Genomic DNA, 72089 nt, shown 5'->3' with positions numbered 1-72089 from the left:
TGTGGTGATGTATGCTTTATCCATGTCAAAGTTTACTGCAACACAGGGCTGCCAGTGTGTGAACACGTCCCTGAATGTATTTTCCGGGTGAACAAGATGGTTCATTCTCGGGCGGAGTATTGGAAATCAAGCTAATGCATATTAAAAAGCTGAGATGATTCACGATTGCCAGTTTGGTATTCAAAACAGATTTGAATATTTTTACGAGGCAGCAGTTCGCTATTGGTCTGCAATCAGCTCAACTTGATGATAATGGTTTTTCAGGCTCAAAAATTTATGATGGCTTTTTTCATGGTTGAGGTACTTTCGATCTATATGGAGGTATTTTCTGAGCTATATGTTCAGAGGGAGATAATCATCTAATTAGCTCCTAAAGGGCAATTATAATTTTTGTTGATGACTGCCGGGGGGATAATTTTTGTTGATGACTGCCGGGGGGGGGGGGGGAAACCGTACCTTTTACTGTAGTTTCGGCTTTTAGAGATCAGCCAGTACAGTTGGAGGGATTTGAGACAGCTATAAGTTGTTTGTTCGATATGTTAGCCTTTCTAAAGTTGCCCGCGTACTGAGTGTCAGAAAGAGAAGTGTGGAAGTGAGTTCTCAGAGCTACAAGCATAATGTGTTTAAGTGTACCGAACTTTTTATTGAAGATACTTATTTTTTCTACAACTTTTCACCGCATTTCAATGCATACAACATGCTTCAGTATTACCTTTTTTGAAAAGAAGCAGGTTCTCTGCTTTAGGGCGCATATGAAAAGCACCTCATGCCTTCTTTTGGTGTTCTTTCTCTTTGTGCACTAAACATGCCACTTTATTCGCACATGTCATAAAGTTTGAGGAATAGCCAGCGTTTCTGCGGAAATTATGCAAGTGGTAAACACATTTATCATCAGTGCAGAGCTCCCCACAAAATTCATCTGATGCGCCTTTTCTTCTAAGCAGCAATTAATACGAGGTGTGTACGAAAAGCATTGAACCTCTGGTCAGCAGAAATACATTTATTTATTTATTTGGAGGCACAAAACCCTATTCCCCTTCAAAGTATTTTCCTTAGTTGTGCACATACTCCTGACAACGCTTCCTCTATTATTGAAAACACTTCTGGAACGACTCTTTATAATGAAGATCAGTCAGGCCGTAGCATTCCCAATGATGTCTTCTCTTGACTGAAATTGGGTTCCTTTCAGGGGCACTTTAAGCATGGGAAACAGCCAAACGTCACATGGAGCCATGCCGGGGGAGTATGGAGCCTTATGAATCACAGGAATGTTGTGTTTGGCTAAAAAAATCTGAATCATACGGGCGGGTGCGTTGTAATGATGGCTCCGCCAAGATTGTGCAGCCCACAGATCTGGTCATTTGCGCTGCACAGCTTCACGAGGGCGACGAAGGGCCTCCTGGTAGTACTCCTTTGCGAAGGTTTCGCCTTGTGATGTGTACTCATGATGCACCATTCCACGGAAGTCGAAGAAAACGATCAACAAGACTCTGAAGTTGCTGCGAACCTTCCGTGCTTTTTTTTGGCCTCTGGGATGTCGGATGTTTCGAGTGTGACGACTGCATCTTGTTTATAGGTCGTAACCATAAACCCATGACTCATGGCCTGCGATCACGGTGTTCAGAATGTTGGGATCACGGTTTTCATTGTCCACCATGCCTGCACTATTTACAGACGGCATTCCTTCTGCTGCTTTATTAGCAGTTTTGGTAAGAATTTTTCGGAAACTCTCCTCACGCCCAAATCTTCAGTAAAAATGTAATTTATGAATCCAATGCACCTCTTACCTCGTTCGCAATTTCTCGTAGAGTAATGTGACCGTCTTTCAAGACCAAAGTCTGGACTTTCTGAATGACATTTTCATTCCAGCTTGTTGATGGTCTGCCTGAACGCTGGTCACTTTCCACTGATGTGTGGCTACCACTTCTTTATCCGTGAGCTGCTCATGGCATCGTCCCCGGAATCCTGCCGAATCTTGCGAATGGTTTCGAGTTGGCTATCTCCAAGCTTCTGGGAAAATTCGATGCAATATCGTTGCTCATGTTGTTTCGTCTTCGCACACCTCACAGCCATCCGACGACCGCGCACTACATGTCTTCACTTACAGGCAGGCTGCCAGCATCTGACACCTTCTCCCGCACTTCATTGGTTTAGGCGGGATAGAAGAAGGCTCGATACTTTTTGGACGCACCTAGTGGGCGAGATTCAGCGATGAAAACCACCGAAAGCAAGGACGCATTCACAAAAGAGAGCACAGGCAGGAAACTGATGCGCCCTTTTTGAATGCATTCCTTTTTCACTGGTTTTCATCGCTGAATTATATAGCAAGTGGCCCAACAAACTGCGTTTCAGTAATATGCTAGATTTTTCCAGCATCGTTTTATTCTACAACGTCAACTATTTAAAATCACTAGAAAGAGATCTTATTTATGACCACTAAAAAGAGATGAAGACGTGATTGCTACATGTCGAGCCATTTTTTATGAGCTAGCAAAGCAATATATGGCGTTTCTTAAAACCACTAAGCCTATGGCACTAAAGATAATATTGTATCTGGTCATTAGTTTCAGTCTGGTTGCTTACAGTCAATCTGATCGCAACCGCCACATCGCCTTTTTTTCTCAGACACACCTAAATGTCATTTATGGATACACACGTGCTCAATCCCACTTGCTAGGAAAACATGTGGTTTTGCAACCCTCTATCACCTGCATGTAATATATACCCAAGGGGGGTGGGGGGGGGGAAGGAGTCATGCACCATGTAAACAGATGACATGTGAACGTTAAAAGGCAGCACAGGTTTTTTAATAGGTTACAGTAAGTATAACGATGAAACGGTATTCGTCACAACACAAGCACCAAAAATGTTTATTCTCACAAGATGAGACTTAGCGGGAATGTTCAGTTCAACAGTGAGCCTTGCTGTGGCACGGGCTTGCTTTCTTCAACAAAGGCTAGCTTTAGGTTGGTCACCCTGCTTTAATTACCCCCTGGTGGGGAAAAGTGCATCCAGCTAACTGAAGAAGCATGCACAATAGATGGGTCATAGTATGGCTTGAGGCGTTTGGAATGTACAGCTACACACCCTGTACACCTGATGTCTCAGGACGGCGCAAGGGGTTCAATTATGTGGTGTGTGTGGAGGGGAGAGGGGAGGTCAGGCAGATAACGTGGTACGATCCATGGTACTTGGCAAGGAGCTTTGTTGAGACATGGTCTGGTGGATGGGGCCCTAAGGGAATCTGTGGAGCAGGGCAGAGCTTCAGAACTGATGAAGGTGCAAAGGTGATGGTGATGGTGGTCCTGGGTAGTCAACTATCATGCAAGTTGGCTGCAATATGCAGGGTATGGGGGGCTTCAGAGAGTCGACCCATAGACTTCAGGTCAATGCGGAAGTATGAAATTCATGATGCACGTAGGCCCATGGCCATAATGGCAGAACTTTGTCCCAATTAAAGTAGCCGCTCATGATGTTCATGACCCCCAGCATGTCGCTGAATGTGTGGTTGAAGTGTTCTGCTAGGCCATTGGTTTGAGGGCGGTGGACTGCTGTAGAGTGATGAGCAATTCAGCAGTGCTGAAGGAGTGGTTCTATGGTTTCTGATAAAAAGCTTCTGTCCATTCTCATGGTGATCAATGGCGAAGAACAAAATGACGGAGTGCAAAAGAGCCAAAGTCGGAAGCAGAGGCTGTTGAAAATGGTTTGGTTTCTGCAGAGCATGTGGGAAGGAAACACTGCTGCAAGCACCCAGTGATTGCCTGTGCGAGTGATCGGAAGGGGGCCGTAAAAAAGGGAGGGAGTACAGTGCTTTCAACAACGAGCTTATTACCAGTGAGTGGAGGAGTGCCACACGTGAATTTGGTACATAGTGCACATAGTCAACACTAGTCAGGGGGCAGTATATCAGGTGTCAGTTCTGTGATAGCTTGTGTGATGCGCTGGCTAGTGGGTTTGCCAGATAACGCTCTCGGTGCGATGCGTATAGCATGAACGCATCTACTGTGAAATCTGTCTTGAATAAAGATTTAATAAAGCGGCGATGAGGATTTTGTGGAATTGTACCAAGGAAAGATGAATCAGCACATTTGTAACAGCACTTTCTAACTGGCATCGGCACTCACCCTTAAATCTCTTCAAGCGTTCATTCCCACCAGCCTTCGCATTCGGAAAGGCTGGAATTGAATTTGGTGCTCGACATCACATCGCGTTGGAAAGGATGCTGCACTATGCCCTATGGTTAACACGAACGTATTGGTCAGTGCTTAACTAAAGTTGTGTCAAGGCTATGTTTGTTTACTCCAAAGTCTCCCACTTTGGAACGAGCTTACCACTTTCATATAAATCCAAAAGGTAGTGCTCCAACTTATCAATGGGTTCATATATTTTTTGCTAACTTGACCTTTCGACGTAGTACCAGCAGTTGTGGCGGTCAAATTGATTGACCAACAGTGTTCTTGCAAAAACGTACAGAACTTCTCTTGCCACTAACAAAAGCTCAATCTGATAAAACTCGGGCCCATCCTCTCCTGTATCAACCAAAACACTTCCATAGTTAAACATGCATCGATCAAGAGTTGCGTTTTTGACCTCACAGACTGTGGCTGGCAACACTTTCCTGGCACAGGCACGGAGTGCGTTCTAATCGGCAGGCTTACTTCTTGATGTTTTCAACTCTTGGTACAGCCTAGCGGTGCGCAGTTGATAACTTTGGCGCAACTGGTGCCTTTTTGCTAGAGCGTATGCAAGATTCTTGAAGTTATTGATACAGCCAGCCAGCTTTTTGAGGCTTTGGTGTTTTACCTTAAATCGCCTTGACCAGAAACATCTTAAAGGCCCCACTTCACGCACTAACCTTACATAATGCACCATGTAGTGTAGCTTAGCCGTTATTCCATCAGAGCCATATTTTTCAGCGAAATTTGTCAAGAGTGTTTGCACGAGCATGTTTAAATAGACAAGACGCTGAGATGGCAGTTTCGATAGAAAAATCGTCAATTTCACGAAATTTTATAAGCAAATCCGAATCTTCGTTTCCCATTGCAATTCTTGCTCCAAAAATCAAAGGGAAAAATCTTATGAGGCACCACTTGCTAGAAGCAGTTCCGATTAGAGTTGCTGTTAATGAAGGCCAAGTTGATGGGTGGAGGTTTGTTTTTGACATCATTTGGCCCATATTCGAAGGAAAACACCTAATAAAGGTCGTGCCTAGAGAGAAAACGGCTGGAAAGCAATATTTTCAGAACATACATACATACATAAAAGTTTTATTCTCCACAATGAAGTGGATGGAGGTGGAGGGAAAAGCCAGACATTTTCGGCTTGAAAAATCCTCCGCCCCATTGCAGTGTATACAGCAGCAGAGTGGGGCAGTAGACATTCACATTTTTTGTTGCAAAGAGAAAACAGAAAACAGCACTGCATCGCATCAGACAATAAAATAAGCCTAAATAAGAGTTTCAATACAGCACTGGATTTGGACGCCTGGAAAAAAAAATTTTCGAAAATGAAACAATGTAATGTAATTGAACATAAGGATAGACCTTTGCATTCATTCACAAAAAAAGAGTAGGAGTAGCAAAATATTTTTACATATTTTAAAGAGGCATATTGAGTATATCAGCACCTTCTTTTTCTGCAGCATTCAAAAACCGCTGAAGATTATACCGGAGGGTTTGTTGTCCATAGGCAGTGCGACATTTTGGAACTTTCCATCGTTCTGGAGTTCTGGTGCTGTAGGTGGGATAATTGGGTCGTAATTCTGCCATTTCCGTAAAACTGTACTCTCTCGTTGGACACTTAAACGATACAGAGACACCATCAGAACCTAGGGTGGTCTTCTTTTGAAGGTGCAGAACCTAACAGCAAGATAGAATTTGATAGGATTCAGTGCAACTGCCCGAAGATGCGAGTGGTTCAGAAGCATGAATTGTTGGGCGAGTTGGTACATGTTGACGTGAAAAAAATGTGAGTGGTGGCTGCTTATTGTTCGTGGCTGGCACATTGAATCACTGATTTTTTTCGAGAGATCCTTTACGGATACCGTGCAGTATCTACACACTCTTCCCTTGCTAAAACAGCAAAAGAACCCGCCCAATCGGTTCATTGATAGGTTGTCGCCACAAAAGTTAAATACAATGACTCTGGCACACGTCAACTGTCCTTCGAAGCAAAAGCTGTGACCTTCTCTGTACAGCTGCATCATATCATCTAGCAGTGTTTGCACACTTTCTCCAAACCATGGTTCTTCACATAGATGTGCGGGACAAACATTATCAAATAAATGTTTTCAAGTTTTGATCTGTGCTTGACATGAAGGTTTAGCAAGCTACAGTAGATAGCAAGCAACTTGTGTTTTACTCGCTTCGCAGCGAGAGTATTGACGACTTCAATTTCATCAGCATAGAAAAGAAGAATTATGGTGTGTGAGCTGCCCTCAGGGATTACACTTTGAAGGTGTTCTCTGTAAACCGCACCGTATGTGTAGTCACTGTAGGCTGAAGGCGTGTGGTTATCAGATTTGGGTGGTGCTAAATGGGTAGCAATGTCAGGGATTTCACAAAGTGCACTGAGCAGCTTGGGCGCAGGAACATATCTTCCAGTGCCATCCAAAAACTGCTCCTCTGGTGACATAAAAGTAAAGCTTTCTTCTGCATATTGCTCACGCTTATAGCAGCTGCAAATGCCACTGAAACGGTCCGGCAGAAACGAGCAGTCCAGCAATTGCTGTATTGTTGTTGATGCTTTTCCTGCATGTGCAATCTCTTCACCTTAGGACTTCAGCACTAGCTCCAGCAGTAGTTGCAAATCTGAAAACATCTTTTCGGCCGCTACATGTGGTAAGCAGTGTTCTTCAGTAATGCAGAAGTTCCAGAGAGCCGATTTCACCTCACCTCTGCTAAAAAGCTTTCGAACCGATCACGGCGTGTTCTTTGGTGGGACGGCTGTTCTTCCTGAAGGTGGTCGCTACACAGTTCGGCCGGCTCGGCTGCGTCGCAGCAGTCTGCTTCATGTGGAAAAGGCTTATTGTTTAATTCGCATCAGCTGCCACGACCATTTGGCTCCGGCTTGCGTTCCTGTCCGAGCGAGCTGCCGTTTTCTTCTAGCACACTTCGGTGGCAACGATACAAATGCGATCGGTAAGACGAAGAATTTGCGTACGTGTTCGCACCGTTCGTCTCTACACTCTATACTTGTCCAATGTATTTGGCTACTTTGATTAGATGGCACGAGAAGAACGGGCACGTCAGAGAGTGCTTCACGTCCATCTTTATTAACAGGGTGAAGTTTGGGTCACTGACCAAGTCAAAAACAAACGCAAATGACGTTTCGGGTCCCGTACGGGACCCTTGTTCACAATAAGACTGTCAAAGAAGAAGGCGGGATTATATAGTCTTCAGGATTGTTCCTAATCTTTTTGCGTAGATATGATGAAGAGAGCATTGATTCCTGTTCAAGGTATCTTTCGTCGTCTGTATGACTAATGATTCTAGATGCAGCCTTTTCAAATTATTCCTTTCTGTGGCTAAAATCTCCGCCTCGTCCCAGGCTATCTCGTGGCCCGTGTCTCTCAGCACCTTTATGCTCTGCCCAGAAATGAGGCCTTCAACGACGGGAAGGGCCCCGGACTCTTGGGCCCTGCCGAGGTTCACCACTGGCAGGAACTGGCCATGTTTCAGCTCTAGATAGCTGTTTTGAATGCAGGCCGACACGTCCTTTGCTCCAGGGCATGCCCCGTTGCCCTGCTCAGGATTTCTCCGGCTATTCTTGCAATGCGCCGCGACGTGCCCCGGTCGCGCGCAAATGTAGCAGCGTGGTGCGGATGATACTGACGCGGGTAGCGGTTTTCCCTGGTGGCCCTTGCGGCCAGCGTCGGAGGACTTGTCTACGGGCCGGTCCTCACGTTTCAGTTCACGCCGACCAAAATATGTGGACCCCCTAGCAGTGACATAGTTGTCTGCCCTTTGTATCAGCTCATTCTGATCGCCCGCCGTTTTCTCCTTCAGGAAGGTAGCCATCGACGGCGTGCAGTTCTCTAGAAACTGCTCCCTCAAAAGGAGTCTCTTGATACCCTCGTAGGTCTGCTCGCGCGAAGAGAGCTGTACCCACCTCTCCCAGTAATTCTCTAATCGGGAGAAGAACTGGGGCGGGGTTTCGTGCTCGTGGGGGGCTTCTGTCCGGAACTTCTGTCGAAATCCCTCCTCCGTCAAGCGGAAACGGAGCAGTGTGGCATTTTTGTCGCTGATGAATGTTTTGGTGTTATAAAATCCCTCCTGCTCTTGTCGGGCGATACTGAGACGAACCCTGGTCCAGATAAATTGGACCGTATTCTTGCTAAGCCGGAGACATTGTCAACTGGTCAAGACCAAATAATCACCGATGTACAGAACCTTAAGCGTCAGATGCGTTCTATTGACATAACGATTTCTGATTTGAGTAAGCGCGTAGCTGACCTAGAAAGTGTTTTCCAGGGTTTTTCTACTCTCAAAACCGATCTACAATCTGCCCAATCTGTCTCCGCTAAGTCTGCTGCTCTTGTTACTAATCTTGAAGCTCGGTTAGATGACACCGAAAATAGGTCACGCCGTAACTATTTGATATTCTATGGCCTTTCGAATTCTAATTTGCGCGAAACGCTCGTCGAATCGGAATAATTAATAATCCACCATTGTCATGACAAATTACAGATAACCTTAGACACAAGTCAAATTGAGCGTGCACATCGTTTGGGCCGCTATGAGGAAGGCCGTCGACGGCCGATTATAGTAAAATTTTTGTCCTCTAAAACAAAAAAAAACTATCCTCTCAGAGGGGCCCAAGTTGAAGGTCACCGATTTTAGCATCGGAGAAGACTTTTCCCTTCCTGTTCGAAAAGCCCGCAAACACCTTGTCGCGTTTGCAAAAGCAGAAACCGGACCGTTCTCCCGGCGGTACAAGACACTTTTTCTCGGAAAAAAAAAACGCTAAACCTTTGATGCTGCCACAGAAACGGTTACAGAAATAGCATAGAGCTTATCTCGCCACCGTCACAAATATAATATTTGCTATACCGCCCATCGAGAGAATATTTGTCTGTCGGTTATCTATACCAATATACGCAGCCTGCTATCAAAGACCGATCTTCTGTCCAGTCTCGTGTCTTCAACGGGCAGCAATCTGCTCGTTTTGACAGAGAAATGGCTGACTGATAGTATAAGCGACGCTGATGTTCTTTGCAACTTACCAAACTTTAACCTTTTCCGTGCTGATCGCACTAGCTCTCGAGGGGGTGGCGTCCTTATTGCTACAAGCAATTAGTTACAATGTTCCCACATCAACATCACGTCAGACCTCGAAATACTATGGCTCCTTTGCCGAGCCACACCAGTATCTATATTAATTGGAGTTTGTTACAGACCCCCTCATAATAGTCCCGAATTCCCATGTAAACTGCAGAACATTTTAAACGAACTTAAAACTAGACACCCTAAGGAACACATCCTCCTTTTTGGAGATTTCAACTATCCTGGCATAAATTGGTCTACTCCTCATCAATGTGTTTTTAGACAGATGAATCCCGTGAATTTATGGATGTCTGCCTAAACTTTAACCTAGCGCAACTAGTAACCCAGCCTACACGCATCGCCGGGGATACTGCTAACATTCTTTACCTCATACTATCTAGCTACCCCGACAGCCTCAACGCTATCACTTACCTCCGTGTAATCAGCAATCATAAAGTTATTCTTGCATGCTGTAACTTCTCTCCAGTGACAAAAGAACTTCACAAAAAACAATATCTCTTTACAACAACGGAAACTATGAGGCCTTGAACGAGGAATTGGAGGCCTTTTTTCCATCTTATCAGGAATCATTTGACGAACAAGACATCCACACAAACTGGTCAGTGTTTAAACACAAAATGAATGAATTGACTAACAAATATATCCCCAAATGCAGCTTCCGCGCTAACCACCACAAACCATGGTTCACCAAGACTCTTGGAAGATTAGAAAATAAAAAAAACGCCTCTTCAGAAGTGCCAAACTGAGCAGAGCAGACTGCGCATGGGAAAAATATTACGGTGCTGAAAAGGCGTATTTGGTCGCACTAAAAAACGCTAAACGTTCCTTTTATCATATCGACTTGCCAAATATACTTACAAATAACCCGAATAAATTCTGCCTTTTAAATCATCAATCTTCGAGCGTTGTTACCCTGACTGACAATTCTGGACGTGTTATTTCGGACGTTGAGTGCGCTAACATATTTAATTCTGCCTTCGCATCTGTATTCACTAAATAACAAGAACCACCACCCCTCATGACAACCAATGACCCCACAACTGTAATGCCAGCCGTTACGTTCGCAGAAACCGGCATATCCCTTCTAATAGATAAATTAAAACTTTCTTCATCCACCGGCATTGATGGAATTAACACAAAAGTCCTAAAGAACACTCGCCATGCAACTGCCAAGTTCTTATGCTTACTGTTCGCGCAGTCCATTTCAACGGGTATCATACCCCACGACTGGAAAGTGGGGAAAGTCGTTCCAGTCCAAAAGTCGGGTAAAAAAGATTCGCCACTTAACTACCGCCCCATATAACTAACCAGCATACCCTGCAAGCTCATGTAACACGTCATTTACTCTTTAACAATGCAGTTTCTGGACTCAAATAATTTCTTCCATTCATCACAACACGGATTTCGTAAAGGATTTTTCTGTGAAACTCAATTAGCTATCTTCGTTCATGACCTGCATGCCAACCTTGACGCTAACCTCCAAACCGACGCAATCTTCCTCGACTTTGCTAAGGCTTTTGACAAGGTACCCCACAACCGCCTATTTCTGAAACTTACCTGCCTAAGCTTGCATCCTGACATACTAGCATGGATAAAAAAATTTTTGACTCACCGTTCCCAATCAGTCGTCATTAATAATCAAATGTCTAACTTATTACCAGTTTCCTCAGGGGTGCCCCAAGGATCCGTCTTAGGGCCTCTTTTGTTTCCAATTTATATTAACGACCTACCTCAGAACTTAGATTGCCATATTCGGATGTTTGCCGACGATTGCGTTATTTACAAAACCGTTACTGACTCCGTTAACCAGCAATCCCTACAAGATAACCTAAATCTGGTACAAAACTGGTGCAACGACTGCCTAATGACGCTTAATATAAACAAATGCAAGTATATATCTTTCCACCGTCGCAGTAATCCTCTCCTGTTCCCCTACTCTATCTCTAACGTTCCTATCGACCCTGTCCAATCATATAAATATCTCGGTGTTCATCTTAGTGATGACCTCACGTGGAATAGCCATATCGCGAACATTATTTCATCTGCTAACAAAACGCTTGGCTTCTTAAAGCGTCATCTCCACTCTGCCCCCTAGCATGCTAAGCTACTCGCATACAAATCACTAGTTCGATCAAAATCAGAATACGCATCGCCCATCTGGTCTCCGAAACAAATATACCTTACTAACTCACTTGAATCAGTTCAAAATAGGGCAACTAGATTCATTCATTCCTGATACTCTTTTGATATCAGCATATCAGCTCTGAAATCGCAGTCCAATTTACCTACTCTTGCACTTCGTCGCCATATTGCTAGTTTATCCCTATTTCATAAATTCTTTTATTCCGAGCTATCACAGGAACCCTATATCTGCCCTCCCCCACAACGCTTTTCTCTTCGCACCGGACATCAGCAGCAGGTATCTCGGCCACGAGCACGCACAACAACTTTTTCTTCATCATTCTTTCCCCGGACTGCTAGCGACTGGAACGGTCTTCCCCATGAACTTGCTGCCATCGCATGCCAAACTATGTCTCTTAACCAAATTACGCGTTTGCTTGCATCACGATAATCATTTTTCTTTGTATAACTCGTTCAATTTTTGTGCACTTTTTTTGTTGTTAATCTATATGTGTCCCACTCCTTATGTAATACCCTCACACGAGGGTCTTTAAGGAAATAAAGTGAAGTGAAGAAGAGCTCGCTTGACCTAGTCATAGTCTACCGCATCCGCTCCCGGCATACGGCCAAAAACGCTCAACGCCTCTCCCGCAAGGCACGTGCTAAGGGCAGTAGCCCACTAGTCTCGCGGCCACTTCTGCGCCTCTGCGACTCGTACGAACCGTGTCAGGTAGGCGTTGAAGTCGTCCGTTTTATCGTTAAACGGCGCCATTAGCTTATGTGGACTGACGACCGTGAAACGCGATGTAGGTTCGCTTTGAACCGAAGCGGAATCTGAACCAACGCTCCCGCCACCCTCGCCTCTCGTGTGGAGAATTTGTAGTTCAGCGTTCAGTTCAAGCGTTCGACGAGCGGAGCGCGCCTTGTCCCTTTCTTCCTCCTCAAGCAGCCGCTGCCCTTCTTTCATGCGCTCGCGCTGTTTCGCGCGCTCATCTCTGAGGAATTCCTGGAGGGCGACCCCCTCGAAGCCTCGCTGCTTCCCGAGAGCAATTATTTTTTCTAACTCTGCCATTGCACCAACGGTTCTTTGTTCTCAGTTCTAACAGTACGTGAGATATTAATTGAATGCTATGCCTCGCGGTCACGGCCAATCGTGGTCAGCAAGTCCTGTCGCGGACGCCAGTTTGTCAAGATATCGTGGGCGGCTGTGGTGTTGGTTGGCGCCGAAGTTACAATTATAGGGCCAACCTGCCCACCACTGCACTTTCCGTAAGTTCGGAGGGGGAGGAGCGACAAACTTCTCCACCCCACGTGCGAAAGATTGTGATTCGACTGCTGACCGGCGATAGGGGCCACGCCTGATTAGTCGTTGACCGGAGACATGAGGCTTAGGCAAGTTCCGTAGCCAATTATTTTAATTAGGCAAACAACAACCAAGTATTGCAATATGCCCGACAAGGTAGCGCCGTACACTGACGTGACGCAAATAACACAAGCACCAATTGAACAGTTAACACAACAATTAACACAAAGAAAGAAACATCAGGGGGATTGCTATACAAAAATGTTACGAGATGGAAATACAGTAGAAAGGATTACAGCGAGAAACACAGAAAGCAAAAATACAAAGATAAAAGAGTTGAAGTGAGGGGTGAGAAACAATGGCTTAGCTGCGGAGTGGCAAGGTCCGGTCGCCGGGAGCGTCGGGCTGCGGTTGCTCGTCGCGGGGCTGATGGGGGCTGCGGATACGGGCGAACTTGGGACTCGCGTCTTCGGGACCACCGTCGCCGCGCTCTACGCGTCAGATCTCCGCCTAGGCTCCTTGCCGACCACTTCCCTGGCTGACCTCACTCACGACCGCACGCACCGAAATCTCCAGACCAACTGCCAGCGCGAGGCGTTCCCGTCGCCCCCTTCGCATGGCAAAGAATGAAAAAAAGGGAAAAAAAGACTCTTCAGGAGCCACGCACAGAGGAATGCAGCTCCCAAAGAGAAAAAAAAGAACACATGAAGGAATGTCGAAAGAATTCGGCACTATGCCTTAATCCCACGAGGAGTCATTGGGGGCCGCGAACAGTCCCGGGGCATTCAATCCGCTTCTGCTGTTCCCAACACGTGCAAGCGCTTGCCACCTATATGGCAACAATGCTAGGAGGGGGGGGGGGGGGGGGGAGTAGTTTTGAGTGACCCCTCCAGCCCTATGGTGAGAATGCCGTTCCCCCGCGGGGGAGGGGGAAAACGTCGTCGACGCTGCTGCGCGACATGTTTCTGGAAAACAAAGGTCAAAGCTGGACAGGGCAGGCATGAACTTTGTGACAATGGGATTATCGCATAAAGACCCTTAACTATCGCACTGAACGGACTTTCCTCAGTGGTCGATGAGTAGCCCGCCCTGCTCAGTGTCCAAGGGGCTGAGATGGATTCTGTCATTTTTCATTTAAGAGCCTTCCACTCTGGAAAGGAATCCGCATATGAAACCGTGCGCCTGTTTCAAAAGCGTCACTTAGCGTTCCTGCTTTTCTGTAAACAGTTTTTCTCTCCTGCCTTTCTCGTCATCCCTCTCTGCAATAGGCTGAGCTGAAAAGCTTTCTCCTTTGCACTGGTAGGTCACTCCGAACGGTTTGCCTTCTTTCATAATTACCTTGCTTTCTCCAAGTGGCGATATGGAGCTGAATCTGTCTCTCGCAAACCTAAGCTTCCCATTTTTTCCGCTGTCATTTTATTTAGTGCTGAGCACCTGCCGGGACTCTTACCAACTCGACAGAGTTAAGGACTAAGGGAATAAATTTTGTCAACAAACATATACACAGCAAGCTAACTGAACGCGACGGGAAACAAACAATTGCTACTAGACCCACTTCTTCACTCCAGTAGATTCGTTCTGAGCTCAGTTTCCGCCTCATCGCCTCGGGCGGAAGAGAAGCGCAGGTGTCGTGTATTTCCACTATGAACTCACAGCTTCAGCTTTGGACCTCCAGCAAACTAATTTCTTATTCTGAGGATTCGCTTGTTTGCCGAGTTGGTGCTTGTTCTTTCTTTAATATAAACGCTACTGCTTGTGTGATTGTTTGCAGGAGAGTGCTGAAAACGATCCTCCTGGCATCAAACGTGCATAAGATGAACGTAAGAAATACTGTTTTTTGGTTATTTGTATTATACCTTCACGTTCTCTTCGTAAATTTGAACTCAGCAGTAGTTTTAACTATGTACGTTATTAAAGTTTAACAGGGAATGTTTTTTACAAGCACAGATCAACAGGCTGCAAAAAAACTCATAGTGAAAAATGTCTAAACTGGTGAAAAAGTTTACGGTAAAATAAGGCGACAAAGTATTCGTAATTGCTTATAAAGACCATGACAGCAACCAGCCCGGCGCTCTAATGTACCCAGTTAAGTTGCATTTTGGCCATCTTAATAACGTGCACATGTTTGAACGAAACTTATGAATGAAAAATTTGCACTTCACCATTGTGAGGTTGCGTTCCAAAATGGCTCCAAAATACTTGTTCACTTCCAAATGGCGGCATATTTTACCCACCATGGCCCTTTAAGCAGACGTAGGCAGTTGGATTGCGTATTTGCCGCATTTAGAGAAATGACAGATGCATTAAAGTGCACACGTGTTGTGCATCATATCTAACATTGCATTCGGCGCATATTTAGCGCCTATTCCCGGATGTTTATATAAGAGAATTTCAAAAATTATACCGAGCAATTGACCGCTGGCTCTTTATATGCTCTGGAAAGGAACAGAACGCCGCAATACGCATTTCTGCAATTTTAAATGTTATAATAAGCCGTAATTAGCATATTACGGCTGCTACGAGCACGGCAAATGCACTTGTGGAACAAAGGGTGCAATTTAAACTTTAGCTCCGCCTTAAGAGTAGGAGGCAACAGCGTGAATGGGTTAAAGCTCGTATATGAAGAAGAAGCCGCCTGACCTGCTCGTGGCAATTCGGTTCGCTATTCACTCGTGAAGGCATATGTACAGCCTCTCTCTACTGCATTTTGTTGTTGTTGTTGCCTCTGAAGCGATGGCACATACCGAAATTTCCTCCGGTGACTTCATCAATTCCTTCTCCTTTCTCTAGCTTCTTCGTGTTCCTCGCTCTATATCTGTTCCCGCATACCCCGTACGGTGGTTGAAGTGTCTGCACCGTTGTGATTCTTTTTGCAGCCTAGCCGTATCCAAACGATGGGTTGACTCACGTTGTTGCTCTCATCTTTTCTTTGCTGCCAGTCGCCTTTGGGATCTGTCGAAGGCCCGGCTCTATGCATGATTTATTGTTGCTGTTGTTGTTATCCTCATACTCTGGCACATGCCAACATAGGAGGATTGGCCAAGAATTGGGGGGCCCAGAGAGTTTTTCAGGTAAATATTTCCTGGACGAAAATAAAATGAATGTTAAGGAAGGAAGAAGTACACAAAAAGGAACAACGAATTGAAACGGGAAATGCATAACGAACGCAGGATATCGAGACTGATGTTTATAAATGTAGCCAAAGATAAAAGATAATGATAGTTGTAAAATAAAAATAATATTGAAAAATAAAAAAATTAACAAGGTAGTCGAGTTGAGTCCATTAAACAATTTTGGACGGCGGTAAAAAAAAAAACTTGTGGCTGTACCCAAGTATGGTCGCTCCCAAAGGCAATATGATTGGGCTGCTCAAACAAAGGTCAAGCTGTTGTAGTGGTTTCTCTAAAAGCCGTCTTCTCATCAGGGTGTATCGGCGACAAAAAAAATAATCTATGGTTTCGTGCTCACCACAGAATACACAGACGGGATAAAGCGCCAACCCAGACCTGTGCAAATAAAAATTTAAAGGTCGGATCCGGCAGCACAGCCTTGATAGAGATACCTCAACCTGCCGTGAATGGCATGATTACCCGCTCCACGAATACCTCAGGTGCAGGTAATCATCAGATCTCAAAAGAGATCCAGCTGTCATTTTCAACAAATTGTCTTCGAAACCACACTGCTGTGATGTACGCTGCAGCCGGGACGATAGGTAGCACGGGGCCATTGAGGGACGCCTTTGCCAGGCAGTCCGCAACTTCATTGGCTGTCCCACCGCTATGACCTGGCACCCATACCATGTTAATAAGGCTCAAATACGGAGGGAGTAATGAATGGAAGGTGGTTCAGATTGGCGAATTCACAGCCGAAGCAAGGGACAAAACAGTGAAAGAGAGTCTGTAATGGCAGCCACTGAAAAGAAAGCAGGCTCTAATTTCCGAAGAGAAAGCACCAACGCCAGAAACTCCGCTAGAAAAATTGGGGTGTAGTGGGGAAACCGCACAGAAAAAGACGAATCTAGAAGCGGGCAATATATTCCCGCCCGTGCCTTTTCATCACATTGTGAGGCGTCAGTAGCTATCGTTAAGCTAATAGGTATGCTTTGTAAATGGTCTTCTAATAAACCATTCAAATGCGAGGTAAATGCTTAGCGTTTTACAGGAAAATGTCATCATAAACAATTTCTACAGAGAACCCACTGTTTTTTGTCGGAAGGATGCTATACAAAACAGCATTTAAAGGATCAAGCAAATTTTGTACCACAACTACCTGCGGGATATGAAATCTAGGCCAGTGGACTCCAGAAAAGGAAGTCGGTTGGCAGCAAACAGACAAGGAGCGGTGTAAATCTGATTCATATACCCTTAGCAACGTCTGAACAGCTAGGAATCGAAATCTATATGATAAAGGAAGAATACGAGCTTTAAGATAAAGCACGTTATCGGCCACAAATTTGGGGAGGCCACGGCACAACCGAAGCGCTTCCCGCTCCAAAAGAACGAGCGGGCGAATTTTGTAGGCAGCCGTACCAGAATACAGCACAGATCCAAATTCTAAATTTGGTCGGGCATACAAAACATAAATCAGCAAAAGTGCATCTCTCCGCATTCCAGACCGGGGTTTACGTAATCCACGTAACATGCCCACAGCACGAGCCCCTTTCGCTGCAACATGGTCAATGTGAGAGCGCCATGGGAGGCTGTCATCATAAATGACACCAAGATATTTTAATGACTTAACTTGAGCAATATTTGTCACTGGTAGCTCAGAGACAGATTAACAGGATCTTTCATTTGAAAAACAAGAACAATGCGCTTCTTTGAATTTAAGGTGAGACGTAAGTCACACAACCAAATTTCAAGCAAATTCAGTTATGATTGCTGGCGCACATAGATTGAATGTCAGCTGCAGCAGTGAAAAGTGCAATGTCGCCCGCATAGACGTACGTACGAATGTTTTGATGGCTGGTAATAGAGCTCATTAGAATATTAAAGAGCACCGGAGACAAGACTGCCCCTTGTGCAACACCTCTGTATTGATTATATCATCCAGAATTCACACCATTTAGTATACAAAAAAAGCTGACTGTTTTCAAGGAACGCAAGTATCCACGCAAGTAAGTGATTCGGAAACTGCAAAGTATGTAATCTTTGCAATAATATGTAGTGTTCTACGCTGTCATAAGCTCTGGCTACATCCAATGTCACCAACGCAGCATGCATTTTTGGTGTCGCGCAAGACGAATGCGACTCTCAAGACCAGTGTGAGCATTGCATATAGAAAATTTTTGACGGACACCAATTTGACAGGGACTAAGGATATTATTACGGTCCACCAACTCCGAAACACGTACGAGTATGACCCTTTCGATTACCTTAACCACGTTTGATGCCATTGAAATGGGTCTAACATTATCCAGAGAATAGCCACCACCATTGGTTTTAGGTAAAGGGAACACTTTTGCGATTTTCCACTAAGGAGGAATCCATGCAGGTTTCATTGAAAAATTAACCAGCTCAAAAAAGAATGTAGGGGACTCCTCAAAGAGGATCCTTAACATTTTTATGTTACCCTATAAGGGCCAGGAGCAGCAGCTGGTAACCTCAACACTATCGGGGAAAGCTCGGGAAGGGTAATAGGGGGGACATGCTGAAGCTGGTCCACTGACGCCAGAAACGCGGTGCGCGAAGGAAGTACAGAGGCGGAAAGCTGGTCTAATCCTTTGGCAATTGTCTCAACTGTTTTTATTGATTCTTGCGGCATCAAAACACATGAGGTTGATTTTTCTGAAACCGGAATCTTTTTCCGCGATCTTAAGAAACCGAAAAGTGAGCGACGATTTCCTGAATTTGAAAGGAAATCAAAATGCTCGAATTCATAATTTTCTTTCGCTTATGAGATTATGCGTGTAAACGTAGCCGCAATGAACTTATAATCATGCTAATTTCTTGGGCACTGATTGTGTAGGAGCTTCTTCCATGCAAACTTTCTGCCTCTGAAATCCCGCGAGCAATCTGCATCCCACCATCTAGCTGAAGTGTTCCCTCTTGATGTACGTACCGAAAATTCGGACTTCTTTCGGCGTACCTCAATAGCCAAGCATACGCCTTTTGTTGTATGCTCTTCAGCAGAATTAACCGCGGAAGCAAGAGTGGAGCGCAAAGAGGACTGAAACTGATCATAGTTTATATATGACCTCATCTGAGAGCACGCCGGAGTTACGCGGCAATTAACATCATAAACGATAGGTATGTGATCGCTAGATGTTCCACAATCCACAGTCAACCAATTGAGTACAGGAACACTATAAAAGTTATTATTAGCACAGATCGAATTCGTGCGCGGAGAAATGTAGCCGAACCTGAATTCATACACGAAAGGTTATAAGTAACCCAATCCCAAAGGTGCTTACCACTGAAATCTGTCTTAAAGCCTCACGACACAAGATGAGAATTAAAGTCGCCGACCAATTGAACTGACTTCTGACAATTAAGGAGCAGGAGATCTAGCAGCCTGGTATCCTGCACACCGCAAGGAAAATAAACTTTTGCTAATGAAAAGGAATAGCACCCTGCAATTTCAAAATCTAAAGCCAATGACTCACAGTCTATAGTAGCGGACTGAAAAGTAATCTTAGCCCTGTGACAAAATTTAGAAAAAAACTAGTTTGAGTAAGCCTCCTCCTCTTGACTGTCGATCTTGTCAAAATGGAGAATAGTAATGCAAATTATGCCGGGCACGTCGCCGCATCAAACACTGTCATGCCAACCCCGCTCTCTGCGCAGGCTGTCCTGATATGGAACATCTCGACGCTGCCTTTTTGCTTTGCCGGCTTGCTGACACCCGATGAACACCGCCCCATCAAGCCACTTCACCCCCCGCCTCTGACCCACGACATCGCAGAAGCTAGCGCTTTCCCGCTGTTTCCCGCTCGGAATGAGCCTCTCATCTGGCAACCGGCTGCAACTGTCAACACGGAAAGCACACTTAATTCACGACTGCACCGGATCGACTTGGGGCACGTCACCGCATAAAACACGGTCATGTCAACCCCGCTCTCTGCGCAGGTTAGTTATTTACCGCATGCTTCTTGTACCCGTACAAGCAATCCCTTTTTGTTTGCGGTGTCGTGCCCACTTGAGTATGTGGATTCTTGCCGCAAATTGATGTACCAAAGTTGCTTACATTGCATTAACGCTTATGTTGTTCACCTCTTGCTTGTTCTCTCCGGCGAGGTTGAACTGAACCCTGGACCCGTGACCCTAGAATCAATCGCTGAGGCGATATCACGTCTTGAACAATCACAGAACACTGTACTCACTGAGCTTTCAAACATACGTAGTGCCCAGACTAGCATCGAAAATCACTTCAGCACTCTTTCCCTGAGGGTTGATGCTTTAGAAAATATAGTACATACAGGTCAAGCCAGCGGAAAAACTTCAGCACCAGGCTCGAATGATGAAATTACCAGGCTTTCCTCCGAAATAAAAATCCTCATAGCAAAATGCGATGACGCAGAAAACCGCATACGCAGGTCGAACTTGATCTTTTTTGGTATCCTGGATGCGGCCGGTGAGACCTGGGAGCAATCAGAGGAGCCTGTAATCTCTTTCTGCTCACGGCATCTTGATCTATCGATAAATGCTGATGATATAGAACGTGCGCATCGAATGGGCCGCTTCCAAGAATTAAAAACCGCGCAATCATTGTCAAAATGGCACATTTTAAGGTGAAGTCAAAAATTCTGACAGCAGGGCCGAAGGTGAAGGGATCAAAATTTTCTGTTCGTGAAGATTACTCAGCGCATGTTCGATTAGCCCGGAAAAAGTTGTACAGCCGCCCTGATTTTTAATAATATAGCGCGAGCGTCGACTGAACTGCTGGTGAGCGCCTTATAACGGCGATAAGCGTGCAACAAGGCGAGAGTTCGCGCACGAGCAGGAAGAAAGGGCGTCGTCTGCTACGCTGTTCCGATCATGAGGACACACTCCCTGCCACAATACCATTTCGCAAAAACACGCCAGGCAGTAGAGCACATGCGCATGAATAAAATGCGACAGTGAGACGTGATGCCGTCTCTTTTTTGCTAATACGTCGGCCGCGCTGGCGAACCAGATTGAAGATAAGAGAAAATAAAAAGAAGGAAACGCAGCAACAGATGGAAACGATTGCCTGGGTCACGATAAAAGACGCACCGACCAGCTGTTTAATCAGCTTTGCAGTGTCTCGAGAGTATAAAAAGGCATCTCAGCTTTCAAACGCTCTCTTCGGCGGAAAATGCCTCCACGCGTGCCAATGGAACAACGCCACCGCGTCATTACAATGTCGCTTTGCGGCAAGTCTCAGAAAGAAATCGCTAAGAGCGTTGGAGTCACTCAGGCTACCGTAAGTAGGATAGTTCAGGCTTATCGCGACGAAGGGCGCATTTGTGACGCGCCTCGACATTTGAAGCGTAAGACAACCGAAGAAGAGGACCATGCCATTGTTGCTGCGGCTTGTGTAGCGCCCTTCATGACTGCTGGCGAATTGAAGCATGTTGCTGGAGTGGACGTGAGTGACAATTTGGTGCGTGTCCGACTTCGAGAAGCAGGTCTTCGCAATCGAGTTGCGGCCCAGAAGCCGAAGCTTTCGGCGACTAACAAGGAGAAAAGGCTACAGTTTGCACGCGATCATATTGAATGGACCGTTGAGGACTGGGCAAATGTTGTCTTCACAGACGAGTCCACGGTTTGCACGAAATGGAACCAGCAACAGAAAGTTTACCGGCCAGACCTAATGAGGTAGGTGACTTAGCATTTTCATTTTTTTTTATTTGGCTATGTTTGGCTTACATCTGCGAAAGTATATGGCATTTGCTTCGCGGGGTGACATGTGATTATCAATTTCAGCTGTCACTGTTCAAGAAATAGATGATGCAGCACAGGCGGGTAAAATTGTTCCTTAATAGAATTACTTATACTTGGTTAAATTTGAAAAATGTTTGCTGAGATTGTGGATGGATTATACTTCCATGTAAAGAGCGGGTGTATTGTTGCCGTAATATTTTTTTAGGTGTCGTTTAATCTTGTCTAAGCGCCATTCACACAATTTATGTTGTTTATAAAATTTTCTTCCTCTGTTGCAGGTTTGATCCACACTATTTGGGGAGTAATAACTAAGGACGGTCTTGGCCCACTCCGTCGTATATCGGGCCGCTTCTGTGCAGAAGCATACCTGGAGATTATTAATGAGGAGCTTCTTCCCCATCTTCTGGACGGCCCTTTCACGGATGGTTGCATCTACCTACAGCATGACCTGTCACCGGTTCATACTGCACGCGCCGTGAAAGAACTTCTGGAACAACTAGGCACCATGACGTTGTCTTGGCCTCTCCAGGGAGCGGACCTCAATATAATTGAAAATGTGTGGGGTATCCTCAAGTCCAACTTGTCAAAAATGAGTCTGCACGATGCATCGCCAGACGACTTATGGGAAGCCGTGAAGAGTGAATGGGATGCCCTCAAGGATGACATGAACCTTGTGCCCGCACTCTTCGACTCCCTGCCCAGGCGCATCGCGGGTGTTGCTCAGTCTGGAGGAGAATTTCAGCGTTATTAACTTCTAAGTCTGATGTGTGAAAACCTTGAGTCAAGGCCTTGTTTCAGTTCTAAAATGCACCATGCAAATAAAAGTTATAACTTCCGCGGATACATGCAACTATGCCTTACTACCCCCTCCTCTCCTCAAAAAAAAAAACTTTCCTATACACACCACGCTTCTCAATGCACTCATCGCTCCTAATCTGACGACTACGATTTCCAGCTCAGGTGACGCATGCAGGAAACGGCAATCTTCTTGCAGAAAACAAAAAGGAAAGCGCAACCATTTGTGGCTCCGTGTCTGCTCTCCAAGTAGTTCAGGAGTGAGTCAGTAAACTTTGCTGAATTAAGACAAAAAAGGCAGCATAAGTGGGCCTTGGTCCAGAGCCACAAAAACCGAAAAATGATAACTCGCAAGGAGGCACTCTCCGCGGAAGGGCACGTTTGAAAGCTGCGGTGCAATTTTTATACCCTCTAGACACTGAAATACCGATTAAACAGCTGGTCGGTGCGTCTTTTATCGGGATCCAGGCAATCGTCTCCATCTGTTGCTGCGTTTCCTTCTTTTTATTTTCTCTTATCTTAAATCTGGTTCGCCAGCGCGGCCGACGTATTAGCAAAAAAGAGACGGCATCACGTCTCACTGTCGCATTTTATTCATGCGCATGTGCTCTACTGCCTGGCGTGTTTTTGCGAAATGGTATTATGGCAGGGAGTGTGTCCTCATGATCGGAACAGCGTAGCAGACGACGCCCTTTCTTCCTGCTCGTGCGCGAACTCTCGCCTTGTTGCACGCTTATCGCCGTTATAAGGCGCTCACCAGCAGTTCAGTCGACGCTCGCGCTATATTATTAAAAATCAGGGCGGCTGTACTCTTTTGGTAAGGAAAGGGACGCAACGTTCAAAATACGTTACGACAAACTGCTGAACGACAAAAACAATACATATATGACGCAATAGGGATCGAGTAATCGAACTTTCGTCATAGCGATCACCGCCTGCTTCCAAGGTTCTTTTTAAAAAACCCGCTCAGCCTTCGCAAAGTTCGCACGTCACTCCATCTTATCATAAATTGGCTGTCATGTTCACGAACATTCGCAGCTACTTACCAAAAAAGGAAACTGTGGAAGCACTTCTCGATGATAATTGCTCGGATACTGCGGTCCTCACCGAGTCATGGCTTACCGGAGATATTCAGGACAGCGAACTTCTCGAGGCTAGTAAAGCGTTCAGGTTCTACAGACTTGACAGAGCTGGCCGAAGAGGAGGTGGTGTTCTGATTCTCGTTAAATCAACGGTAGTCTCACACTTCGTGCCTGTTCGTTGTAGCCTTTAACTAGTATGTATTATTCTGTCCCTTAAGTTTAGCAACACCTTGCTTATCGCCTGCTACCGTCCGCCAGATTTAGGTTGTTCTTTTTTTTATTGATGCGCTGTATTCCGCCCTTCTGCTCCTCCAATCCCGCTTTCCATGAGCGAACTTAGTAATATGCGGAGACTTTAATTATCCAGATATCGACTGGGAACAGCTGTCAGCTTTTTCTCGTCAGTAGAAAAAATTTATTGACTTAATTCTTACTTTTAATCTGTTTCAGTCTGTTAGAACCCCAACCCGTGCCACCAACATCCTTATCTAGTGCTTGTCACAAAGCCTGAGTTATGTCAGTCTCTCTAGTGTAATAGTGGCCTTAGTGATCACCATCTGTTATTTTTTTTATTTGGCTATTTCCATTCCCACCCGTAAGCCATCTTTAAAATATATTCGCGACTATAACAAAGCCGACTATGCGCAAATTAACCTCGAGCTGGACGCGTTTCTTTATCAATTTTAGTAAAACTGCTAACACCCGAACAGATAATAGTAATTGGTTACTTTACAAACAAAAAATTACTTTCACTCATGGAAACATATGTTCCGGTTATCTGCATTCGCGGAGATGCTGATAAACACTGGTTTTCTAACGCCCTTCAGCAGTTGTTAAGAAACAAAAAGCGACTTTTTCGAGATGGCAAACATTCTGCCTCTGTTTCCAATCGGAACAAGTACTTTGAATGCCTCCGGGCTTATACAAATCTTTTGAGGCACTCAAAAATGAAATTTTTCCATAAATACTTGCATAACATCATTCGGAATAACCCTAAGAAGTTCTGGAATATCCTGTTGCCAAACCGTAACTCGCCTCAAAATATCATCTTGCACGACCAAGATGGCTGGCACGTCCCCGCAGATCGCTGTGCAGACATCATGAACACCTACTTTTCTTCAGTTTTTACCAGGGAATTAGTCCTCAATGTACCCAGCTATCCCAGCCGTAATTTCAGCCAGATGCCTTCAATTTCAATTTCAGTCGAAGGCATAGCTGAACTTATTCATAACTTGAAGCCTTCAAACGCTCCCGGGCCGGACGACATAACTACCAAGATTCTTAGAGGTAGAAGAGATATTTCATGCCAGATATTACAAATAATTTTGAGTTAATCAATTTCAAGTTTTGCAATCCCAAATGACTGGCCATTAAGTAAGGTTGTCCCGATTTTGCAAGGCTGGTGACCGTTCTCATCCATCGAACTATCAACCAATTTCATTAACATGTATTGCTTGTAAAACATCATTGCTGGAACACATCATATACTCACAAGTCTGCTCTCACCTAGAAAGGAATTCCTTTTTACCAATCAACATGGTTTCCGCTCTGGATTTTCGTGCGATACCCAGCTTTTCGTGTTTACTACCGACATTCACCTGAACTTAGATTCATCATTTCAAACTGATATCATCTACCTCGATTTCTCTAAAGCCTTTGACCGCGTTCCACACCAACGTCTTATGGCTAAACTCTCCCCTCTCTCCCAAGATCTCTTAATACTGTTATAGATTTCTTCTTTCCTCTCAGACCGCACCCAGTTTACTGTTATCGGCAATCACCGCTCCAAAGCCTTCAAAGTTATTTCAGGTGTACCCCAGGCTCTGCCCTTGGACCACTCTTATTTTTAGTCTTTATGAACGACCTTCCTGCAAATATCTCTTCCTCAATTCGCCTTTTCGCGGACGATTGCTTTCTTTATCGCCGCATAACTGCCACCTCTGAGCAGAGACTCCTCCAGAAAGACCTCGATATAATAGAAACCTGGTGCACCAACTGGCTGATGAATCTAAACATATCCAAATGCAAGAGCATTCAACCTTTAACTATTCATACTCGTTGAACTCCACTGCCATTTCACGTGTTGAATCATACCGACACTTAGGTGCTGTTATCACCGACAAGCTCAACTGGTCTGAACACATCACGAAATTAATGGCAGAGACATCCAAAACACTTGGTTTCATTAGGCGTTCCCTCTCTTTATCCCCCAGTTCCATAAGAAAACTTGCTTATTAGGTGTACGTTAGACCTAAACTTGAATATGCCAGCGCAATATGAAGCTCTCACCAGCAATATCCAATTGAATCACTTGAAAGCATCCAGAACCGGGCGGCTCGCTTCATCTGTTCCCAATATGATAGACGGGTTAGCGTTAGTGCCATTAAATCATCCAGTAACCTTGAATCATTAGCGCATCGAAGGAAGATTTCACGGCAGTGCTTATTCCAAAATCTATTTTATAATCGACCTGGCCTGAGAACATTCCTTTTAGTACCACCTGTACGAACATCACGTCGTCTTTTCAATTCTATGAGCGTGCAACGCATAACTGGTTCCACGAACGCATTTAATACGTCTTTCTTGCCCTTGGCCATTGAAGAATGGAACTCGATTCCTGAACCTGTAGTCTATGAATGTGACACCTCTAAATTCAGGCAGCTAATATCAGCTCACTTTGCCAAATAATCTTTTTATCAGCAAACATTTCCAGATTTACTCAGATACCAGACGCGAATTTTGCTTTGTAGCTGTTCTCTACGCCCATTTATAGGTCATATTTTCTGCTTTGTCTTGTATCTTTTTTTCTTCTCTTTTCTGTGTTTTTATTAATGGTGCATGTAATCCTTTGTATTGATTTGTAAAGATATGCGAAAATCAATCGCATGGGTGTTCTTTTCGTCTTTTTTTTCTTTTTTTGTTTTTGATAACCTTGGTTTCATAAGAATGTGTAACGTTACTTGCCTCTCCAGTTTTTATTTCGCTTTAATATGACCACGTGATTACTGTACTTGTTATCCCCCCCCCCTTATGTAATGCCCAACCCAGGGCCCTTAAGGGATAATAAATGATGATGAATTAAAGTGTTTTTCAGATGTAAGTGAAGCTTCTTGTAAAATAATTATGTCTAGATTATGTTGAGATATAAGATATAGTAAGTCTGTTGAAGCTGAAAGAAGCGACGGACAGTTGCACTGGAGAACTCTTAACACACCTATGGTTGAGAAATCTAGGCAGCAGCAACTGCCTGCCCTAAAATAGTTTCTTTTAGCTTAGAACCAATCTGTTGCTTCTTTGATTTCAGCTGAGGATGTTGAGAAGAAGGGTTAGACATCGGGGTCCGTTGCGTTTGAGGATCCGCGTATCTGAATCCACCATCTCAGCATCATGAATAATTGGAGCATTTTCTGAATTAGTGGACCGAGGAAGTGGGGAAACAGCAGTAACTTGTTCCTTGGGCTGAGCCTGCTCAGGCAAGGGATGTTGGGTCATTAACGAAGGCACGGGTGAAATGGCAGAAGTTATTCCAATATGCATGGCGGTAATCTGCGTTGCCAGAGCATCAGATATGCACTATGTGACAGTGGAAATTATCGTGTCAACCATCTTATCCGTAGAGGCTTCCACGGCAGTCACTATTGCCTGAGAGAGACGAATCTAGCTAGTGTCACATCCTGAACGGGCTGACACACCTGCAGCATGCACCGCCGTGAGCTCTCTCTTTAATTTCTGATATTGCCTCGCACCGCGAACAGCGCTTGCGGTCAGTTATGCCTAAGAATTTGCAGTTCATGATCCCAAGAAGGACAATTCGCGGAATTTACAGCGTGAGATCCACCACAAAGGCCACACTTCTCGTTTTGATCAGAGCATACATTTGATGGATGATCATTGCCGCATTTCCAACAGCGCAAGGTTGACTTGCAGCCACGAGCACTATGGCCATATCGCCAGCAACTGCTGCACTGCAGTGGCTTAAACGGAAGGGGATTTACACGGAAGATTAGGGGCCATTCTTTTGTTTCTGAGGGGCAGGCAGTACCCGCAAACGTGGCAATAACCGTTTCCGTTGGCAACCGCTCATTGTTCACCTCAAGGCTACAGCGATACACTGCAACAAAACCCGCTTCAAAGAGAAGGTCTAGGGTCTCAACTGGAGACAAGCAAGAGTCCACACCGCGAACCAAACCTTTCGTGCAGGCCAGATGAGACGGACTGAAGCTGTTTACCGAAACCACGGAGGAAGACTATAGGAGTACAGTGCTCTAGAATATGGGTAGTGGGTTCAGAAGCCGGCGCGCTCCATGCAATGCGATGATGCGGCGAGTGTCGACAGGTCCCAGATGTAAGCGGTGGCGCTGTTGTAGCGTGGGCTGTAGGCTCGGCGCGCCTGCGCGTGCGGCTTGCAGTCCCGCCAAGCTGCCTGCAGCTCATTTTTGCTTTATGTGCGGTGCATTTTTCCTCTTTGTGAGTTCCCGGCGTTAAGACTACGGTCATGCCGAATAGTCGGCGTCAACGGCATTATTTAGCTCCCGGTTGCTAAACGGGATACCATTCGACGAAAGGCGATCAGCCGTCGCTATTCGCTGTGCCAAAGGATGAGAACCGACGCAAGCACTGGGAACGCAAGCTTCATCGAAAAGGTAGGGTTTTGGACGAAACTTGCTCTGTGTGTGAGCTTCATTTCGAGCCATCATGCATTGTGAGGGACTTTATACACATCATTGACGGCAAAGAAGTCCGCATACCGCGTGGAAAGCCGGAACTTTTACCCGAGGCGGTGCCAACTTTGCTGCCGAACGCGCCGAGCTATTTGTCAAAGAAAACACCGCTACAGAGGCCACCTAAAAAGAAGAAAAGCACAAGTACATATACTAATGAAGCGAAAAGACCACAAAGTAATGATTACGACGTTAACAAGGAATCGAGGTGTCCGGACATTGACACTGAGTGTAGCGTGTTGGCGAACTACCAAGACCCTTGTGAAGTTGACGAAGCATCTGTGCCGGACGATTTTTCTAGGCTGGATGTTCCTCGCAGGAAAAAGAAGCTTCATGCTAAGATGGGCAAGTCACTTGCTCATAGTCGCGCGGCTAAATATGTACTGTGCAAACAAGAAAACACGACATTCCTTTGAGAAATTCAAGGACATCTTTCGCACTGTGCATAGTTGGAGCGCTGCAATAAAGGAGTGCTTTATTTTATAAATGTTATTTTGTATTGTCTTGCATTCATCAGCGTTTATACATCGGCGGCAATCGACCTTTCGTTTTGAAGAAAAAAAATGCATGCATCAGAACAACAATTAAAACAGGGGCATGCATACCACACTTAAAATTATCGCATTCGCATATAGTTCCCGGTACACACAACGGTCGCCAAGTGGAGCGTTTTTTTATTCCAATTCCTTGTTGCCCCGCCCCTCTACTAAAACACTTCCGATGGCTGAAGCTGGAGTGCGCTCGGCCACGTTTGCCGACAGCTTCGAGTTGGCCGCTGGATAACCCCGATGATCGATAGAATGTTTACTCCTCTCCCTTTACTCGGCCTTTCCTATGGGCGGCGATAATACTACTATGCACTAACGTTGAAATATGGGAGCCGTACCTGCAAAAGAGCACGATCAGCGTTGCGAAGCATGGGGCCACTCGTCCGCACCACCGCGCTATCGGCTGTTGGCTACTACTACATCTAACTCTCTTGATTCGCCGACAATATCTGTGTACAGCTTCACCTATCTGTAGGACCTGTTTTAAAAGACAGAGCCTTGTTTATTTCTCCAACGATTCTATGCACAGCGCGCAGCCACGGTGCGGCGCGCCGCATATCATACTGCTCGTGCTTTGGTGGCGCCATCTGGTATCGTCGACACAAGCCGCCTCACCAGCGGCCGCTCCCTGAACCACTACCCATATACTAGAGCACTGTAATAGGAGTGGAAACTCCGCTGTCTGCGGCGACCAGAAAACGTCACAAGTCCGCGGCGCCACTATCATGCTGGCGGCGCCTGGCGGCCTGGAAAGAAAATACTGCTGTTTCAGTTGCCAAGGCAACCGGTCGAGCGTGTTGCTCCCGTTCGGCCGCGCGCGCCTGACTTCTATCGAGGGCACCCTCGCGCGCTTCTTTACCGCTGGTAGCCCAAAGTGCAACTGGTGCAACTTTGCAAAGTGCAACTGGTGCAACTTTGCAATGTGCAACTTTGAGCACCGTAAAAATAAAACGCGTTCTTTTCCACGACTGCTCTAAGATGATCTGTAGCTTCTTGTTGTACGCAGGGCTATTGTTTGACACCCGCGCGATGACTTTGATTGGATGGATATAAGCGCTGCTGGCATTCGTCGAAGGCGAACATGCCTTCACGAGTTTGCGTTAGGCAACGTTTCACTGCTGCAACCAACTAGCCCAAATGAAATCCTTAGCCTTCACGTTCGCCGAGTATGTTTCATCTGCTGGAGGAGAACGCGGGCGTCGTACGGCGCAGCGTTTATGACTACACGTCATCCGAGAAGGCAACAAGCGGCAACAACATTCTCACCTTCTCCCTGCAATACCTGTAACCGCTTTTGCAATTTCGAACAAAACGCCTGGGTCCCATCTTTGTCCAGCAAATTCCGAAAGAGGCCGCACTGCGCGTAGCAGCGCTGTTAGTATTGTAGGCTTAACGCCTCAGGAGCGAAGGAAACGAGACCACTGCTACGAGCCGACACCAGAACAGAACTGCCAGCCGTGGCTGCTCGAGCCACGACCAGGTGCCGTCTTTATTCTCTTCGCAAGGTGGCGCGCGCTAGCCGGGTTGTCGGCGCCGTCCAAGAGAGGGTGCTACAGGGCCCCCCGCCTAGACTGGAAGTCGAAACGGACGGAGGGCCGGCGAAGGCCCTCGAGCACTAGGTCAGGCGGCACTGGGAGTCGTTCTAGGGCGGTCTCAATGTAAGCTGGTTTAAGGCGGTCTAGACTGACTGTCTCTTCGCGACCGTTTTGGAGGATGGTGGCAGTTTTCGGGGTGCGGCGGAGAACGCGGAAAGGTCCGTCGTAAGCCGGTGTGAGTGGAGCTCGGACAGCGTCGCGGCGCACAAAAATGTGGGTCGAAGTGGCCAGGTCGGGGTGTACGAAAATGGTATGGTGGCGGGACGGACGTGGGGGAGTAGACCGGAGGTCTTTAACGCAGTCCAGCAGGCGTTGGAGGAATGCTTGGGGCTGGACTGGAAGTTTCTGGGATGTAAAGAAGTCGCCTAGAAGACGAAAAGCACTTCCATACACGAGCTCTGCAGCTGAGCACTGTAAGTCTTCTCGGATGACGGCCCTTAGATCAAGCAGCACAAGTTGCAAAGAGTCGACCCAGGAGACGCAATTGAGGCGGGCAGCGAGGGCGGCCTTCAATTGGCGGTGAAGGAGTTCCACCATGCCTTAGCACACGGGTGATATGCAGTGGTACGGCAATGTCTGGGGCCGAGAATATTATTAAGGGAAGCAAACAGGGAGGACTCAAACTGGCGTCCACGGTCGGTTGTCACAGTGCCAGGACAACCAAATCGAGATACCCACGCAGAAATGAAGGCGCGCGAAACAGTCTCTGCGGTGATGTCAGGAATGGGGACTGCCTCCGGCCAGCGAGTGAAGCGGTCGACTATGGTCAAGATATAGCGGTATATAGCCTCGAGAAATGGGTAGAGGGCCCACGATGTCGAGGTGAACATGGTCGAAACGACGGCCAGGGGGTAGAAAGGCTTGGGAAGGTGTCTTGGTATGTCCACAGATCTTGGTCGACTGACAGGGTAGGCACCGGCGCGTCCAAGCACGCACATCAGCGTTGATTCCGGGCCAAGCATAGGGCTGGGTGAGAAGGCGCTGAGTAGCCCGAATGCCTGGATGGCATATGTCATGGAGGGAATGGTAGATAGGGCGACGTAGTGAAGCCGGAAAAAAAGGGCGAGAAAAGTCCGTTGAAACATCGCACCACAAGGGCTTAGGCGAGCAAGGATGGGGCACAAGCCGTAATCGGAGGGAACGAGGGTTCGCTCGAAAAGCGGCGAGCTCATCGTCATACTGCTGGGCAGAAGAGAATGCGGACCAGTCGGCGGTGGAAGATGGACCGTCTACCGCGACTATACGAGAGAGGGCGTCAGCGGCGGTGTTGGCTCCACCTTTCACATGCCGGATGTCGGTAGTAAACTCCGAGATATAAGCGAGCTGACGGAGTTCACGTTACACGTACTTCGATGAGTTGGTCCGGAACACGTATGCCAGCGGTTTATGATCAATTAGCACGTGAAACTTGCATCCTTCTACAAAATGCCGAAAGTGCTGGATAGCGGAGTAGATGGCTAGGTGCTCTCGACCGAAGACGCTGTACAGGGTATCAGCAGGAAGTAGCTTCCGAGAGTAAAAATACAATGGTCTCCACTCCGAGTTAATGTACTGCTGAAAGACGGCTCCGATGGCCACGCTGGAGGCATCCACCATCAATCTCGTAGGGGCGTCGTTGCGCGGATGGACTAGAAGCTCGGCGTTAGCGACTGCTTGCTTCGCGGCAGTAAAGGCGCCCTGGGCTTCTGAGGACCAAGAGATTGCGGAGGATGGCCCAGCGGTTGACTGGAGGAGGTCGGTGAGCGGGCGAAGTAGCTCTGCACAGTGCGGGATAAAGCGGCGGGAGAAATTCACCAGCCCAAGGAATTGTCGCAGGTGCCGCAGGGTTGTGGGCAGAAGAAAATTCTCGATGGTCTGGACGTGGGACGCGAGAGGGCGGATACCCACTAAGGATATGTGATGACCCAAAAACTCGAGCTCAGAAGCACCGAAAACACACTTGGAGGCATTGACAACCAGGTAGTAGTGCTGTAGACGCTTGAACAAAGCACGTAGGTCTTGCTCATGATCATGAGGTGTAGGGCTGGCGATGAGGAAATCGTCAAGGTACGCGAATACACTCGTAGGCCCCGCGTGACCTCAGCCATGAACCGCTGGAAGGTTTGAGCCGAATTGCGGAGTCCAAAAGGCATCCGGACGTACTCAAACAAACCAAAGGGCGTCGTGATGGCGGTCTTAGGTATGTCGGCGGGTTCAATGGGAATTTGGTGATACGCCTTAACCAGGTCAACTTTGCTAAAAATGGCGCAGCCGGCGAGGCGCGATGTAAAGTCCTGGATGTGGGGCAGCGGATAGCTGTCGTGGACAGTGTTGGCATTCAACGCCAGATAGTCGCCGCAGGGACGCCAGTCACCGGGATTACTCTTGGGCACTAGATGCAGCGGAGACGCCCACGCACTGGACGACGGGTGTATAATGCCGAGCTCCAGCATGTGGTCAAACACACGTTTGGCGATAGCTAGACGGTCTCCAAACAAGCGGCGCGGTCGAGCAGCTGCGGGTGGACCCCGGGTGACGATGTGGTGTATCACAGTATGTTTACCCGCCTGAGTGAGGTTGCATGGCTCAGTGAGCTCCGGGAAATCCGCCATTTTTTCGAACTGAGAGGAAGGTATCAGCGTGCGAATGCCCATGGGAGCAAGGTCGGACGAGACTCCCGAGATGGAGAGATGAGTCAGACCGTCGGTAAGGAGACGATGCCGCACGCTGACGTTTAAGTCGAAGTAGGAGAGGAAGTCTGAGCCGATGATCGGGCGAACCACGTCTGCGATGACGAAGACCCATCGAAAAGTGCGGCGTAGGCCGAAGTCGAGGGTGAAAGATCGTAGCCCATACGTGGCTATAGACGAGGCGTTGGCAGCACGGAGCGACAGTCCTGATGGCTTGGATCGATCCGCCTTAGTCGGTGGAATCACGCTGATTTCCGCGCCCGTGTCGATAAGAAACCGGGTGCCGGAGAACTTGTCAGTGACCATGAACAAGCGGCTGGAATGACTGGGGGAACCACACGCCGCCGTTAGTGATCCCGGCGGGCGTTTCCCGGCCACGAACAGGGGGGTGTACACTTCGTGGCCCGGTGGCGAAAACGCCTGTGGTACTAGCAGAGAGGTGTAGGGCTGGGACTCCGAGCTTGACGTGAGCGCGACAGAGCGCGATGATCTAGACGAGACGGACGGGTCTCCAGAGGTCGGTTCCGGAGTGCGGCGACTGAGGCGGCAAGCTCCTCGAGACGGGCCTCATGGCGCGAAATCGCTGAGTCTCTTGGCGGCAAAACAGCAGTGACGGACGGGGAGGTGGCCTCATGAACGTTATCTGCGAGCTCAGCCAGGCGGTCGAGGGTGACGTCACCGGCCGCCGCAAGGACGAGGCGGATGGGCTGGGGAAGGCGTTGGAGGAAAAGCTTTCGAAGCAACGCTGAGTGGTTGGGGATGTCACGCTCCCCGAGAAGCTGTTGCATGCGGCGCAGAAGCTGGGAGGGGCGCCGGTCGCCAAGGTCTTCCCCGGTAAGGAGCTGCTGGAGGCGGGTGCGGTCCGACGGCGTAAATCTCTCCAGCACCTTGGTTTTCAGTTTCTGATATGGTGTAGCACCCATGGGGGCGGAGAGAACGTCGGAGAGCTCACCGACAACGTCAGGAGGCAGGCTTGAGGCAACATGGTAGTAGCGCGTCGTCTCCGACGTGATGCGGGCTGGGCAAAATTGCGCCTCAACCTGGTGGAACCAAACTTGCGGGTTCTGGGGCCAGAAAGGTGGAAGGCAAACCTTCAGCGACGAGACGTCCTGCGGACGCGAATCCTGCTGCGTGGATGTTGCGGAATCGGTCATTGCTCGTCCTAGGTCACCAATGTAGGTTTAACGCCTCAGGAGCGAAGGAAACGAGACCACTGCTACAAGCCGACACCAGAACAGAACTGCCAGCCGTGGCTGCACGAGCCACGACCAGGTTCCATCTTAATTCTCTTCGAAGGGTGGCGCGCGCTAGCCGGGTTGACGGCGCCGCCCAAGAGAGGGTGCTACAGTATTATAGCCCTCGATCAGACACCGACAAGAACTGTTGCTGTTTGACTTCAGGGCGCAGAAATACAACGTCACGGCGTGCCCGCTGAAGCAAACACTCATGTCGTCTGCTTGCCGTCTGCTTCGAGCGTGCGCCGCCGGAGCCGCCTGCCCGGGCGCTGTATTTTATTTTGCGCTGCGGCTTCTACGACGCGCCGCATGGCGCCGCCACTGCATACGGGCCCGTCGGCGCATACAATTGTGACTCTGGTCGCCTGCGCTCGCTCGCGCTGACGGGATTTTCACCTCCTATATAGTCTTGCTCCGTGACCGAAACGGACTCAAAAGAAGAGCAGTTTAGAAGATCCCTCACGCACGACAGGTCTGGTGAACGGCACAGAATCCCGCCACGTCCAAACTGCCTAACCTCAGTGATTGCCTCATAAAGGGAAGTGGCCGCCTGAAGAGCAACTGGAACAGGCCCTGAATTGTTAATTTTGATAGCACCATCATCCTTTGGCACCAGCGCCACTGGAATGCTGGGGACGCCGGAGCGTTGAAGAGCTTCCAGAGGCCTCTCATGAGGCGGTAGAGAAGCCGACCAGGGGGAGCTGCCCTGGCCAGAAGACTGAGTACACATTACCTCAGATTTACAAACACACCGCGCGTGCGTTATCTACACAAGAAAAAAGGTGCAAAGGCACGGGGGAAAAGGAAAACAGGACAGCCGCCCGATACTTAGCCAATCTCTCGTCTTCTTCGGCATAGCTCACCATCGGTTTTCATTTTTTTTTTAAGCCTGTACATCGCTTGATCTGGTTTTGGGGCTTTGCCGTAGCGCGATACTCAGTCCTATGAACATTTCTTCCCGGCGAAACTTCAAACTTCGATCTAAACCAGCCAGCCCGCCAGCTGCCCCGACAGCCGTCGTGAAGTTGGCGCGACGAACGCAGGCGATGTAAAGAGTGGATTTCTGTGAGGAAGTTTTAATGCGGTAGATCATTTTAATAATAATGCATTTCTCAGATTGTACAATAAGTGGTATGCTCGAACAAACACAAGCGCATAATTGTTTGGTTTTGCTTGTGCTTTTGTGCTCAGTGACGTAACCGAAACTTCCGTTTCTGCAGCTTCGGGCCTTTGGAAACACGCACCGGTTGAACATTGAATGCGGCAAGAAATTTATTTTGCGCTGTTATTCTTACATGTGGGGTGTATATTAAATTATACAAAAAACCAAAGTTAAATTGTAATCAGAACTATAACCCAGTCAAATCTGAAGTACCAAAGCTGAACTGGTACTTTAGACGAAAAGAAAATTAACCGTGAGACCTGTTCGTCAGGCATACTGTATGAACAAAAATGTAGTGTTCACAAAGCGCAGAAAGGGTGAGGAGAGGAAGGGCGCTACTCCGTCAACTCCTAGGGTGCCTCGATTCGCGCGCTCCGTCGTGCATGCCATCGAGGCACCCATAGAGCGAAAGCTGGTGGCGCTGCACCCGCACCTCCATTAGTGTTCCTGTATATGCTCCCGCAGGGAGCATATACAGGAACACAAACCTCCATGGGCGCGCAAATCATAATGGGACGATGGGCTACTTGATGCGAGACAGTAGGTTTTTTTTTCCCAGAAACACATAGTGGTGTTACTAAGTGTTACTATTTCGTATCCACGGCGCGCTCCGTGCGCAAACAACTTCGGCGTAAAAGTAGTGTGAAAAGTCCATAGTAGCGAAACCGGAAAAGCACACGATGCCAATAAAATGTTCCTGTTTTTCGAAATGCTGTGGAAAAACTTTTTAAAATGTTGAAGCGACAAAATTTTTTCAAAAACATAATTCTGTTTAAAAGTGCGCCTGTCAAACACGAAATATTGGCTTTTGTGGTCTGCAATTCTAGCCCAATAGGAGAGCAAACAATCGCGTATTTTCAGCAAACTTTCCATTTACATGCTTTTTTGGTCGTTTGTTACGATTTATAGATAGGATATTGAATGATAGGACATTCTTAATTATCGACAAACGTTGTTTCTTTCATTATTTTTTGGCCAAAAGTTGTGGATCTCCGGTTGGTAGCTCTCCGCACCATGATGCATAGAGCGCCCATGGTGGTACACAGGTGGTCTCGAGGAAGCTCCACTAAAGCGCCCATAGGCGGGGCACCAGCTGTCCCTTCTTCCTATTGCAGTTTTCTGCTTCAGTAACTACTGCAAGAGCTTATGATTCAATTTCCGAATTTTGGCTGCCCTGGACTCGCTGTACATTCCAAAAAAATACGATCGAAATTGAGACCGGGAGACTCCTCCCACCGGCAGCGACCGCCATATTGAAAGCTCTCGTGACGTCACTAGCACATGCACGGAGCAACGTCGTCTGCTTTCGTTGCTGCAATATGCGCAGCGAGGTCTCATTCCTCCCGGTACTTTCGCGGGCGATCGAAGCCGCAGTCGTCCCACATATATGATTGACTGGTATCGCAAAAGCGATAATAACAGTAACGCATTTTTTTTCGCTATAGGTAGGGTCCGGTCACACTATAGGCTGATGCGACGGCACCAGCGAAGATGTGCTTTCAGTCGGTGCCTGCTTATACAACCGATCGGCGAGGCAAGCGAGACAGACAGAAAACGCCGCTAGACGGCGCTCGCCGCCGTCGCCTGGGCTTGTGCGGCCGAGCGAAATTTGCTTCACGCCCGGCCGGTGAGGCGACGGTCGGAAAAACTGCGCTTGTGTACCTTATCCGTATCGAAAAAAAGCGAAACAAGCGGCTACATATCGTATCTTCACACTTTGTTACTAATCAGTTAGAAACTTTTGCCATATTTTTGAATTTCGGTTGACGGTGGACCGCTGGCCTCTTTCGTGACGAGGCCTAGCGAGTAAGCAGGATTCGTGTGTGCGATTTCGGCGTTTGCGGAGAGCGAATTCGCAAATTTTAGCGCCTGCAAATAGCTGCCGAGCGTAGTTTTGGCTACAGTGTCCTCAAAGCGACGACTACAATAAGGGGGAAGTGCCGATATATATTTGTCCCGGTCTTCATGGCATGTGAAGAAATAAGGCAGCCGGCAGCAGCCGTCGGCGTCGACTGTGGGCAACAAATCTGCTTGTTTTTATTAATTAAACTAATATCCGAACGTACTTTTAGCTAAATCGATCTGAAATTAAATCTTGGTGACATAAGAGAAAGCAGACACAATTAGCGGAAAGTGCTGCGTTATACTACGCGAAGCGTTTTCCATGCAGGCGATGTATAGAATCATCGGCGCTTATTGCACTGTTATCATGGCGTGTAAGTGAGTAAAAGTGCAATTTGTGAGAGCGAGTACGCAACATTTAAGATAAGGATAACCCACCTGGCGTTTTATGCCACGCAAACGAGCAGTACAGTTTGCGCACAGCCATGTATAAACGTTGCTCAGCGCGGGGCTGCAGTTGCCGTAACCGTCGCACTCCTAGGACACAATGCGCACGCACAGCAAAATGCCGTACTATTATTTCTAGGCACCCAATTAGACGGCGGCCACTATTCATCGGTGTGGACAGTGAAAGCATTCGAGTCACGTAGTGTTTTGCAAGCGGCTTAATTGGTTCCTGCAAAAAGGTTCTATGAGTCGAAGGAAATGTACGTTCGAAGCTTACAAACGCGTACATGCAGCGCGGAAGTCGTCGCACTCGGCATATTTCTCTCCTCTTTTCGTGCTTCAAGGTTACTGCAGTGCACCTTTTGATAATTTGATTTTAATTATCGAGCGATGAATATATAGCGGGCAAGAACTTGGTAGCTATAGCTATAAAACGCCGCGGCTTTCACGGCGCACATCGGCGAAGACATGCACGCCACGTGCCGCTTTCCACATACGGGAGCACTTCACTGCTCAAAAGAGACCACACTCATAACATACGAACAGCATGCTTCTAAGCGTAAATAGTAAAGCAGGGGTCCATCGATTTCTGTTTCCTCAACAATCGGAAAGTTGGCGACAAGAGAAAGTCCGCTGTCCCAAGGATCACTCAGCTCGCGTACTAAGTTGAAGGCTTCCCAAAAGAGAACACGGAAAATGGATTTTCTTTCGCTAGGCTAAAAAAAAAAAAACTATTCGACCAACCGCTATCTACGGTGTGCATGCAAGCACCTCAACAGCTCGCCGCCGACGACGCGTCATGCGCATGCGCTCGTGACGTCACAAATTACATGTTGCCAGACCAACAAGCAGTTGGCAAAAAAAAGAAAAAAAAATGTTTTAAAAATATTTACCGCCTAAAAGCAACTAAAAATTGGGGAAAATGTACTTTATTTTGTTGGGATTTAAAGGCGATAAGCAGGGTATGCGTCAAAATAGGCTGTCATGTAAGAAGATTCTATGGGGGCACCTCGTATTTTCTTTATTGTCCGCTGTTTATAGTCGAAACAAGCCATTCCAAGACAAGAGCTTTAACTTTAACAAAGCTGGGCTGGCGCGGCGTGGAAGACTTCTTCAGTGAACGCTTGACAGGTAACCTGGCCTGCTGCATAAATAGTGAGTGCTTTCCTTTCTAATACTAAAACAGTGAGAAGCGCGAGGGAGGTACATCTGTTGTAAACGTTCGCGCCTTGTTCAGTAAAAAGCAGTTGAAAATCTGGTTCTTTGTGCGCAAGTATTAAATCAGCCATGACAGCGTTCTGTCGTGATTCGTGTGCAACAGAGGTGCCAACTGTTGTGTAAGTTATCCTTGGTATTCTGAAAAATTTATTTGTGTGTTCATCACAGTCAACTGCGCCTGTCGTTGCCCCGCTTGTCACGCATTCACTACGCATATCGACGCATGTTCGGTGGCAATCGGCGCCTGCCACCCATGTATACAACGTTACTGAATCGATGAGGGTTGGAATCGAGGTTTTGCTAATGTTTGCATGTTCCTATTCGCTCCATGACCGAGCAGCAGGATTCCCCGAGTGGCTCATACGCACTAGTGATGAGTGTACTTTTTTTCTTCATCTTGCCCGGCGTTTAGTATCCAGAGGGTAAAATTCGGCGCTGTGCTCAGTGGTCCTCCTCATGAGATAGTGTCACGATGTGGCGACAGTTCTTCACAGCTGACTGCCGGCGCTTCAGCGTTTCCATGATGTTGTGGCGTTTTAAAGGCTTGTAGTTCACGCGGGACGCTTCGCGTGGAGCGGTCGGGGTTGGCCATTCCAAGGAGGGAAGCTATGCCCGGTGCTAAATCGCAGCTCGGAAGCTGGTTCACGTGCGAACGGCTCAGCGATTGGGCGGCACATCACGGCGTAAATTTCTAGCTTGTTTGAACCTCGTCGCCCTGGCCGCTCGAGCCGCCGGGACGACTCGAAACAGGTTTTCGCGCCTCGGCGGCACGGATCGCGAGTTTTTCACTTGCCACAGAGAGCAATTGTGGGTAAAAGCTGGGCGAGCGCACTTGTTCGGCTGAGCTCTTGTGTTAGAGCGGGAAGGCGCTGTGCGAAAACACTGCGGATGCCAGGACGCATCCTGCACTCTTCGCCTTGTCCACTCACAGCAAAGCTGTTCGGTGATCATATAGAAATTACCAGGAGCAAAGCAATGTGGTTACAAAGCCTTGCAGCTCCCTAATATTTCTCAAGTGGTGCTCTTTGCTTTGTGACAACCTATATCATCTCAATGCTGGTGGCGTAGCCAGAAATTTTGTTCGAGAGAGTCTGATGTTGCAGCGTGGCTGGCTTCTTATAGAATTTATAGAGGAATCAAATGCATCAATTGTAATTGCATTGCCAGTGATATTACGTCTTAGCTTCTGCAAATCAATTATTGAACGCTATGCACTGTCAAGACAAGTAAAATATGTATTTTTCATACAAGAATATATTTGTATGTCCCAAAAACTGTGGCAGAAATAACTGATATCAATGTTTCCATCTTTTTTGTCTATTTAGTAAGTAAATAAAATGTCTCATGAATTTTAGAACTATATCAGTTCGAAACCAGCAAGGTAGTTCATGTCCCTGATATCAATAATGAAGTTCAGGACAAATATTTTAACAAATCATTGTCATTCAAGAAGTTACAGTTTTGTACATATTGACACACTGCACTCCGCACATCTGCTTAGCGCTCACCTGAAGCACACGTTGCCTCAATAAGAGGAAGTGAAGGTGACGGTGATCTAGAGCTGCGGTCAAGACGTTTGCCGAAGCCCGCTACTGTTTTCTTGTCATCTGTGATCTCCCTCATTCACGCGTGACATCTTGGTGGAGGTGTGGGGTAACTTCGACTTTAACAGATTCTAATTGACAAGGGTGGAATATTGGACGAGTTGGTATTGATCCATGAGAAAAGGAGCGCGAAAACAAGACGACGGACGAAGACAAAACACACAGCACGAGCGCTCGTGCTGTGTGTTCTGTCTTAGTCTGTCGTCTTGTTTTCGCGCTCCTTTTCTCATGGATTAAAGGAGTCCGACGGGCTGTAGTTCTTGCTTCCCGGAGGGGCCCTGGGTATGGGGTGTGCCACCCAGCAATTGCACTGAAATTATATTCACAACAGAGAGCATATATAAAAAGAATGAGTTCTGCAAAATATACATTACAAATTCAAAGACACAATGCAATATTACAAATGCAAAGATACAGCTTGAAAAAGGGCAAAAAAGCGTGGCTGGAAACAAAGCTCACCGCATTATACATAGGACATAGCAGGAAGATATTTCAATACACGTATGTTCTTTTATAACTCTGCACACCTAACTTAAAGTAGCTGTTTCTACTATGTCAAACAAGCCAAATAAACAAGTTGCAAAATCACATATAGTAACATTTGCGCATAGAAAGACGGACTATCCTCCACGAACAAAACTATGATCGCAGAAATGCTGATATGCATTTGGGCCATGCTGTGGTCGCGACAGCACCTTAAGGATAGAATAATAGAGGGAGAATGCAGAAATCAATCAAAAATGTCTATTTTAGCTGCCTGCAAATGGCAACAGTCATACTGCACAGAAAATTAAAGAAGGGTATTGGTATGGCTCAAAGAACAAGTAAAACCAGGTAGCTAAAAAAAGGAAAGAAAAGGACAAGCGAAAGCCAGAGACGATGTGACAAGTTGAACAACTCATTATTCGACAGTGTTTGTTTGGAAACGCCGTGTGGGCCGGATTTTACATGAGCAAGTTGCTTCAAATCAGTTATCGATGTCCACGTAATTTTTGCATTCGCATGATGACTTTGATCATGATGCTAACTGTTAAAGTAAACTGCAAAAATTTCTGTGGTTTTAAAGGCTAATGAACAGTCATACGGTTTCCTTATTACGCGTTTAAGGACCTGAAGGAACAGAACTTTTTACTTGCATTGGTTCTGCTGCTTTGCTCTGTAAAGGACAAAGTTTATGAGAAATTTATATCCATAAACTTTCGGAATTGAAATTCATTTGCTCCGTAGATTCCGCGGCCGCCGCGAGATGCCACGATGAGCCTGCTCTTCATCGAAAACTTCCTTAAAACTTTGTGCTAGGATGGAGATCCTTGCATTACATGACTCCAGGAACATCGGCGTTAACGAAAACCAGCCCGAGTTCGCATTGTTTAATAATAATAATAATAATAATAATTGGTTTTTGGGGAAAGGAAATGGCGCAGTATCTGTCTCATATATCGTTGGACACCTGAACCGCGCCGTAAGGGAAGGGACAAGGAAGGGAGTGAAAGAAGGGAAGAAGGAGGTGCCGTAGTGGAGGGCTTCGGAATAATTTCGACCACCTGGGGATCTTTAACGTGCACTGACATCGCACAGCACACGGGCGCCTTAGCGTTTTTCCTCCATAAAACGCAGCCGCCGCGGTCGGGTTCGAACCCGGGAACTCTGGATCAGTAGTCTTGCGTAGAAATGTATTTTCGAGCGTGTAGAAAGCATTGTAGACAAAATACAGCATGATTTCCAGCGCCGGTGGTTGTTTTGGTCGGCATTGCATAACAGTATGAAAAAATTTCGAGGGCGGGCTGAAGCCCCATCAGCCACCCCCTGGCTATGCCCCTGCTCACTGCAGCAGTTATATTCATTTACATTCACATTGCCAAGGGGCTTTTTTGCTCTGCTTGGCCGTCTGCTTTATTCATCAAGCTCTGGAAATTTTTAAGGAGCCTCTATTGCCTTCTTAATGTTGACTACTGATTGGCTTCTTTCGAGCCATAATGCTTGCCACACTTGAGACCTTCTTTATTGGGGCGTGCAGGGTGTTTCGCCATTCAGGCAGCTTATGAGTGGGATTCAAAAAGTAAAGGAACAAGAGCTGTCACAGCTGCACTTTCAGTGTGCAGTTCTTAGATGCTGCATATTTGCGTCAGACTCTGAAATATTAGTTGTAACGTGGCTGTGCTAAAGGACACAATCACATGGGCAAGTGCCTAAACGGTATCTGGTTTTACAGTGAGAGCCATTATTTGGGAGCCTACCCTGAGCTGTCGCACGGCCAGAGACCATTGTAGTTTCTGACACCACTTCATGCTGAATAAATTCAGTCCATGCGGCCAAGAGAGAAGAAAAGAAAGAAGTAGCGGGAGGGGAAAATGGGAGCACGCCGCTATGGAGAGAGAACTGGACATGATGGTTCTGGCCGAATAATTTTTTTACATCTGGAGGACATCTGTCAACTGGAAACGCATAGCTTGTTTGTGTATTTAGTGGCAGCGTATAGTGTTGGAATTAGGTGCGGGTTTGGCGTAGTGCAATCATTAAGAGCAGCACAGATATTCAAGATGGCAATTTCCTGATTGAAAGAAGTCCGCAATGGGTTAAAATTTGTGCCATAATAAATGTTTGATTCAGGGTGATTATTGCATTCAACTCGATGTTATTTGCAAGAAACCTGACATCTTAGTAGGCAGTGTGCACAGTAGTGTTTTTGAGCAACTGGGCGACCAAAACGTTTTTTCGCGTTGGCAGCTAACACGGCTTGCAAAGGTTACATTTTTTTGCATGGATTTGTTCTGTATCTAGATTTATGCCTTAGTTTACATCTAGAAGAAAAGGGTGTAAAAAAATATTTGCGACTGCACTGAAAAGTAATATTTATAAGTGGCATACTATTGTGCAAGGGTGCATGTATCATCATGTAAAGTCAAGTTTTCCATGCGAGCTCTTGTTACATTACATTAGAATCGCTCTCATGTTTCGAGCCAGTGCGGACACAAAATGATTTTGGATGAACATATGTGTACAAAATTTACTTCAAGCTACTTCGATGCCTATAGTCCAAAGTGAATGCTGTACTAAATATAATTTCCCTTTAATTATTCAGTTTGTCCTGAAATGTGCTTGGAGATATGTTTATGCTTAGAGAACTTCTTCCCAAATCAGTGTGCAGACTTCACCTCGGGTCCATCTGAGTGTGGGTCCTGGATGTCATTCTCATTTTTGCCACTAAATCACTGCGGCCATTGGGCACGTTAACATCTGCTAAAAAGGCCCAAAGCACTCAAGTCCTTTTTTTTATGGAGGGATAATGTGTGATCAGTGATGACCACTCTATTTGCTCTGCACAGTGGTCGGCATTGTGACAGGCAAAAGACGGGCCGCTCTCAGTCCGTTTTTACTTGTGTACAGCACTGTAGATATTTGGCTGTGGTTTGGCTAAAGGTAGGTGTGGCTTCCTCAGTACTCTATGACTTTAGTGCATTAGAATGTAGATGGCTTGTCTGACGTCATGGCTGTACACTTCTGTGGCACGGGTGGTGCTGCATAACTGCATAAGTGCTACTACCAAAAATATTTTGTTGTTAACTATTTCAGGTGGTTAATTTTAACGACTGGCTAGTTGCATGCAAACCCAATGGTGCCGATGGTAACGCCACAAGAGCTTGGTGTGATATAATAAAATCTCTCGTCAGCTGTCTAGTTTGCCGTGTAGCAGCAACACAATTGATTCAAGTGTGACCATGGTTGGGGATATTGAAGGATTTCGAAGCTTATTGACAGTGCCTATACGACAAAAGCATAAATCATTTGATGTCCGAGTTTCCAAATTCAAAGGAATAAGTTTGTTTCTGCTGAAAAGGGGTCAGGTACTTTCTGTCACAGCTGAATTAAAAAAGGAAGCATGAAGAACAGTTACCAATGTCTGATACGAGGTTTAGTGACAGCTGTAGAGGTAAGGACTTTGACTGCGACATGTATATGTGCATAACTATAGAGCACTCCTGTTAGTTTTCCATGGTTGCTCGTCTGTCAAGTAGCACTCTTGTCTAGTCGGCTGTTCCAGGTGCATGGCACAACCACCGCTGTTCCGATCCTTGAGTGGCGCGTTTTGCAGCAGCTGCTGCAGGTGGCACGCGCCATATTTTTTCACACTCACCCTACCTCTCTCCTCTTTTCATGGTAACCGCCCTCTCGTTACACATTCCTTCTCTCTCGCCATACCCTCCTCTTTGCACTGTTAGCACCAAGAGGGTTAAGCATTCCTGCAGTCTAGCCATACCCTGGTGCTTTCATCATAACCACCCTAAGATGGTGATGATGAAAAAATATTTTTTAGCTCAAAAGCAGGTTATGCATTCCTACCCTCTTGCCATACCCTTCCTATTCCACGGCAACCTTGTCATGCCAACCATCCTTCGATTATGCGTTCCTGCGCTCTTGTTATACCCTTTTCCTTCCAGGGTAACCACCCTCAGTGGCTGCTGTGGTAGTCACCCTCCGGTTACGCACTACTACGACATGAAATCCAAGGAACAGGCGTTTAACAGCTGTCGCTGTAAAATAACTGTTTAGCAGAAGTCAGGTACATCTGATCTAAAAATGTGAAGGTCATTTTTTGTTTCATTTTGAGAATAAGCAAATGCCTGCGCCTTCAAACTTCACTTTGCGCCACTTCATACTCAAGTAGGCAGCACTAGCCTCAAGAATTGAGCTCTTCCCTTGGAGCAATAAAAGGCATTCCTGTAATTTCTCCAACTGTCCTGCGCAAGAAATTTTACGACTAGCCTTCATGGGTGAAACACAGAATGGCCTGAAATTTTAGTTTAATTGTGAGGCAAGCGTTTTCCAATGACTGAAGCCATACTTTAGACATTAACTGCATTGTGGGTCATAGGTGGGTCAGGTCATGTGTTAATCCTGTACAGCCACAAATACCGAGTCACACGATGGCCATTCTTTAATAGTATTGCATGACCATCTACCTGTTGGGTTGCCAGTGCCTTATCACTGCATAGAGTAGCTAAGCAAACTAGAAAAAGCGTGAGTGTTTAAGATGCTTTTATTATTGTCTTTCGCTGCTCTGCACTGTGATAAGGCGCTGACACTGGGTGGTCAGTGGTCGTGCGATGCTGGTAAAAAATGGCCTGGGTGTACATCTGCTGTAATAGTGTGTGTTGTCTCTTTTTGTGTTTTGTTTTCAGAAAAAACTAGTGTCTATGCCACAGAACTTTACTTTTGCCAAGTTTATATAGCTCTTTGAAAACTTTCGAAAGCGCTGCGATAGGGGACACAAAGAGAAAGACACGAAGGACAAGTGCTACTATCAACTGAAGTTTATTGGAAAACACACACGGTTAACTAGCTCACACAAGGCAGCCAGCAGCGCATGCGCATACCCCCAAAAAATCAGAACGAATCACTGTGTTGAACCAAGATACCGAATTTCACAATCATGGATTACAACAAATGGTGTGCTGACGCACATGTCGGAGTTTTTGTGAATATAATAAGCCTCAGATAATTCCCTTGTTAGCTGATTGGAATGCCATACAGAATTTTTGTACTATTGAACAAAGGTACACATGCACTTTTGTCCAACGGGCTAGAATTGTTAAGTTTGCAGTCTCTGTAATGCAGGGCCAATTTAGAGGAAGGAGCCCCCTTTAAAGATGAATTATGTTGGCATAGCCGTGTGCTTACACATTTACCAGTTTGGCCTATATAACTCTTGCCGCAAGTGAACGGTACCTCATATACCAGTCCCTCGGCACAAGGTGCAATCAGCAACCCATGTTTTATATTGCACTGTTTTTTACTTTCTCTCGGAAAACAAAATCCAACAGAGCCTCCCAGTTACGAGAAATGAAAGTCTGCAGTAATTTCGTACCTTCAAAGATTATCCCACAGATTAAAACAAGTAGGCACTAAATATGGGGTAAGGGTGCTGTTTTCAGCTCCCTAAAAACTTGGAAAAACCTCTTCTACGGTCGATAGAAGAGCTAGATTATAAAAACAAAAGTCAATGGAAAGTAAAAAAGAGTGCAATATAAAACATGAGTTGCTGTTTGCACCTTGTGCCGGGGGAGTGGTATATGAGAACACATTGCTGTTCACATGTTGCCGTTCACATGCGGCAAGAATTATATAGGCCAAACTGGTAAATGTGTAAACACACGGCTATGGCAACATAATTCGTCTTTAAACGTGGCTCCTTCCTCTAATTTGGCCCTGCACTACACAGACTGCGAAATTAACAATTCTAGCCCGTTGGACAAATATGCATGTGTACCTGTGTTCAATAGAACACACATTCTGTATGGGCATTCCAATCAGCTAACAAGGGAATTATCTGAGGCTTATTATAGTCACAAAAACTCCGACATGTGCGTCAGCACACTATCTGTTGTGATTCATGATTGCGAAATTCGGTATCTTGGTTCAACACAGTGATTCGTTTTGATTTTTTGGGGGTAGGCGCATGCGCTGCTGGCTGCCTTGTGTGAGATAGTTAACCGTGTGTGTTTTCCAATAAACTTCAGTTGTTAGTAGCACTTGTCTTTCGTGTCTTTCTCTTTGTGTCCCCTGTCGCAGTGCTTTCGAAAGTTTTCAAAGATTTACCAATTAGCTCAGTTGTCCGTATTACGCCAATTTGTATAGCTCTAGCATTATGAAGTAAAGCTCTTCTCTTGATTTCTGCAACTGTACTACTACGTAGCTCTTAGCTTAGCTTATCATTCTACGACTAGCCATAATGGATGAAAATACACACAGACTTGCTTGAAATATTAGGTTAGCCTTGAAGCAAACGCTTTGCAATGTCTATAATCATGCTCAAGATGTTCACTGGAGAGTCGCGTCGTGTGTGGATGCTGTACGGCTATGGATACTGAGTCACACTATGAAAGTGTGGGACAACAGTATTGCAGAAGTTAGGAACATCTGCGGTGATAGGGCGTGGCCCGGCTCTCTTGGTGTCTTCTGTTTAGATGAAGCTAATGTTTGTGCCTTCAAAGTTCACTTTGCACCACTTCATACTAAAGTATGCAGTATTAGCCTTTAAAAGGGAAGCTCTTCCCAAGGTGCAGTGATAGCATTGTTCCTTCATCAGCTGTCCTACACTGCTCTTATATATATTTATGTCATCACTTTATGACTAGTCTTCACTGATGAAAAGGCACACAGAATGGCCCGACCAAAGTTTGAGGTTATTCTTGAAGAAAATGCTTTGCAATGGCTGAAAACCAGGAGTAAAGACCTCAAATTTTTTTAAATGTGTTTTCATTTTGGAATATCTTATATGTGATTAGTAAACACTTGTGCCCGTGTGGAATTCATGTGCGCTAAATAAATAATTTCGAATTACAAGTTTTTCCTCTAGTTTCGGTTTCAGTTCCCACAGGGCTACAATGTCTTAGTGAGTATGAGATCACGTGAGGTGTACAAAAGCTGCTTTGTCATTTAATTCTTTCAAACCTTTAAGCTAAACTGATCCAAAAGCTGGAATCTGAACAAGTGAATAAAGAGCAATTACATTGCAGTTTTTGCATGCCTTACACAATGTGGTGCTCACGGTGACATCACAATCGTCTTTTCGCTGCTGAAACTGAAGCCAAAACTAAATTATAAATTCACTTATAAGTTAGGCACTGAGTATATGTGCATTTCATAGAAAGACAAAGTTTGTTGCAATCCATAGTACAACAGCACAGAAGACGAGGGCAAACGTAAAACCAGATGACACAAGCGCTGACTTTCAACTAAACTTTTTTTACACACTTGCATACATTTATACCTTTCCTGCAAAGACTAAGTTAAAAAACCAAACTTATCTAGAGAGATCAAGACCTGCAGCTCTGCAAGAGCACCCTCCAAAAATTTAATTTGGCGGTTGCCAAGTTAAAATGACAGTATGCTGGCACACAAAGAACCATACTTACCAATATGGTAAGCCTAGACTATCTCCCTTACCATCTGATTGGTATGTTTGGAAGTGACAGGCATGTCATGAAACAAAGGGTTGCACGTGTGATCTCGATGGGGACAACGAATGGGTAAATTAGATCCCGTACTGCTATCTAAAGATTTGTTGTGTTCCATAAGGCAGATGTTTAAACAATGTCACGTCTTTCTAACGTAGTAGCCACCGCAAGAAACGGGTATCCGGTAGACAACACGTTTGGCACAATCTAGCATTTTAAAATTATGCTTTAGAGAGAAAGTTCTTCCCTCTCTCCTTCTTGCATCTGGCTGCCGCCTGCGCTGCACTAGTGAGCAAATATTGGCCAGTTTATGGCATGAAGAAAAAGCTACGTCACCGTTGTATTTTCTGCCAACATTTCGCATTCTGTGCAACACAGCGTGTACGTACAGGATTGCGGCTACTTCTCTACGGACTTGCTCATCGTTCTGCCTCAGAGCATGACTCTGATCCGACTTGCTCTTACCAGTCGTTCTTTTGCACAATCTTGCGATCACTATGTTGGGATACTGTGCTTCCCTAAGCCTGGCAAATCTGATCATCCATGGTCACCGTAGCTTGGTGTAGACAAGAATTCATCAAGGCTTTGCATATGCAAGACATGGCAATGCCATCTTTAACCAACTTCGAATGGGCAGCCTGATAGCTAAGCAGTTGTCTGACCGAACGGTGGGGCAATGGTACTTCCAGCCACGTCACATTTGCTGGAAGTACTTCTTCCATTCGGTCAAGCCTGTGAGATAGTTTAGGCTTACCATATTTTGGGTGGTTCTCTTCGTGTGTTAACAAATCGTCGTTATCAATTAACTGCAAAATGAAATTTTTCGAGGGTGCCTTTGCAGAGTTGTGGGTCTTGACCAGTGTTGATAAGTTTGGTTCTTTGAAGTGAAAAGCTTCACTATGCTTTTCGTCGCGTAGCCCGGAGAATGACCTTGAACGACCTTCAGCCCAACGGTGCTCATGGTGCAGTTCGGGCGTCCACCGATATATGTGAGGAAGTTACTGCGCCATTTCCTTTCCTCAAAGCCAATTTTCAAAAGCAAACTGCAATTTTCTTCGAAAGCAAAGGAAAGGTGCATACGAGGCTCCCTGGGACAGCGGACACCTCAGTTGCCCTTTAACCTACCTGGCTGTAGTGATAGATGTGCACTGCATGCGTTGGTACAATCTTGCAGCAGAAATGTGGCACTGACGCCATAGACCGTCTGCGCCATAGACCGTCTGCGTTCACTATGGTCCAGACTCCGGTGATTTTGAGGAAAGGAAGGCGCAAAACTGGCTTCCTGGGACAGCGGACGCCTTAATCAAGCTTTGAGGTATATGGAGATGGTGACAGAGATGTGGGCTGCATGCATTGATGCTGACAACGTGTTATGGTAGACAGGGGGCACTGCAGCAATAGGCCGCAGCGTGCATTGGGTGACCGACGTCTCTCAATCAACCATCAATTTATCTGCCACCTGCCGGGGTGGCAGGGTGGATGCATTGCCTATCCAGTGTGCAGAATGCCCTCAACATTAGATGCCACGCCGCGTCTGGTTGCCCGATACACGACAGCTTTCGCTCTCTAACCAGTTTTAGCAGTAGTTGAATCGCAGCTGATTTTTTTTAAACTTGGCTTTTGCAGGAAAGGTATAAATGCATGCAAGTGTGTAATAAAGTTTAGTTGAAAGTCAGCGCTCAGGTTGTCTGATTTTTCGTTTGTCCTCGTCTTCCACACTGTTATAGTATGAATTTCATGCGGTGATTTATGTTCACTTATGTGTTGCACATTTTTCTAAAGATTCAACACTATGAAAAATTTGGTGTGTCTACCACTTCACGATGTATACTGCATTATTTGTCACTGGAGGGCACGTTGTGTATCGAGGCTGTGCGGCCACGACTACTAACTCACACGGCGCTGCCATGCGATAGCCTGGAGTTTTTTTCGACCCTTTTAAAAGCACACATGACAAGTCGCTATTTCCATCTCTTGTCAGTCCAAATAAGCTGACTTCACCAGCGGCTCACTCGGATGTCACGCTGCAAGCACCAAGATTTAATGGTGGCCCACCGGTTGCCTCTGCGTACAAGGATTAGGGCACCGAAAATTGTTGCCATAGCTAATAATAATGGTATTCGGCTAATGAGCAAGGATCGTATGTATCTTACCTGTACTCATCTATGGGGAAAAACATGGCAGCTAACAAAAAGGGTTAACCTATGTTAAGGACAACACATTGATCTATGGAAAGGAACATGACAGGTATAATGTTAAGAGGCAGGCTGGAGGACAAAGTGGGTCAGGGAACAAATGAGCGTTAATGACATCCTAGTCGAAATAAAGGGGAATAAATGGGCACAAAGGATATATACTAAAATGGCAAGATAAGCGAAAATTATTAAAGGTAATGGAATGTATTCGAGGGGAAGGCAAGCATAGGATTTGTTGGCAGAAAATCAGATGGGCAAGTAAGTTTTGGGAGTAGCTTGCGTAGATGAGGAGCTTATTTAGGAGGCGCCTTTTTCCTACAGTCGACTTGGTTAGGTGGATGGTGGCAGTGAAGAATTTGAATGGAAAGGTAAAGTAGCTGTCTCATTTCCTTGGGGGCTGTCGACCTGTGCTCTGAGTAAAGGAATGATGCACTGGTTTAAAGGAGTGAGTGAGAATGAGTTGCTATAGTTCTAGCTTTGGATTAATTTAAACTTCTTGGGGGTTTTTGAATGTGGTGGGACATCATACAGTACACTGTCATCTTTTACATTTGGCTCCAGTCAAGTGTGACCAGATGTATACATTAAGATACAAGGAGGGCAATGTGATTAGCAATATGGAGAAGGTAGTTAAAATAGCTGAAGAATTCTGCAAAAATCTATACGGTAACCAATGTAATCAGAATATTGAGAGACAGTAGCGCACAGCAATGTGTCATCCCGCCAGTAACAAAAGAGGAAATAAAGACTTAGGAGCAATCCCAAGGTGAAAAGCAGCTGGTGAAAATCAGGTAGCAGCAGATCTATTGAAGTACGGAGGGGAAGTTGTGCTAGAAAAACTAACCACCCTGTATACGCAATGCCTTACGACCTCGACTGTACCAGAAGCTTCGAAGAACGCAAACATTATCTAAATTCATAAGAAAGGAGATGCCAAGAATTTAAAATAATTAGAGACCTATCAGCTTATTGTCTGTCTGTTGCCTACAAGGTGTTTACTAAGGTAATCACTAATAGAATCAGGGCAACCTTAGACTTCAATAAACCAAATCATCAGGCAGGCTTTATTAAAGGATATTCCACAATAGATCATATTCATACTATCAGTCAGGGATAGAGAAATGCGCAGAATGTTACCAACCCCTATGTGTAGCCTTTGTTGATTTTGAGAAAGCATTTGCCTCAGTGGAAATTTCGGCAGCCATGCAGGCATTGCGGAATCAAGGTATCGAAGAGCGTTATGTGAAAATACTGGATGATGTCTATAGCAACTGCATATCTACCATAGTCTTCCATAAAGTAAGCAATGAAATTCAGATAAGGCAGGGCATCAGGCAGGGAGACGCGAGCTCACCAAAGCTATTCACCGCCTTTTTACAGGGTGTATTCCGTGGCCTGAATTGGGAACAGTTAGGATATAGGGGTTAATGGAGGACATCTAAATAATCTGCGATTCACTCATGACATTGCCTTGCTGAGTCACTCAGTAGATGAATTGCAAAACATGATGAAAGAGTTAGACAGGCAGAGCAGAACGGTGGGTCAAAACATGTAGAAAAGCAAAGTAATGTTCACAGTATTGCAAGGGAACAGCAGTTCACATTTGGTAGTGAGGTGCTGGAAGTGGTAAAGGAATATGTCTACTCAGGGCATGTAGTGACCACTGATCCGGATCATGGGAGGGACATAACAAGAAGAATAAGCAGGTTCTCTCAGATTATGAATAGTAGTTTACCAATATCCCTCAAGAGGAAAGTATACATATGTATATTACCAGTACTCACCTGCGGAGCAGAAACATGGAGGCTAACGAAAAGGATTCAGCTCAAGTTGAGGACAATGCAGCAAGCTATGGAAAGAAAAATGACAGGTGCAACGATAAAGGAGTATACACACCTAACTTTGCGGCATGTTTTTTCTTTACAGTGGTGCGGAAAACACAACTTTGCATGAATTGCTACGTGATATTCACCTACGACAGATAAATAATTTATATCGAATTTTTTCCATCGTGCTGTTTTGGTTTCGGTTTCAACATCCGACCGATGGCTGTGACGCCAAAGAGTGTTTTTCCGTCACGTGAGGCATCTGAAAACATCCATATAATCTCTACTTCATTGTTTTAATTTACTGCAGTGCAAAAGCCAGCCTTCCTCAAGAGCAGGAATGACAACAAATGTGGGAGTGCCGATTATATTGCAGTTTTTTTGTCTCGCGTGAACTGTAAGCAGATGCTGACGCCACAGTCCTCATTCGTCTTGAAACCGATACTGAAACAGCACGAGAAAGAAATGTGATTATAAATTATTTAGCAGTCGTAGCAGAATACCATGTGGCAATTCATGTATATTAACGCCTTCTGCATCATTACAAACAAGAAAACACGCACCCAAAAGTTAGTGTGTCTATATTCCTTCAAGAGACCGGAACTGGGCAGAGTGGGTGAGGCAACAAACACGGGTTAATGACATCCTAGTCAAATCAAGAGGAAGAAATGGTCTAGGGCAGGGCATGTAATGCGAAGTCAAGATAACCGCAGGTGCTTAAGTGTAGCGGAGTGGATTCCAAGAGAAGGCAAGTGCAGCAGGGGCGGTAGAAAGTTAGGTGGGTGGATGTATGTATTAAGAAGTTTGTGGGCATAGGCTAGGCACAGCAGGCAAAGGACAGGGTTAATTGGAGAGACATGGGAAAGGCCTTTGCCCTGCAGTGGGCGTAATCAGGCTGATGATGATGATGAAGTGTGACCACAGTGTCTGGAATTCGACCGTGCGCTCTCATGTTCATCACCATTTTTTGAATCTCTTGGGCAACCTGTAGTAATTTGCTCGTTAGTTGAATTTCTTCAAGCTGCATTACTTCAGTTTTTTTAGGTTCTGCATTGTCTTGTATGTGCGGCATTTTTAGTCTGCTGTCTGAACCTGACCAGTGTTGTGTTTGCAGTTTCTCTAAAGCATTGTACATAGTTCTGCAGTTCTGCTTTTCAAAGCTTTGATGCTCATTGATGCTGTTTTTGAATGTGTCCAGATAAATCCTGATTTTAATTTACTTGAATGGATTGTTGACGCAGCAAACGGGCTGGCACCAAATGAAAATCCGTCACGGAATATGCAGCCTACTTGGCCAATGTTGATCAACAGCTGCCCGCAGCCAATCTGCTGGTCAGGCAACTGCATTCACTCCGTTCGCCATCCACCAACACCCGCTTCAGGCTGCCACTGAACTGCACTGTCGTAAGGCATTCCAAACTATTGCTATGTATTACTGCACGGGGGCTGGTATTTTTGGCTTTGTGGATGTTGAGGATCTGTTCATTACCTTGTCCCCATGTTGTGAAATCTGTTCGGAAATTAATGGCGAGACATTATTAGTTCTGATGCCTGGTCACCACCGTCTTACTTTTCTGGTGGTGCCCCGTATGAGCCAAGCCTAAAAGCCAGCACCGGTGCCATCTTTAGCTGTTTGTACAGAGGTGACGCAGCGGCTACTGTGCGGTGCTTGTGAACGCTGCCCAGCTGCTTGATGTTTTGCAGTGCTTCTTAATTGAGAATATGGCTGGTTTTGTTTAAATGAGGCAACAAACTACATAATCCAAGTAAGAGATGTCAGTGCTGCATGGCGGAAACGGCTGCAAGCAGCAGCAGTGGCTAGGGTGATGCCAAAGAGCCGCGCTCCGCTTACTACCAAGGTGCATATGTTTTATCTTTTGTGGAGCCCATATTTCAAGTTATGAATTGCAACTGTGCATGCAAGCGACGATTGAAGCGCATGCGCAGCTACTGATTGCGAGTTGCAGGCTTACTGCGGCTCGCCGCAGTTCAGCTGCATCGTGCACTGATCATCACACAGTGCGGCCTGTTTCATGCATGTATCTCCCGATGGTACCCATCATCACTTAATAGTGAGTTACTGTCATGTCGCACGAAGGAATTCGAAGTTAAGTAGGTCAAATTGCATGCGTGTCATTTACTGTTGTTCTTGAGGTTCGCCGTCTTGTCCTGTTGGCTGTAAAATCATATGTAGTGCTTTTTACCTAATGGGCTATGTCATGGCATTGGTCTGCTGATTTGCCTCTTCCATCTCATGTGGTATTGAATGTGTGTTGATGGGCATTTTCGCATCTTGTCCTGAACGAATTTGGTGATCATTCTGAGCGCTAGTTGCAGGAAGCCTCTCATTTAATGGACACTGATGAAATGAGCAGTGGGATTGGGCATCAAAGTAAGGTTACGAACATATGAGTGTACTGTGGGAATAATCACTAGGACAGAGATGTTGTCTTGTCTAGAAAGTTATTGCTATAGTCACTGCATGATCCTCTTTAATTACTTTTTTCCCAATAGCTCATCATACACACATCCGCTGGAAGTCATCCAATTGGTAGACAATGTCAGGTAGTGGCCAGCAATTTGCAGTGCCCATCAACCTACAAAGTTCACGGTTGAGGGCTTACCAACAATGCATTACAGTCTTGATGTTGCACCGCAATAATACGACTGATCAGCAGGGCATATTTATTATTCATTTATTTATTTTATTTTTTACATGCTGCAGACCCTTGGGTCCAAGCAGAGGGGCATTAGCATATATACAGATAATAATGAACAATATAGGAACAAACTAGTACACATTTATACAATTTTTATTCACACTGCAGTCAGCAAATTGTGGTTCCTGTCCGATACTGTCTGAGCAAAATTTAAACGTATCAGTTCGAGCATGACAAGGTGTGAGTGAGTCAGGATGGTGATGTCTTGTGAGGCGCGTTAATACAGGCGTTATATAAGGTGATTTATTCATTTTAAGTTTGTTGTTAAGAAGGAGGGAAAGGAATTCAAGTCTTAACTGCTTTCAAAGTGATTCAAGAGTGGGTATACAACTGTCTACCATAATTTTAGAGGGAGAGTGAAGCCGTGCGAATTTATTAAATATAAACCTAACTGCCTTTCTTTGTATTCTTTCAAGGTGACTGATATTTGACTTAGTGTACGGATCCCATGAAATACATACATACTCGATCTTTGGTCGAACAAATTAAAAGTATCAGAGTTATTTCAAATTAGTGGGGGCGTTTTTTTAGTTTTTGCCTCGAGAAGCACAGTTTCATTTCATTTCATTTATTTACCCTCAGGGCCGTTAGGCGTTAGAGAGGCGAGTGGGAATAACATATAAGTACAAAAAACAAAAACAGCAGCTAAAAAATTTTGAATATAGTTACAGCACACACTGATTTAAGATTAGTAACAGCACTAGCAAAAGGCAGCATTACACAAAACAAACCACAAAAGAACACAGCAGCAAATAAAATAAAACATAGATATAGACAGAGACTTATATAAAATTAGGAACAGCGTTTCGAAAGGCAACAATATCGGTAATTTCAACAATATCGTGGGGAAGGTGATTCCAGCTGACACAAGTTCTGGGTATGAATGAATCGTGAAAACATCTCGTGCGACAAGGAGGGATCCAAACTTTGTGGCGGTCATCCATGCGTGCTGAAATATATGATGGTCTTTTTAACAACCTCTCTTTAAGATAAGGATTATGATAAATTTTGTGAAAAGTACATAATGAAGCTATTGACCTGCGATGGGAAAGAAGCGGTAGGGAAAGGTTAGCTTTCATGGCAGTTACACTACTAGTACGATGATAGTTGGAAAGTATGAAACGACAACCGCGGTTTTGAACTGATTCTAAGTCAGAAATGAGAGATTCGACCCCAGGGTTCCACACCGATGAAGCATATTCCAATTTAGAGCGGACCAAAGTTTTGTAAAGTAGTAGTTTTAATGAACTCGGTGCACATGAAAAATTTCTGCGGAGGTATCCAAGGATGCGGTTAGCGTTATTTATAATGTAGTCAACATGAGGTTTCCAAGACAGGTTAGAAGAGACATGAACACCCAGATATTTATAAGACGACACAGTTTCAAGAGTGATGCCATTAATGCAGTAGGTAGAGTGTGTAGTAGACAGACGAGAAATGGGCAAATGCTTGCATTTAGTAATGTTCAGAAGGACAGAAGGACAAATATTACTAATATGTGTTTTCCACGACAATGTTGGTGTCAAGGTAACACCCAAATATTTGTAGTTCATAGCTTCGCGTAGTGGAGAAGAACCTAATGTATAAGAAAAAATAAGTGGTTTTTTTACGAGTGACACGAAGGCATACTGATATTTCAGCGTTGAGAAACATCCCCCATTCATTGCACCAATTCAATATCCTGTTTAAGTCTGTTTCAAGGACAGTCTGGTAATGTGGACAGGTTATTTCGTTATACACGACACAATCATTGGCAAAAAGCCTAATTTTCACACCGGGAGATATGACCTTAACGATGTCGTTAATGTACAGTAGGAAGAGCATAATGCGTAGGAAGAGTATGAAGAGTTGAAAGAGTATAATGCAAACCGGAAGTAATTTTACACTCGCTAATATGACATGATCTCAGCAATTTCATGGTGACCAAAACAATTTATTAAACAATGCGAGATGTGATAAAAGCAGAAAAATCACATGTCCTCCACTTTTATCCCATGCTCACCATCTGTACCGGACTTCCTTCCGTGCGCCTACCATCCACGAAATGGATTGAACATATCCGAGAGTTTGTAATTGGTACGAAGGCTTTCCTGTCTTCATAAGAAGTGTACTGACAATTTAATTCCAGGTCGGTGGGAAATCAGCATAGCAGAAACATGTTGCAACTGCACTGAGACTGTCTTTGCATGCTTCCAGAATGCACTGTCGGCGATTTGCTTCCTATTTCTTGGATTACTTGTGTAGCCCATGATCACACATTGTTGTTCCGATCACCCTGCAACCGTGAACAGCATTGATAAAGGGATACTAATCTTTAAAACGGAAAAAGTCTTGCGAAAAATGTTGCTCTGCAATGCATCAAGCCTATGACTATACAGGCCACTCGGGACACCAGGGGGGTAGATAGTATTTCCCTCCTTCCCAGTTTGCCTTCAGTAAAATGGCTTATACTCCATCTCACGTGCTGTTTGCAGCACTGTCAAAAGTATAGTTCTCTTATCCAATCAGGGCTGCAGGGCACAGCAAATAGTCCCTCAAATATTTGAGCAGTCTAGGGGTATTTTTCATACTGTCAAAACTGATATTTTAAAAACATAGTTTGTACTGAAATTCATAGACAAATGCTGCATGCGTACAGCTCTGCGGAGGCCTATTGCAAAGTCCTGATGCACTCTCTTTTGGCAACGTCGCCTTTCCCGACTTGGTTATGTCACCCGTGTCCCCTTTGTGCCATCCATTGAATGTGCAGCAGTTTTCCCAATCTGGAAAAGCAGTTAGCTTTAAACATTATTGATGCACTTCGGCGTCAAGTGTGGGGGCAGTTGAAGTTTGAACTCGATCATCGAGAGGATTGCACAATTCGCCCAGGTGAGTGAGGAGCGAATGCTCTACCAGTGGACAGCGCAGACAGAGAAGGCGGGCAGAAAGAAGCGTTCTTGTGGAAAAGGCCGCGAGTGGACGAAGAAGCCGGACGATTTTGAGTTGAGCATGTTGCGAAGGGTGGTGCACAACTTCTTTCAGGGAGCGGAGTGCCAACTGTCGCCAAGGTAGTGCAGCGTTTCAAAGAGCATGACATGCTACCAACCGCAACGTATCATATCATACCATATCATACCATATCAACCTGTCACGCAGGATGAAGTGCCATGCATGAGCAGTCTCAAAAAGGACATACAGGCTTGGCTATCCAGAAAAGGTGTAGAATGGAGCAGCGACGTGGTGAAGGTGGAGCTCATGAAGCTTATCGACAGCGTAAACGCATGCGGGGACCGCTCCCATGTGGACTGCATTGCTGCAGCTGCTGATCACCTCGTTGTGCACCTGCCACACTGCCATTGCCAACTGAACCCTATAAAGCTTATCTGGAGCAACGTCAAGGGTATCTTGACAAATGCAAGTGAGAGGTTTAAGCTCCAAGACGTGGAGCCTGTAGATTGGCAAGGCATCATGCAAGTAACTGCTGACAAGTGGAAGAGCTATGTGGAGCATGCTCTCATACAGGAACATCCAATGGGAAACCTGGGCCACATCATCGACAATATTGTTGACCAAAGTCCTGCTATTGTAATCAACCTGGAGGACACAACAACCATCAGTGCTGATTTGTGCGGGTGTGCGAATACTCGAATACCAATCGAATAGAAAATTTTCGAATTATTCAATTCGCTTATAGAATATCTATTATTCGGGGAACTGGATATTCGGTATTCGGGTGACCGCACGATGCGAGATCTGTCATTCCTCCTGCTCCAAATCCTCCATTGCAGCCTGTGGTTTTCTGATCGTGCGACGCACATTTTAATTTACAGCGGCCGCACATCAGGCGGAAATAAATTCTCAATAGCACAAACCAAATTGCACTCGTGACTCAACCGAATCATGAACAGCCGAAGAAAAAACACCACCACTTCACGCGGCTGGTACTTTGCTAGCGCGACAGGCCACGAGCGACAGCAACCACAGCACAACACAAGCTACAGTATGTGTGCGCCTTTAAAGACTTTATCTATCCCGCTGTCGACACGCATGGAACTGATCTTCCTGTGAAATTTTGTGGTGAACACCTGTACGCCGGCCTATTAGCGACCACGAAAAGAGCAGCGTCTACTATTATTCATCAATTAGGTCATGGGCCATCCTACTCCAATAAAGGTTCATTCATTCATAAGGCAGACAATTATGTTGAAATGTTTAGTTTTCAGAAGAGACAGAAGCATGCTGCATCTAGAAAACAACAACACTAAACTTAATAAAAAGGATTATGAATGTACGCACCATCACCTGTTGGGTGCAAGTTTCCCACTTCTAGTTGTGCACGTGCCCATGCCGCCACGCTGTCTGCGCTTCATAGTTTCATGTCTCTATAGTTCTGTTTTCTGCGTCTCCGCGCTGTTTGGTTCAGGTCTGCGGAAAAAAAGGCGCGAAAGGATTGTATCGGTTTGTGTGCAGTGCCTGTTTCAGCAACATGGCTATTCGCACGAAAAGAATGATCTGGAAACATTTCAGCAAGGATAATCTGCAGGAAGCGGCATGCAAGAGTTGCCACGCCAAACTTCAGACACCATCGGGCACAACGACACCGCTGGCGAACCACCTAAGGAACAAACATTACACTTTGCACAGCGCGTTTTTGGTGGAAAGCGGGAAGCGAACAAGTTTCGGCAGCCCATCGCAGCCTTCTATCAAATGTAAGTTTGACACGGCCAAGGAGTTGTCGCAGCGTGAAAGGCAAGAAATCGCGACGTGGGTTGTGTGGATGCTGGCACTCGACCTGCAGCCATACGACTTTGTTGAAAGCCGACTGTTCAAGGAGTTAATGCATGACGTGGAGCCACTGTACAAGGTCCCCTCTCGGACGACTTTTTCAAGAACAGTCATCCCCGACCTGTACAGGTTCACTGTAATAGCTGCCAAGCGTTGAATTCACGCTGACCTGTAGGAAGGTGTAGTCTTTTTCGTTCACCAGTGACATGTGGATGTCGAGGTCAAACCAGATCTACATTAGTCTCACGTGTCATTACTTCACCTCTAACTTCGAAATCCTGGCATTCACGTTGGGCAACCAGCACGTGATTGACAGTCACATTGCATGCAACATGTTAGCACACCTGGAAGCAATGACGAGTGAATGGGATCTGCCACTGCAAGAGGTAACTATTTTTGTTGTGACTGACAATGCTCGAAATTTCCCCACAGCTCTTCGGGACTTTCAGTGTGCCCCTATGCAGTGCTTGGGCCATACATTGCAATTGGCCATCAAGGATGCCAAGGTGAAACCGCGGGAGTGCCCGCCATTCTTAAGAAATGCCGTGCAATAGTGGGCCAGTAGAAGCACAGTGCCCGAGTGCAGCAAGACTAAAGGGCTGCCAGCAGCGGATAGAGCTACCCCTCCTGGAGCTCATCCATAATGTAGACACCAGGCGGAATAGCGAGCATGACATGCTGTCACGTCTCCTTCAGCTTAAAAGAGGAAGTTTGCCGTGAACTCGTTGCGTCTGAGACAGTGGTATCCAACTTGACACCACAGGAATGGAAAACGGTGGCTGGACTGGTCAAAGCCCTTGAGCCAATTGCATCAGCAACAAAAAACCTGAATGGGCAGAAGTATGCAACCTGTCTTCATTGATACCATTCCTTTACGAAACGCACATGATGCTGAAGAAATGTGCTGCAGTGGGTGTGACACATCAGTGTTCGCAAAAAAATTCACAAAAAAGTGTGAAGGCAAGCTTTTCTAACCACAATGAGCAAAAAGAGTACATCATGGCAACCGCATGTGACCCACGATTCAAAACCATCTTCTGCACTGAAGGTTTACAAGAAACAAGGCTTCCGGAACTTGCATGGAGTGAGCTGCAGAACTCGTCAACCCCACCACAGAGTGACAGTGCTGAGCCCTCAACATCTACAGCACAAAAGCAGCGTAGTGCAGCATATGGGACAATACCGACAAACCTGCAATGTCATTATGGAAGAGACACGACCGTGAACCAGGTAACATTGATGAATTTCAGCGGTACCTTCGAGAGCCAGTTTGCAGCAGGGATGGAGACCCTTTTGCGTACTGGAGGAAAACAGGCAAGCAGAACATTCCCGGTCTGTACAGAATGGCCATGAAATACCTAGCTATATACCAGCAATGCAAGTTCCAAGTGAAAACCTTTTCTACAGCTGGCAGAATTGTCAATCCAGCCGAAAAAAGCTGCTGCCGGATCACGCGCAGCAGCTCCTTTTTTTGCAGATAACTTATAAATTATAAGTAGTTCAGCACATGTTTGAATAAATTTGTTACTATTCGATTCGATATTTGAGTTTTTTCTGGATTTGATTCAATATTCGATTCGAGAGGTACTATTCGGCATTCGCAAACCCCTACTGATTTGAGTTGTGTGGAGGAAGATGAGATGTTAACCTCTATACCGGGCTAACGTGATTCATTAATTCTGTGCGTACAAGTTGGGATCGTTTAGTACTAACACATTGAGAGAATGAGAACGTACAGACGAGCCCACATATCACGGCCCCACTTAAAACGAACTTTCGCTTATAACGAACGAGACCTGTGCAATCATCACAATATACATTGTTTCAATGACACTGAATCACACGTATAACGAACGTCATTAAGCCCCGCTGGTCGGTTACTGCGAACGGACGGCATAAACCCCGTGCTGCGATGCGAGATAGACCGCCTCCTACCGTTTGGTGTGCCCAGCGCGCGGTTTGTTTCCCGCTCTCAAGCGAGCTACCCTTTTCCTGCCGACGCGCCTTCCAAGATCGCCCTCCCGCCCCTCCTCACAACTCCGCTTCCCTTTCCTCTCTCTCTTGCAAATCCGTGTGTGGCCTCCGCAATCAATCACCCTGCTGCCGGTGCCGATTGCTGAGGTCACGCTCCGTGAAGCAGGCCTTCCATGGGCGCCAAGAGGTGGCTGCACTGACACTCACGGACACCCCTCATTGGTTGCTCCACTGGCTCTGTGTGTCTGTATCTTTAGCTTGATTGGCTTGATTGCCGCCTGTATGCGTTGCGTGTCTACCCCATCGTGCACTCTTGTCACTCTTGTTGTGGTGCAAACATTTCGTTGGCTTTGTTCAAATCTGGGGCCTGGTTGTCATTCGGGATGACGGACGGGAACACCGTGCCCATTTTCATTTTGTTCAGCGATAGAGATGATGAAAGCGCCCTGGGCGGAGGTGACGGCCACTGGCGAGTGGAACTGCTTCCGCAAGGCCGGCTTCGTCGACACTGTGTCTGATGCCGAGCCTAATGCTTTGGAAGATGACCAGCCCGACAACGATTTGTGGCAGCGCGTCGTCGACTCCAACATGGGGGGTCATGACATTGGTTGGAACGATTTTATTTCTGTCGATGACAACGCCAACACTGCAGGACCGTGCAAGGATGAGGGCATCGCTTTTGAAGTGCGGGACGAGGGTGACGCGGAGGAACCGGATGAGGATGCAACTTCAGAGCCAGTACCCATACGTGCGCCTGTAGCAATGGGCTACATTAAGAGCCTCAGTCAACTTGTCTATGCCAAGGGCCTCGGCGAAGAGCACGCTTCTGCTTTAAATAAACTGGAAACCTCCTTCATCGGATCTGCGCTGCAAAAACAGACGTCCATCACGGACTTTTTCGCAAAGAAAAATTGAGTGTTTTGACAAGCAACTGTCTTTAAAGCTGTTGTCCAATTGCTGCGAACTTGGGGATATAACGAACGGACACCGCGTGGTACGTTATAAGCAGGCTCGACTTTATCTGATGAGCTATGGCAGATGCTGTAGTGGAGTGCTCCTGATTAACTTTGACTACTTGTGCACTGAGAATCGCACAACACACAGGCTTGTTTTGCATTTCGCTTCCATCGATATACAGATGCTTCTGCCTGTATTCGCTCCAGCTTGTTTGGACAGTGCCACACTGAAGTAAATACATCACTTTTAGCGACCCTTTAATACTAAAGAAAACTGGTTACTTAATAATTTTTACAATGAACTATTGAAGATTGGATTTTTTTAGATTTCAGAAAGACCCTTTTTTTAGGACTAGCACTTCACCTATTTAAAGGAGTATTTAGGGGGAATACCTAAGTAATTTGCGGTTTGCTGGTGACATTGTCTTGCTAAGTCGCTCAGCGGATGAGCTGCAAAGCATGATCAATGATTTAGACAGCCAGAGCGGATTGGTAGGCCTTAAAATGAACACACAGAAAACCAAAGTAATGTTCAACAGTCTCGCAAGGGAACTGCAGTTTACGATTTGTAGCAAGGTGCTGGAAGTGGTTAGAGAATACGTCTACTTAGGGTAGGTAGTGGCCGCTGATTTGCATCATGAGAGGGAAATAACCAGAAGGATAAGAATGGGGTGGAGTGCATATGGCGGGTTCTCTCAGATCATAAATGGCAGTTTGCCGATACCCCTGAAGAGAAAACTATAAACAGATGTATCACACCTGTACTCATCTAGGGGGCAGAAACGTGGAGGCAAACGAAAGTTCAGCTTAAAGACAATGCAACGAGCTGTGGAAAATAAAATAATAGGTGTAACGTTAAGAGACCATAAGCTGCCAGAGTGGGTGATGGAACAAGCGTTGGTTTATGACATCCTAGTCAAAATCAAGAGAAGGAAATGGGCTTGGGCAGGACATGTAATGTGAAGGCAAGATAACCCCTGGTCCTTAAGGGTAACGGAGCGGATTCCAAGAGAAAGCAAGTGCAGAAAGGGTCGGCAAAAGGTTAGGTGGGCGTATGAAATTAAGAAGTTATACATATACCACATAGCGCAGATGTTATTCTGTACACTGGTGATACCAGTGTGTTTTACTGTGGTAGGCCCATAGTCCTTTTTCCCAACTAATCCTTTATCCCTAGGGCAAAAATGCCTGTCAATTCTAGTCTTCACTCTTCAGAAGGCCTCCTTCCGCCAGAAGCTTCCTCTGCACCAGAACAAAAAGCACCAGGGAAATTCAATTCAAAGATGCCATGGGAAGGCGGTCATTGTAAAAGTGTAATGTGTAACCAGTACTGCTAAACAGATTTGTCGTCTCATCTAATGACCGCCTGTGCATGTGAGCAGACATTAAAGAACCACAGGTGCTCGTAATTAACATGGAGCCCTTCACTATGGTGCCTTTCTTCTTTCATCTCTTCCTTCACCCCTTCCCTCACTGCGCGACTCAAATGTCCAGGTTTAAATTTTTTTGTGTCTTAAACTACCGAAGCCCTATGGTAGTACGGCAGCCGCGGTGGCTGAGTTGTTATGGCGCTCGGCTGCTGGCCCGAAAGAAGCGGGCTCGATTCCGGCCGCGGCGGTCGAATTTTGATGGAGGCAAAATTCTAGAGGCCCGTGCACTGTGCGATCTCAGTGCACGTTAAAGAACCCCAGGTGGTTGAAATTTCTGGAGCCCTTCGCTACGGCGTCTCTCATAGCCTGAGTCACTTTGGGACGTTAAAGCCCCATAAACCAAACCAAACCTCTGGCAGCACAGCCGGACTCGAGCGGGGCGTGCTGCACGCTCTCTTATGGCGTGCGCACTTGTGGCGAACACAATGAGAGCCTTTCTCTTTTAATTTCGCTCTACCACTGCTAGGAGCATGACGACCCTACTCCTCCTGACTTAACCTGTCCCGCCACTTGCTTTTGTAGCAACAGGGGCTGTGCGCCTGGGTTCGTGCCTTTGCACGCACATTCACAAGAGGTGCCGCGTGTTAAGTAATAAGGAAAAACAAAACTTGGAGGGTTGCTCTACTTCGTGCTGACCAATGAGACACATATTTTCTTTGATGTATTTGGAGTTAAAAACCGCATAAGGAGAAGTCGCCGTTCAGTTTCTAGACAACAAAGAGAGTATAGGACGTGTATTATGGATTTTAATGGTAGGGACGGACATCGATCTGCTTATTTACACTGCTTATCTTTCATAGTGTGTACTCAATGTAGGCTAATCACTAGCAATGGCCCAGGCCGGAATGGCAAGCGCTGAAGCCGAGCGGCAAAGAACACAGATTCAGAATTCGCAAGTTTTGTGCTAGGTCTGTATGTCCTGCATCATATATGTCTGAATTGTGTGATGAAGTATCCCGCATAGATAATGCAGATTAATATTAAAAATGAATGTCTTTACACATAAATTGAGGTTAGGTGTGCTGGCACAGATAGCCGGAGAGAAGATTCTAAACATCAGGAGCTGCAGTACGTGTCGGGAGAGGTGGGATAAGAATGGTTTTAAAAAAAATTTGAAAAGGTCTTTTTTTGTGCTTCATGTATATTCACTTACAGCATATGTATAATTCCCTATCGAATAAGGCAAGCATTCCTCATACCGTATTTATGTGCATAATTTGCGCACTTTTTAATCAGAAATTAGGGCTCGGAGAAGGGGGTGCGCAAATTACGTGGGTATATCGCGAGTGCGACTTCAAAAACTCTGCTAAGGTCACAACGTGCAATATAGTTATAGTGTATGTTGCTGCGTATGCGTCAGCACCCGGATCCCCACCCCGCGCTGACACCCCCCCCCTGCGGGATGGCATGAAGGTGCATGCATGAAGCTGAATAAACCGCTAAAACAGCGCCATCGCTTGCGGCCCAGCAAATTGTTCGGTAGTTCCAGATTCCGTAAGTTTGCTTTCGCAACTTCGTCCGGGGTAGCAAGAGCGAAGCTATAAATCAGTTATCACACCCCACAATTCATTAACAGTACCGCGCAAGCGTCGACCAAACTGCTTGTCGGCGCCTTATCACGGCACAGAGCTGCGAAGCCAGCGAAAATAGCCACGTGCGCACAAGTTTGCCGACGCAACAATTGTCGTCTATAGGCAAACTTGTGCGCAAGCGGTTATTCTCGCTGGCTTCGCCACTCCGCGCCGTGGTAAGGCGCGTGAGCTGGTTTATTATTTCACATAAAAAGGTCAATATGAAAACAGAACCAAGAACAGGTGCTCAAAGAAAAAGAGGAAGAAAAATAAAGAACAAGAAATATAAGAGAAAAACAGAGAAAAGAGGCCAGAACTCGAAAGAATCACAAGCGACAAGCAGTTTGAAACTTGCCGTATATTTGTGATATCCCATCGCAAGACATGACCAAACAAACACAAGCCGTCAGAGCCACCAAGAAAAGCGTAGCCGGCAGTCGAGTCACGTGCGTCAGCCAAACAAACAGCGGTGTTGGCTCTTCTATTTGCTGCCGATCCTCCCCATAAGCACTGCTGGCCGTTCCGAGTGGCGATACCGCTGGTGCCGCCGCGATTGTAACAGCGGCCTCTGACACCACCATGAAAGCCCAGTGCACAAAAGATTCAAAAAGCCTTCTGAACAAACACGCGGAATAGCCGAATGCTACTGAGTAGAGCCATAGGGTAGAGCCCGCGTGCTTGATGGTGGTCTAGCGCAGCGCGGTGCGTACAATATGCGAGTAAAAATATTTTTTTTTGTAAACCTGGGTGATAAGTTAAGGGTGAGCAAATTATGCGTGTAAATATGGTATATATTTTTGTAAAAGAGAGTTGAGTTATCCTTCATGTTTTTATCTTTTGGTGAACTGCATCGCTTGTGGTACCATATAATTGTCGCTATGCCTCATTTCCATTTTGTGCACATGCATCGTTATCGTAACCAGGTAAAAGTGCATCTCTAAGGTTGACTGGACCTGCATGGTTTAAATTGCAGAAAATTTGCATTTTTTTTAATGTGCAGCCAGATTTTTTTGACATCGTGTTAGCAGTGCATTCTGTGAGCAAGATTAATCAGAAATGGTAATGACAAGGCTGTAGAAAGGCAGAGCAGAGTATAGCTTGCGAGCAGTTTTTACTTTCTAGAAAACTAGTGTTTCAGATATGAAATGGCTGTGCCAAAGAACGAAGGGAAATGCTATGCATTCAGGCGATCTCTAAGTATTAAGTGGGGACCAGTGCAATAAGGTGCACATGTTACGCCTTTATGAGCACGCTTACTGCAAATAACTTTTTCCCACAATTAACCTGTACAGATTTCTTTTCTTTGACAGCATGAAGCATGGCTTGCTTATTTGTTGGCGTGCCAAAAAGATTTAGATTCTGAGTTCACTTACTGGTACCGAGAATTCAGTTCTTAAAGCCTTGCATTCACAGTGCTCCTCTGAGGGAACTTACTGTCACTCTGTGCCAGTTTTTTTTGCGTATCTTTGGCTGTTCAGCATGAAACAGCAAAAGGCGACGCTGTCTCATGGCATGCCCATATTATCTTGTGGGTCCTTATATATCAATAGCAGCAGAAATGGTCATGGGGTGCTCCATGCGCTCCTCGAGTTTGATATACCTCATTGGAGAACATAAACCTAATTGCCATCATATCCATGCTTGTAAATTGTTAAAGAATCACAACTTAGTGAATGAACAAAACATGTGCAGACCTACGTCCACAGGCATACCAGCATTCTTATTTTCAAGCCAAGCTGCAATCCGCTGAAAACGCAACCGCACAGTAAACTTGCCAAAACTCTTGCTATGCGAGCGCCTGGTCCGCATGCGAAGGAAGAGTATGGTGACAGCGCCATGATCTTGCAGCAGTGGCAGACAGGGAGGGAGCACCCCCTGTGCAAAGGCCGTTCAGAGTGTGCGCTGCCGCTGTTCGGACTGCATATTTATTTATTTATAAATTATAATACAGTGGCGAAGAAAGACTTACTGCACCTTTCCTCATAAGCAGTTTTCATTTCCCTTTGACTGGCACTCTTTTTCATGCTTTGTGCTGGCTGCTTCAGTGCCTGTGGTACAACACTGCAGCAATTCTGGCGGGGGTGTGCCAGCCCTGTTCATGGCTGCTTTCCGGTTCACCATGTCTGATTTCAGTGCTAATCCAATCCGACTGCCACCTGTCCCGTGGTGCTGAATCTGTTGCCAGTGCTGAACGAGTATTTCCTCTACATGGGTATAAAGGCTTTTGAGGTTGCACCGGGCACGCTGGCCCTCGACGCCTCCGTGCACAGGATAAACTTGGACAACAACCTGCCCATCCAGGCCATCTTGCTGAACTGCCTGCTGACCAGGCACCGCTGCGTTGAGGTGCGTGGCTTCAAGCTAATTTTTGCTCTCAAATACAACCACCATCCGTCATAACAAATTTTGGGCCTCAGCTGGTATGAACACTGCACAGGCTCATCATGCTGCATGTGAGTAGCATGGCTTCCCAGACTTCCAGCACGTTAGCCCTCTTTGCAACAGCTGGACATATGTCCCACTTGATTCAAATGCCAGGAAAATGGTGCACCTTCGTATCCTATTTATGCGTGCTGAGTTCTACAGAACGATAAAAAAGCCATTCAGTGTGTTTTTATCTTTCGCCAGTAGGCTTCCTTGGTGTTCTGTGTGTTTTTACAAGTGCGGGTGTACAGCTCGGCAAGTATCTTTTTGGCGAGTAAAAAAGTATTAAAAAGTTGTTAACCCTTTAAGCATTTTCCATCTGTCAACTACCTCATAATACTTCTTGAAGCAATTTACAAGTGTAATACCAGTTGTTTAATATACATGCAATAGACTGAGGTGAGAATAAGAATCATAATTTAGGTCTTTTTGCAAAGGAATTGGTGCAGCTGTGTACCCCTCTTTTCTGGAAAACCAGTAGATAGTAGAAACCGCAGTAGTAGTAGACATGATGGCATTCAGTTCCTAGAGTCATATTAGGAGCAATTTTACCACTAATATGCATGTTAGACATGCACACAGCTTGTGCTTTATAAAAGGTTAAAGCGATGCTGAGGACAAATTTATGTGTGCCTGTAATGATAGAATACTGGGTTCTAATTACAAAGGGGCCACTTTCGTGGGAAATGGAACTTTTGTCAGCTAGGAAAGATCAGAAAGGGAAACATAGTTATGGCCATCTCTAGCAGTTTTCTCAAGGCAACTGCAGTGGTGTCAAGGCAGATTTTTTTTTGTGCCTGGACCTTTGAGGCTTATCTACACTGTTTGGGAGGGGAGAGGGGCTCATGTTGCAGCGCGGCCTCCTCATAGAATATGTGGAAAGATCAAACGCAACAATAATAAATGCATTGCCATTGACAATGCCATTGTGTATTACATAACGCTACGCATTGTCTAGACAAGTGAAATTGTATTTTTAAAATAAAAGAATGTGTTGGTATGTCTTAAAAATCGTGCAGACATGATTACAAGACATTAAACTGAGTAGGGGACAAGCACAGCAGAGAAGCAAACAGGACGAGTTCGTCCTGTTTGCTTTTCTGCTGTGCTTGTCCTCTGCTCAGTTTTATGTCTTTTAATCATGTCACACCAACTATTCCCTTATAGTTCACTTGTGGCAGACATAACTGATACCAATGCTTCCATGTTTGTGCGTATTACCGTATTTACTCGCATAATGCTCGCACTCGCGTAATTGGAAAAAAAATTTTTCCCCCGCATAATCATCGCACCCCCAAAATTACTGCCGCGAGCCGTCTGCTTGTCGTAGCTATCGCCATCTATTGACTGCGGCCACAACTAACTGCCATGGTTGGGCGCGTGTGCTACCAGGTGGCAGTACTGTGCCTTCATCCGCTGCCACCGCCGCTACCGCTCATCCACTCACCACCGCTCGCCATGTTGCGCAGGTGTCTCCAGCTCTCCGGTGTCTCGTAGGCCTTGTTTGCCTTGTTTGCGTGTTGCACCATGCTCTTTGTGCCGCTTCGCCATGGGACGCTACGCATGCTACAAAGCTGCTTTTAAGCTAAAAGCTATTGAGTATGCGTTTGAACATGGCAACCGCGCCGCCAGCAGACACTTCGGCGTCAACGAGTTTTGCATCCGGTATTGGAGACGGCAGCACGACGAACTCAAGACGACTGGTAAGACGCGCCGGGCCTTCCGTGGACCGAAGACTGGGAAATTTCCTGCCGTCGAATCCTCTTTACTGGAATATATCAAGGCTCGACGTGCGGATGGGTGTGCTGTGTCGATTGATTTGATACGGAACCAGGCGCTCCTAATCGCAAGAAAGGAGGGCATCCCGGTGCAAGACTTCCGCGCTAGTAACGGGTGGGCCACACGATTTATGCGGCGCAATGGACTCTCGTTCAGGAGGCGAACGACGCTTTGCCAATGCCTGCCCGCAGCCTATGAAGAGAAAATAGTGGACTTCCATCGATTCGTTATCAGGATCTGGCAGGAGAAAAACTTCTTGCTCTCCCAGATAGGGAACGCGGACCAAACTCCGCTGAATTTCGATATGCCCAGCAGCAGGACAGTCGAACAGACAGGCGCTCGGACTGTGCACGTCAGGACTACAGGTGCCGAAAAACAGAGGTGCACAGAGGTCATGCTAGGCGTGACGGCGGACGGGCGGAAGCTCCCACCGTACGTCATTTTCAAGCCGAAGACCCTCCCGAAAGGAAAGCTCTCCCCTGGTACACACGTGCGCGTTCAAGAAAAGAGGTGGATGACCGCGGACCTTATGGTGGACTGGGTGAAGACTGTGTGGGGGCGGCGACCAGGAGCGCTTCTTTTTCCGTCGCTCCTAGTGCTTGATAGCTTTCGGGGCCATCTTCAAGAGTCGGTTCGGGCGAAGTTTAAGAAACTGCGCACGGACCTGGCTGTTATATCCGGCGGCCTCACATCAATGCTACAGCCTCTTGGCGTATCTTTGAACAAGCCATTTAAAGATAACGTCCGGAGGCTGTACGCAGAATAGATGGCCGAAGGTGAACATGCTCTGACACCGGGCGGCAAGATCAAAAGACTGTCCATGGACCTGCTGTGCAGCTGGGTATCAGAGGCATGGGGAATGATTGATGTAAACATGGTGGCCAGAAGCATCAAGAAAACAGGAATTTCGAACGCCCTGGATGCGATCGAGGACCACCTGGTGTGGGACGACGAAGAAGCATCGAAAGATGAAGAAACCATCGATTCCAGTGTCGACACGGACTCTGATGAAGAGTAGAATTGCCTGCAGGACGAACGCGAGTAGTGACGGGGAGGTTGCGCACGGCAAATAAAGTGCTTTAGCAGCTTGAGCTTACGTTCACCCTGTACTTTCATAATGAAGCTAAGTTACGCTTGAAAGTAATGTTTTCGTTATATTTACAATTGCGGACCTGACAATCCTGATCTTGCACCCATTCATCTTTGCATTTAACCCTCCGAAACATTTGCTTGAAAATTTTCCCCGCATAATTATCGCGCCCCCAAACTTCGCGTTGATTTTCAGGGAAAAAATGTGCGAGGATTACGCGAGTAAATACGGAAAGTAAACGAAATATCACACGAAGTCTAGAACTGTATCGGTCTGGAACCAGCAAAGCAGTGCATGCCACTGATATGAAAGACGTAAAGGTCATGAAATTAGCAAGTAGAGCACAAATACTTTAATAAATGTTTGTCGTTCATGAACCTTTAAATTTTTGTACATATGAAACGGCTTGGGAAAAATCTCATTGACGCTGTCCTCCGTTTCAGTGTACTGCACAGCAGCAGCTGTCACCGGTCATGTATTGCGAATAATTGCACCGAAATTTTAGTGTAAACAGCGAGCCATCGATAGGCCCTTCAAAGTTTTGTGCTAGGATGGGGCCCCTTGTGTTACATGACTCTAGGTGCATTGGAGTTGCCACGAAATCCAACCCGAGTTAGCAATCTTCGTGCCCAAATGTCTTTTCTAGCCTGAAAAAAGACACTGTAGAAGGAAAAATTCAGAATGACTTCTGGCGCTGGTGGTTGTTTTGATCGGCGGTCTGTGACAGTTTCAAAAAATTTCTCAGGGGGGGGGGAGGGGGGGGGGGGGCTGAAGCTCCCTGGCTATGCCCCTGCTTCCTGACACTAATCACAGAGTCCCTTGCAGGTTTTAAGAGTACCCACCTGCTCGATCGCTCATGGTACCTAGACTTGCAGTTCTAGGCAAGGAAAAGGAATTGCATGCAATGTGTGGAAAAGGCATTCAAAGAAA

The 72089-nt window shown here is 46.0% G+C and overlaps 1 protein-coding gene across 1 annotated transcript; it reads left to right on the top strand.

The window, feature by feature from the left end:
- The first annotated feature begins 21219 nt into the window (after positions 1-21219).
- LOC144129498 (uncharacterized) lies at positions 21220-22305 on the top strand. Its single transcript, XM_077663662.1, has 2 exons — positions 21220-21435; positions 22084-22305. The coding sequence occupies exons 1-2, from the start codon at positions 21220-21222 to the stop codon at positions 22303-22305; spliced, it is 438 nt and encodes a 145-aa protein (XP_077519788.1).
- Positions 22306-72089: the final 49784 nt, after the last annotated feature.

The sequence above is a fragment of the Amblyomma americanum genome, chromosome 4 (assembly GCF_052857255.1).
Source record: "Amblyomma americanum isolate KBUSLIRL-KWMA chromosome 4, ASM5285725v1, whole genome shotgun sequence".
Lineage (NCBI taxonomy): Eukaryota > Metazoa > Arthropoda > Arachnida > Ixodida > Ixodidae > Amblyomma > Amblyomma americanum.
The sequence above is the reverse complement of the archived record's forward strand: the minus strand, read 5'-3'. Positions and strand labels throughout refer to the sequence as shown.

Bases quoted from the DNA above. Each gene is read 5' to 3' on its own strand.
- LOC144129498 (XM_077663662.1), top strand. From the start codon at position 21,220: ATGACTGCTGGCGAATTGAAGCATGTTGCTGGAGTGGACGTGAGTGAC. The intron at 21,436-22,083 runs GTTTGCACGAAA...TGGCCTCTCCAG, and splicing joins TCTTCACAGACGAGTCCACG to GGAGCGGACCTCAATATAAT.